This window comes from Lolium perenne, chromosome 7, assembly GCF_019359855.2.
Source record: "Lolium perenne isolate Kyuss_39 chromosome 7, Kyuss_2.0, whole genome shotgun sequence".
Taxonomy (NCBI): Eukaryota; Viridiplantae; Streptophyta; class Magnoliopsida; order Poales; family Poaceae; genus Lolium; species Lolium perenne.
Genome location: NC_067250.2, coordinates 67,882,278 through 67,954,366, shown reverse-complemented (window position 1 = coordinate 67,954,366; position 72,089 = coordinate 67,882,278). Strand labels below are relative to the sequence as shown.

At 43.3% G+C, this 72,089-nt stretch overlaps 3 protein-coding genes, 1 long non-coding RNA gene and 1 other non-coding gene across 7 annotated transcripts in view; 1 reads left to right on the top strand and 4 right to left on the bottom strand.

The window, feature by feature from the left end:
- Positions 1–36,351: 36,351 nt before the first annotated feature.
- On the top strand, positions 36,352–39,568 carry LOC127317186 (U-box domain-containing protein 35). Its single transcript, XM_051347709.2, has 4 exons — positions 36,352–36,768; positions 38,676–38,794; positions 38,947–39,062; positions 39,162–39,568. The coding sequence occupies exons 1-4, from the start codon at positions 36,474–36,476 to the stop codon at positions 39,445–39,447; spliced, it is 816 nt and encodes a 271-aa protein (XP_051203669.1). The 5' UTR covers positions 36,352–36,473; the 3' UTR covers positions 39,448–39,568.
- Positions 36,905–39,348, bottom strand: LOC127317188 (uncharacterized). Of its 2 annotated transcripts, none has more exons than XR_007860975.2 (3): positions 39,212–39,348; positions 38,965–39,069; positions 36,905–36,959 (listed from the first exon to the last, which is right to left on the bottom strand). It is a non-coding gene; the product is annotated as an uncharacterized lncRNA (long non-coding RNA). The 2 variants fall into 2 exon arrangements; XR_007860974.2 differs by having other exon boundaries at positions 38,965–39,116; positions 39,212–39,347.
- Positions 39,569–40,238: 670 nt separating the features above from the next.
- LOC127317185 (protein kinase G11A-like) lies at positions 40,239–42,909 on the bottom strand. Its single transcript, XM_051347708.1, is given in 5 exon segments — positions 40,239–41,289; positions 41,784–42,572; positions 42,574–42,638; positions 42,713–42,726; positions 42,873–42,909. Coding segments are annotated over 5 exon segments (1,767 nt in total). The 5' UTR covers positions 42,895–42,909; the 3' UTR covers positions 40,239–40,412.
- A 17,490-nt stretch (positions 42,910–60,399) lies between these two features.
- On the bottom strand, positions 60,400–65,432 carry LOC127317189 (uncharacterized). Its single transcript, XR_011749814.1, has 2 exons — positions 65,272–65,432; positions 60,400–64,584 (listed from the first exon to the last, which is right to left on the bottom strand). It is a non-coding gene; the product is annotated as an uncharacterized protein (transcript).
- A 2,393-nt stretch (positions 65,433–67,825) lies between these two features.
- The window catches only part of LOC127317190 (uncharacterized), a 5,057-nt gene continuing 793 nt past the window's right edge, over positions 67,826–72,089 (bottom strand). The window contains exons 2-4 of one of the 2 annotated variants that reach the window (XM_051347713.2): positions 72,063–72,089; positions 68,421–71,723; positions 67,826–68,268 (exon numbers count right to left, since the gene is read on the bottom strand). The exon at positions 72,063–72,089 is cut by the window's right edge and continues 143 nt beyond it. In XM_051347713.2, the coding sequence (XP_051203673.1) occupies positions 68,103–68,268; positions 68,421–71,662 (3,408 nt within the window). In that variant the 5' untranslated portion in view covers positions 71,663–71,723; positions 72,063–72,089 and the 3' untranslated portion in view covers positions 67,826–68,102. Of the gene's footprint in view, positions 71,724–72,062 lie in introns of both variants that reach the window. The other variant, XM_051347711.2, reaches the window with a different exon arrangement.

Here is a 72,089-nt window from a genome sequence, read left to right as displayed (position 1 = left end):
GCGCCGCCTCTTCGCCTATATAATCTCTCGTGACGTGAAAACCCAACAACAATTGACGAAACTCCAGAAAGACTCCAGGGACGCCGCCGCCATCACGAAACTCCATTTCGGGGGACAGAAGTCTCTGTTCCGGCACGCCGCCGGGATGGGGAATTGCCCCGGAGTCATCTCCATCGACATCACCGCCATCTTCATCACCGCTGCTATCTCCCATGGTGTGATCTTTATGTGATCATGAGCTTTGTATCACTATTAATCTATGTGCTACTCTAGTGATGTTATTAAAGTAGTCTATTCCTCCTCCATGATGTAATGTTGATAGTGTGTGCATTATGTAGTACTTGGCGTAAGTTATGATTGTAATCTCTTGTAGATTATGAAGTTAACTATTACTATTATAGTATTGATGCGATCTATTCCCCTTTCATAGCTATTGTTGACAGTGTGTATGCTATGTTAGTACTCGGTCTAAATTGCAAGGGTCTATTATGCACTCTAGAGGTTACTCTAATATGAACTCCGGATGTTGTGGAGCTTGTTTACTCCGGCTTGAGGTGTGCTTTTGTAGCCCTACACAATGAATGGTGTTTGTTATCCAACAAGAGAGTGTAGAAAGTAGCATTTATTTATTCAGTTATGTGATCAATGTTGAGAGTGTCCACTAGTGAAAGTAGGATCCCTAGGCCTTGTTTCTAAGTACTGAAACACCATTTCCAACAAGTTCTGTAACATGTTCGCTTGCTGCCATTTTTATTTCAGATTGCAATTGCTACTTATAATCATCCATATTACTTGTATTTCACTATCTCTTCGCCGAACTAGTGCACCTATACATCTGACAAGTGTATTAGGTGTGTTGGGGACACAAGAAACTTCTTGTATCGTAATTACAGGAGTGCTTGAGAGGAATATCTTTGACCTATACCTCCCTGAGTTCGATAAACCTTGGGTGATTCACTTAAGGGAAAGTTGTTGCTGCTCTACAAACCTATGCTCTTGGAGGCCCAACACTGTCTACGGGAATAGAAGCGTGCGTAGACATCATAAAGCATATGAAGTGAATGAAGTGATTCGAAGCAATAGTAAAGATAATGACTAAACAACTGAATCATATAGCGAAGACTTTTCATGAATAGTACTTTCAAGACAAGTATCAATAAGTCTTGCATAAGAGTTAACTCATCAAGCAATAGATTCTTAATAGAAGGTTTTGAAGCAACACAAAGGATGATTAAGTTTCAGCAAGTGCTTTCAACTTGTAACATGTATATCTCATGGATAGTTGTCAACATAAAGCAATATAACAAGTGCAATAGGTAAACATGTAAGAATCAATGCACACAGTTGACACAAGTGTTTGCTTCTAAGATAGAAAGAAGTAGGTAAACTGACTCAACATAAAGTAAAAGAAAGGCCCTTCGCAGAGGGAAGCATGGATTTCTCATGTGCTAGAGCTTTTTATTTTGAAAACATGGAAACAATTTTGTCAACGATATTAATAATTCATATGTGTTATGCATAAGACCTCTTATAAGTTGCAAGCCTCATGCATCGAATACCAATAGTGCTCGCACTTGTCCTAATTAGCTTGGATTTCCATGGATTATCATTGCATTACATATGTTTCAACCAAGTGTCACAAAGGGGTACCTCTATGTTGCCTGTACAAAGTTCCAAGGAGATAGATCGCATTTGATTTCTCAGTTTTGATAGATCTCAACTTAAGGACATCCATACCGGGACAACATAGAAGGCAGATAATGGACTCCTCTTTAATGCTTAAGCATTCAACAACAGATAATATTCTCATAAGAGATTGAGGTTTAATGTCCAAACTGAAACTTCCACCATGATACATGGCTTTGGTTGGTGGCCCAATGTTCTTCTCTAACAATATGCATACTCAAACCATTTAATCATGATAAATCACCCTTACTTCAGACAAGACGAACATGCATAGCAACTCACATGATATTCAACAAAGGTGTAAAAAGTTGATGGCGTCCCCAGAAAGATGGTTACCGCTCAACAAGCAACTTATAAGAAATAAGATACATAAGCTACATATTCAATACCACAAAAGTTTTTAAGATATTTTCCCATGAGCTATGTATTGCAAAGACAAGGAATGAAATTTTAAAGGTAGCACACAAGCAATTTACTTTGGAATGGCAGAGAAATACCACATAGTAGGTAGTTATGGTGGACACAAATGGCATGGGTTTTGGCTCAAGGTTTTTGGATGCACGAGAAGCATTTCCTCTCAGTACAAGGCTTTGGCTAGCAAGGTTGTTTGAAGCAAACACAAGTATGAATCGGTACAGCAAAACTTACATAAGAACATATTGCAAGCATTATAAGACTCTACACTGTCTCCTTGTTGCTCAAACACTTTTACCAGAAAATATCTAGACCTTAGAGAGATCAATCATGCAATCCAAATTTCAACAAGCTCTACAGTAGTTCTCCACTAATAGGTTTAAACTACATGATGCAAGAGCTTAAACATGATCTATGAGATCTCAAAACAATTGCCAAGTATCAAATTATTCAAGACCATATACCATTTACCACATGAAGCATTTTCTGTTTCCAACCAAATAGCAATCAACGAAGCGGTTTTCAACTCCGCCATGAACATTGAAAGTAAAGCTAAAAACACCAGTGTTCATATGAAAAAGTGGAGCGTGTCTTTCTCCAATACAAGCAATGCTAGGATCCGATTTTATTCAAACTAAAACAAAAACAAAAACAAACAGACGCTCCAAGTAAAGCACATAAGATGTGACGGAATAAAAATATAGTTTCACTAGAGGTGACCTGATAGTTTGTCGATGAAGAAGGGGATGCCTTGGGCATCCCCAAGCTTGGATGCTTGAGTCTTCTTGAAATATGCAGGGATGAACCACGGGGGCATCCCCAAGCTTAGACTTTTCACTCTTCTTGATCATAGTATATCATCCTCCTCTCTTGACCCTTGAAAACTTCCTCCACACCAAACTCAAAACAAACTCATTAGAGGGTCAGTGCATAATCAAAAATTCACATGTTCAGAGGGGACACAATCATTCTTAACACTTCTGGACATTACCCAAAGCTACTGAAAGTTAATGGAACAAAGAAATCCACTCAACACAGTAAAAGAGGCAATGCAAAATAAAAGGCAGAATCTGTCAAAACTGAACAGTCCGTAAATATGAATTTTTTAGAGCTACTTAACAGGCTCAGATGAAAAAGCTCAAAACTAATGAAAGTTGCGTACATATCTGAGGATCACGCATGAATTTTTGCAAATGTTTACGAGTTTCCTACAGAGAGATCTACTCAAATTTGTGACAGGTAAAAATCTGTTTCTGCGCAGGAATCTAAATGTAGTATCAACTTTAGTATTAGAGACTTTACTTGGCACAACAATATGATAAGGAGAGGTTGCTACAGTAGTAACAACTTCCATGACACAACAAAACAGTAATAAAAACATACATGGGTTATCTCCCAAGAAGTGCTTTCTTTATAGCCATTAAGATGGGCTCAGTAATTTTAATGATGCTCTCGCAAGAAATAAGAGTTGAAGCAAAAGAGAGCATCAAAAGCAAATAAGAAACACTTTTAACTCTAACCCACTTCCTATGAAAAGGAATCTTGCAAATAAAAAAGTCATGTAAGCATAATGCAATAAGCATAGGAAAACAAGACAAGCGCAACTTCAAGATTTTAAGCAAAAAGAGAGGTGTTTTAGTAACATGAAAATCCCTACAACCATATTGTCCTCTCTCATAAAGTTTTTCAGTAGCATCATGAACAAACTCAACAATATAACTATCACATGAAACATTCTTATCATGAGCTACATGCATAAAATTATTACTCTCCACATAAGCATAGTCATTACTATTAATTGTAGTGGGAGCAAATTCAATAAGATAGCTATCATTATTATTCTCATCACCATAATCATCATATATAGGAGGCAAAGTATCATCAAAGTAAATTTTCTCCTCCATGCTTGGGGGACTAAAAATACCATGCTCCTCAAAACCAGCTTCCCCAAGCTTAGAATTTTCCATAGCATTAGCAACAATGGTGTTCAAAGCATTCATACTAATAACATTGCCATTAGCATGCACATAAAGTTCCATAGGTTTTTTAGTTTTCTCTTCAAACACCTCATGTCCTAACTCAAGATAAATACTATAAAGATCTCTAATATTTTTGTTATTTTCCATTAAGCCTAACTAGTGAAGTCACACAACTTAGTGTTCTCAGGAGTATTCATTTTAGCAATAATAAAGCAAACCGAATTAAATAAAGTAAAACAAGTAACTAATTTTTTTGTGTTTTTGATATAAAGAAAGCAAACAAAACAGAAAAAAGTAAAGTAAAGCAAGTAACTAATTTTTTTGTGTTTTTTTAATATAAGGAAAGCAAACAAAACAGAAAATAAAATAAAGAAAAGCAAGACAATAAACAAAGTAAAGAGATTGGATGTGAGAGACTCCCCTTGCAGCGTGTCCTGATCTCCCCGGCAACGGCGCCAGAAAAATGCTTGATGGCGCGTGAAGCACACGTCCGTTGGGAACCCCAAGAGGAAGGTGTGATGTGTACAGCAGCAAGTTTCCCTCAGTAAGAAACCAAGGTTATCGAACCAGTAGGAGATGAAGGCCACGTGAAGGTTGTTGGTGAAGGAGTGTAGTGCGGCGCAACACCAGAGATTCCGGCGCCAACGTGGAACCTGCACAACACAATCACAATACTTTGCCCCAACATAACAGTGAGGTTGTCAATCTCACCGGCTTGCTGAAAACAAAGGATTAAACGTATGGTGTGGAGAATTATGTTTGTTTGCAATGAACAACAAAGAACAGAGATTGCAGTAGATTGTATTTCAGATGTAAAAGAATGGACCAGGGTCCACAGTTCACTAGTGGTGTCTCTCCAATAAGGATAAATAGCATGTTGGGTGAACAAATTACAGTTGGGCAATTGACAAATAGAGATGCACATACATATATTATGATGACTACTATGAGATTTAATTAGGGCATTGATAACCCACAAGTATAGGGGATCACAGCAGTCTTCGCGGGTAGTAAAACCCAATTTATTGATTCGACACAAGGGGAGACAAAGAATACTTGAAAGCCTTAACAACAGAGTTGTCAATTCAGTTGCACCTGGAAACAGACTTGCTCGCAAGAGTTTATCAGTAGTAACAGTTTTATAGCAGTAGCAGTAGTGAAATAACAGCAGTAGAGTAACAGAGATAGCAGTAGTGATTATAGTAAACAGCAGGATTAAAATACTGTAGGCACGGGGACGGATGAACGGGCGTTGCATGGATGAGAGAAACTCATGTAACAATCAAAGCAGGGGCATTTGCAGATAATAATAAAACGGTATCCAAGTACTAATCAGTCAATAGGCATGTGTTCCATATATAGTCGTACGTGCTCACAATGAGAAACTTGCACAACATCTTTTGTCCTACCAGCCGGTGGCAGCCGGGCCTCAAGGGAATCTACTGGATATTAAGGTACTCCTTTTAATAGAGTACCGGAGCAAAACATTAACACTCCGTGAACACATGTGATCCTCACATCACTACCATCCCCTCCGGTTGTCCCGATTTCTGTCACTTCGGGGCCATTGGTTCCGGACAGCGACATGTGTATACAACTTGCAGGTAAGACCATAAACAATGAATATCATGATGAAGTAATAACATGTTCAGATCTGAGATCATGGCACTCGGGCCCTAGTGACAAGCATTAAGCATAACAAGTTGCAACAATATCATAAAAGTAACATCTACGGATACTAGGCACCATGCCCTAACAATCTTATGACTATTACATGACCAATCTCATCCAATCCCTACCATCCCCTTCAGCCTACAGCGGGGGAATTACTCACACATGGATGGGGGAAACATGGCTGGTCGATGGAGAGGCGTCGGTGGTGATGGTGGCGAAGATCTCCTCCAATTCCCCGTCCCGGCGGAGTGCCAGAATGGAGACTTCTGGCTTCCGAGAAGGAGTTTCGCGATGTGGCGGTGTTCTGGAGGGTTTCTGGCGACTTCGACTTCTCCCCGTGCGTTTTTAGGTCGAGGCCGATAAGTAGTCCGAAGGAGGGCGTCAGAGGCCGGCCGAGGGGGCCACACACTAGGGCCGCGCGCCCCCCTCCTGGGGCGCGCCGCCCTAGGGTGTGGGGCCCTCGGGCCTCCACCTGACTTGCCCTTCTGGCTCCGTGAGTCTTCTGGAAGAATAGGACCTTTCGTATAAATTCCGAGGATTTTCCTGAAAGTTGGATTTCTGCACAAAAACGAGACACCAGAACAGTTCTGCTGAAAACAGCGTTAGTCCGCGTTAGTTGCATCCAAAATACACAAATTAGAGGCAAAACAATAGCAAAAGTGTTCGGGAAAGTAGATACATTTTGGACGTATCAACTCCCCCCAAGCTTAGCTTATTGCTTGTCCTCAAGCAATTCAGTTAACAACTGAGCGATAAAAGAACTTTCACGAACACATTTGTTCATATGATGTAAATATTCTCATGCTATCGCTAACACTTAGGCAGTTCATAATAAGATACATGCAAATAAGATCATCTAATAGCTATGTCAATCATGGAAAGGTACCAACAATTAATAATGAGCATCATGAATCATGTATATAAGCAGGATTGCAATGTTCATAAAAGAGTATGATAGAGTGGCATCTCGCTTGCCCATATTTGATCAGCAAAACATAAATGCTCAGGCACCTCTGAAGTTCATAGAAAGACTAGAAATAGTGATTGTCAAAGATAAAAGCATCAAAGTTATACCACAATCAATCATATTTTGAGACAAGGATATTATACTAAGAATGACAGTTGCGCTCTCAAGAAAGTGCTCAAAGAAAGGATGGAGACACAACATAAAAGTAAAAGATTGACCCTTCACAGAGGGAAGCAGGGATTAACATGCGCTAGAGCTTTTCATTTTTTTTAAACAGGAGTAAAATTGTTTTGAGAGGTGTTTGTTGTTGTCAACGAATGGTAATGGGTACACCAACTACCTCGCCAACCGGACTTCCAAGAGCGGCTCCCATGAAGGACGTTATCTCTACCAGCAAGGTAGATCATCCCTCTTCTCTTTTGTTTACACACGTATTTTAGTTTTATTATGGGTGACACTCCCCCCAACCTTTGCTTACACAAGCCATGGCTAACCGAATCCTCGGGTGCCTTCCATCAATCACATACCATGGAGGAGTGTCTATTTGCAAAATTAAGTTGCTTACTGATAGATCAGAGCAAAACATGTGAAGAGAATTATTAATGAAGTTTGATTAATCAGGGCTGGGAACCCCATTGCCAGCTCTTTTTGCAAAATTATTGGATAAGCGGATGTGCCACTAGTCCATAATGAAAGTCCGTCAAGAGTAAATGACAAGGTTGAAGGTTAAACACCACATACTTCCTCATGAGCTATGAAACATTAACACAAATTGAGAAGCATTTTGAAGGTTTTAAAGGTAGCGCATGAGAATTTACTTGGAATGGTTTGAAATGCCATGCATAGGTATTTATGGTGGACACTTTGGAACAACTTGGTTTTCAGGGGTTTGGAAGCACGAGCAGCGTTCCCGCTCAGTACAAGTGAAGGCTAGCAATAGACTAGGGAGCGACAAATCAAGAGAGCAGTAACTGTCATAATCATGCTTGCGGCAAAATAGATTAACTGAGGCATAAAAGTGATACAAGAACTCTGAGGCAATGTAAATCATTGAGGCTTAATTGAGTTTTGTTCAGTCATATGCATGCGTGAGCATGTGCCAAGTTAATTCAACCGAATTATTCAGAGGAGGATACCACAATATCATACCTATCTATGAATAAAACAATGCAAGCAAACATCCATGACATGTTACTCATATTAATAAATTGGAGCTAAACATGAGAGATCATGAACTACTAGACTTCCTTAAATGACATATACCTCACATGAACCAACTAAGCATGCTCACATGGATGAGTATATGTACAAAAATGAAAACAAATAGAGTTCATATCAGCCTCTCACCACAATCAGATTGTCGAATATCGTCATTATTGCCTTTCACTTGTGTAGCTTGGATAATATGAAATGAAAACCACGCTCCAGCCACCGAGGACCATAGAACTCATAAAGAACTTTACAAAACCAAAGAAGAACAGCAAATATTTTTGGTGTTTTCGAATTTGGACACAAGAACAAAAGGAAACAAGCAAACAAAGCAAAATCTTTTTGGGTTTTCTTATAGCAAACTAGCAATAGCAATTAAAGCAAAATGAAAGCAATAAACCAAAATAACAAATGGTAAAGAGAAACAACAGAAATATTTTTGGTCTTTTTGTGTTTTAGGAAAGAAACAAAACAAAAACAAGAGAATGAAGACTAGAAGAAACACATAAAATCAGGATGACAGAAATCTGCCAAAACCTGGCAGCAGTACAGAAATCAATTTTTACAAAAATCTTCCGTTGCTCAGATCGAAAAGTGTTCAACTAACGAACGTTAGAGAACAACCTGGGGAACATGCACAAAAATTGGAAGCTCAAAATAACGTTCTGGCTGTGCGCACGATTTTTTTTAGTAACAGTCCAGAATCTGTTTTCAGGCAGCACTTCCCCAAATAACATCTCCCTCTCATTAGAAAACCACTCAAAGAAACTAAACAAGTATGTACAAGTATCCAGCAACCATAATATGCAAAGAATGAGTGATGCCGGTATACCTCCCCCCAAGCTTAGGCTTTTGGCCTAAGTGGAGATCAACCCCAACGAGGATCTGGGTTCCATGCCGGTGGATCGTACATGGAGTAGTCATAATAAGGTCTCGATGCAGAAGAAAAGCGTGGAGGCTCCTCATGCCCAACTTGTTGATGCGAAGAACTTGCTGCATCGGATGAAGAGTCGAGGTGTTCCTCGTCCTCCTCCGTGTTGTCCCTTGCATGATGGTCATATCTCTCTATGTATGCATTAACTACACTTTCCGTGACTGACCAATCCTCCCTGGAATCAAGGTTAAACAGAGCAGGTGCAGGCAATCCTACTAATTTTTCAGTTTTCTTAGTTATTCTCCAAGATTTCTTGTAAAATATTATTCTGTAAAACAGGTTGCTCAAGTTAGACGAATCAGAAACAAATTCATGTTTAATCATGGATACTATGTCAAGTTTTTCTATGGGAAGTTGAATATCAAGATGGTGAGGTTCTGCACCATGCATAGCTAATAAACGAGAGGCGATGAGACCTCCACAAATTCCTCCCTTCTCACGGTTAGTAGCAAGTCTGTTGGCTATCAAAGCACCCAAGTTATAAGTCTTATCACCTTCTAATGCAGCAGCTAGAAAGGCTAAATCCTGGATAGATATTTTACTTCCATTCTTTCTTGCTAGAACGCACTTGCTGATGAAATAAGCAAAGTAGCGAATAGCTGGGAGTTGAATGCTACTGATTTTACCACCATCCTCTGAGATGCTTCTTCCATGACAAATCATCTTGAAGAGGTCCAAGAACTCTTGCGGCGATCCCCTTATCTTCTCGCATGATCCCCATTGCGGCACTCTAATTGCTGCACAAAAATCATTGAATGGCAAGTTGACAGTTTTATTATAAATTTTATACTGAACCATGGGGTTAGATCGCGACCAATTGAATTTAAAATCCTGCACTACAGACATAGTCAGTTTTGCATATTGGCATGGTTCACCATCAACGAAATCATCCAACCCTGCACGAGAGATTAGACTTTGAACATCTTGCAAGATCCCTGCACTTCTCATAAAATCCACGCACGGGTAGTAAGCGGGGTATACTCCTTCTTCGCGGTGAACTCTCATAACCTGTTGTACCTCCAATTCTTGTTGGTTGAGTTGGTGCCTACTCCCTTCCATTTTCTGAAATTTTTCAACAAACAATATAAAATTTGATTTGGTGACATATAATTGAGGGAAACTATCATACGAACTTGCTAGAGTACTAATCATGCATCAAAACTAGTTTCTACCACTCAGAACAAGCATGCAAGCTCACTAACATGTTACCTACAGCAGCAAAATATTCAAGATATACTCCACCAAATAAAATTCTACTTGGATAGTCAGAGGAGTCACATACCGAAGAGCAAATGTGCCAAATTTCAGACAGAAATCTGGGCTGAGCAAAGAGATCGAGAAATCTGGAGCTCTTGAGCAAAAACGCGAGTGAGAGGAACCTGGTGCGAGTTTTTTCGGGAGAGAGAAGAAAGTGGGAGGAAGAGATGCTGAAGTGGGGCAAAGGGGGACCCACACGCCAGGGTGGCGCGCCCCCCTTGCAGGCCGCGCTGGCCTGTGGGGTGCCTGATACGTCTCTGACGTATCGATAATTTCTTATGTTCCATGCCACATTATTGATGTTATCTACATGTTTTATGCACACTTTATGTCATATTCGTGCATTTTCTGGAACTAACCTATTAACAAGATGCCGAAGTGCCAGTTCCTGTTTTCTGCTGTTTTTGGTTTCAGAAATCCTAGTAACGAAATATTCTCGAATCGGACGAAATCAACGCCTGTGTTCCTATTTTTCCCGAACCATCCAGTAACACCCGAGAGCCGCCGTAGGGGGAGCCTGGGGCCCCACACCACACCCCGGCGCGGCCAGAGGGGGCCGCGCCGCCCTATGGTGTGGGCCCCCGTAAGCCCTCCCGCGCCGCCTCTTCGCCTATATAATGCCCCTGGATCGAAAACCCGATACGATTGACGAAAACCACGTAAACCTTCCGTAGCCGCCGCCATCGCGAGGCCAAGATCCGGGGGACAGAGTCTCTGTTCCGGCACGCTGCCGGAGCGGGGAAGTGCCCCCGGAAGGCTTCTCCATCGACACCGCTGCCATCTCCACCGCCATCTTCATCACCGCTGCTGCTCCCATGAGGAGGGAGTAGTTCTCCATCGAGGCTCGGGGCTGTACCGGTAGCTATGTGGTTAATCTCTCTCCATGTACTTCAATACAATGATCTCATGAGCTGCTTTACATGATTGAGATTCATATGAGTTTTGTATCACAATTCATCTATGTGCTACTCTAGTGATGTTATTAAAGTAGTTCTATTCCTCCTGCACGTGTGTAAAGGTGACTAGTGTGTGCACCGTGTGGTTCTTGTCGTAGGCTATGATCATGATCTCTTGTAGATTGTGGAGTTAATTATTACTATGATGGTATTGATGTGATCTATTCCTCCTACATATGCATGAAGGCGATAGTGTGCATGCTATGTTAGTACTTGGTTTAGTCTTTTGATCTATCTTACACTATAAGGTTACTAAATATGAACAAATTGTGGAGCTTGTTAACTCCGGCATTGAGGGTTCGTGTAATCCTACGCAATGCGTTCATCATCCAACAAAAGTGTAGAGTATGCATTTATCTATTCTGTTATGTGATCAATGTTGAGAGTGCCCACTAGTGAAAGTGTAATCCCTAGGCCTTGTTCTTAAATACTGCTATCGCTACTTGTTTACTACTGCTGCGTTACTACTGCTGCAATACTACCACCATCAACTACACGCCAGCAAGCTATTTTCTGGCACCGTTGCTACTGCTCATATATATTCATACCACCTGTATTTCACTATCTCTTCGCCGAACTAGTGCACCTATTAGGTGTGTTGGGGACACAAGAGACTTCTTGCTTTGTGGTTGCAGGGTTGCATGAGAGGGATATCTTTGACCTCTTCCTCCCTGAGTTCGATAAACCTTGGGTATCCACTTAAGGGAAAACTTGCTGCTGTTCTACAAACCTCTGCTCTTGGAGGCCCAACACTGTCTACAGGAAAGGAGGGGGAACGTAGACATCAAGCACTTTTCTGGCGCCGTTGCCGGGGAGGAAAGGTAAAAGGCACTCATACTTCGGTTCCAGGTAAAGTACTTTTCTGGCGCCATTGTGTTTGTGCTCGAAGCTATTTCCTTTAGATCCTGCAATTGCAACTTTTTGTTTCTTGTTTACACTAGTTAGGCATAATGGAAAACATCTGTGAGCTCTTTGTACTATTTCCTGAGTCAAGACATGAATGGTTTAATGCGAAAATTAAAAAACCCATGGAATCTTATTTGCATGCTAGTAGCAATGATATTAGTATGAACGCTTTGAACACCATTGTTGCTAATGATATGGAAAATTCTAAGCTTGGGGAAGCTGGCTTTGATGAGCATGATATTTTTAGTCCCCCAAGCATTGAGGAGAAAATTTTCTTTGATGATACTTTGCCTCCTATTTATGATGATTATAATGATAGTGGTCTTTTGGTGCCACCTACTATGGAGAGTAAATTTTGTTGTGATTATACTATGCCTCCAACACGTGATGAGAATAATAATGATAGCTACTTTGTTGAATTTGCTCCCACTATTACTAATAAAATTGATTATGCTTATGTGGAGAGTAATAATTTTATGCATGAGACTCATGATAAGAATGCTTTATGTGATGGTTATATTGTTGAGTTTGCTCATGATGCCTCTGAAAGTTATTATGAGAGAGGAAAATATGGTTGTAGAAATTTTCATGTTACTAAAATACCTCTCTATGTGCTGAAATTTTTGAAGCTACACTTGTTTTATCTTCCTATGCTTGTTACTTTGCTCTTCATGAACTTGTTTATTTACAAGATTCCTTTGCATGGGAAGCATGTTAGACTTAAATGTGTTTTGAATTTGCCTCTTGATGCTCTCTTTTGCCTCAAATACTATTTCCCGCGAATGGTTTATTAAAACTGCTGAGCCCATCTTAATGGCTATAAAGAAAGAACTTCTTGGGAGATAACCCATGTGTTATTTTGCTACAGTAATTTGTTTTATATTTGTGTCTTGGAAGTTGTTTACTACTGTAACAACCTCTCCTTATCTTAGTTTTGTGTTTTGTTGTGCCAAGTAAAGCCGTTGATAGAAAAGTAAGTACTAGATTTGGATTACTGCGCAGTTCCAGATTTCTTTGCTGTCACGAATCTGGGTCCACCTCCCTGTATGTAGCTCAGAAAATTAAGCCAATTTACGTGCATGATCCTCAGATATGTACGCAACTTTCATTCAATTTGAGCATTTTCATTTGAGCAAGTCTGGTGCCATTTTAAAATTCGTCAATACAAACTGTTCTGTTTTGACAGATTCTGCCTTTTATTTCGCATTGCCTCTTTTGCTATGTTGGATGAATTTCTTTGATCCACTAATGTCCAGTAGCATTATGCAATGTCCAGAAGTGTTAAGAATGATTGTGTCACCTCTGAATATGTTAATTTTTATTGTGCACTAACCCTCTAATGAGTTGTTTCGAGTTTGGTGTGGAGGAAGTTTTCAAGGGTCAAGAGAGGAGGATGATATACCATGATCAAGGAGAGTGAAAGCTCTAAGCTTGGGGATGCCCCGGTGGTTCACCCCTGCATATATCAAGAAGACTCAAGCGTCTAAGCTTGGGGATGCCCAAGGCATCCCCTTCTTCATCGACAAATTATCAGGTTCCTTCTCTTCAAACTATATTTTTATTCCATCACATCTTATGTGCTTTTTCTTGGAGCGTCGGTTTGTTTTTGTTTTTTGTTTTGTTTGAATAAAATGGATCCTAGCATTCACTTTATGGGAGAGAGACACGCTCCGCTGTAGCATATGGACAAGTATGTCCTTGGTTTCTACTCATAGTATTCATGGCGAAGTTTCTCCTTCGTTAAATTGTTATATGGTTGGAATTGGAAAATGATACATGTAGTAATTGCTATTAATGTTTTGGGTAATGTGATACTTGGCAATTGTTGTGCTCTTGTTTAAGCTCTTGCATCATATACCTTGCACCCATTAGTGAAGAAATACATAGAGCTTGTTAAAATTTGGTTTGCATGAGTGGTTTCTCTAGAGTCTAGATATTTTCTAGTAAGATGTTTGAACAACAAGGAAGACGATGTATAGTTTTATAATGCTTGTAATATGTGTTTTATGTGAGTTTTGCTGTACTAGTTCGTGCTTGTGTTTGCTTCAAACAACCTTGCTAGCCTAAACCTTGTATCGAGAGGGAATACTTCTCATGCATCCAAATCTTTGAGCCAAACAACACTATGCCATTTGTGTCCACCATACCTACCTACCACATGGTATTTTCCGCCATTCCAAAGTAAATTGCTTGAGTGCTACCTTTAAAATTCCATCATTTACCTTTGCAATATATAGCTCATGGGACAAATAGCTTAAAAAACTATTGTGGTATTGAATATGTAATTATGCACTTTATCTCTTATTAAGTTGCTTGTTGTGCGATAACCATGTTCACTGGGGACGCCATCAATTATTCATTGTTGAATTTCATGTGAGTTGCTATGCATGTCCGTCTTGTCTGAAGTAAGAGAGATCTACCACCTTATGGTTAAGCATGCATATTGTTAGAGAAGAACATTGGGCCGCTAACTAAAGCCATGATCCATGGTGGAAGTTTCAGTTTTGGACAACAATCCTCAAATCTCAAATGAGAAAATTATTAATTGTTGGTATATGCTTATGCATAAAAGAGGAGTCCATTATCTGTTGTCTATGTTGTCCCGGTATGGATGTCTAAGTTGAAGAATAATCAATAGCGAGAAATCCAATGCGAGCTTTCTCCTTAGACCTTTGTACAGGCGGCATAGAGGTACCCCTTTGTGACACTTGGTAAAAACAATGCATTGTGATGACCCGGTAGTCCAAGCTAATTAGGACAAGGTGCGGGCACTATTAATATACTATGCATGAGGCTTGCAACTTGTAAGATATAATTTACATGATACATATGCTTTATTACTACCGTTGACAAAATTGTTTCATGTTTTCAAAATAAAAGCTCTAGCACAAATATAGCAATCGATGCTTTCCTCTATGGAGGACCATTCTTTTACTTTTATTGTTGAGTCAGTTCACCTATTTCTCTCCACCTCAAGAAGCAAACACTTGTGTGAACTGTGCATTGATTCCTACATACTTGCTTATTGCACTTATTATATTACTCTATGTTGACAATATCCATGAGATATACATGTTACAAGTTGAAAGCAACCGCTGAAACTTAATCTTCTTTTGTGTTGCTTCAATATCTCTACTTTGAATTATTGCTTTATGAGTTAACTCTTATGCAAGACTTATTGATGCTTGTCTTGAAGTGCTATTCATGAAAAGTCTTTGCTATATGATTCACTTGTTTACTCATGTCATATACATTGTTTCGATCGCTGCATTCACTACATATGCTTTACAAATAGTATGATCAAGATTATGATGGCATGTCACTCCAGAAATTATCTGTGTTATCGTTTTACCTGCTCGGGACGAGCAGAACTAAGCTTGGGGATGCTGATACGTCTCCGACGTATCGATAATTTCTTATGTTCCATGCCACATTATTGATGTTATCTACATGTTTTATGCACACTTTATGTCATATTCGTGCATTTTCTGGAACTAACCTATTAACAAGATGCCGAAGTGCCGCTTCGTTTTCTGCTGTTTTTGGTTTCAGAAATCCTAGTAACGAAATATTCTCGGAATCGGACGAAATCAACGCCCAGGTTCCTATTTTTCCCGGAACCATCCGTAACACCCGAGAGCCGCCGTAGGGGAGCCACAGGGGCCCCACACCACACCCTGGCGCGGCCAGAGGGGGGGCCGCGCCGCCCTATGGTGTGGGCCCCCCAGAAGCCCTCCTGCGCCGCCTCTTCGCCTATATAATGCCCCTGGATCGAAAACCCTGATACGATTGACGAAAACCACAGAAACCTTCCAGAGCCGCCGCCATCGCGAGGCCAAGATCTGGGGGACAGGAGTCTCTGTTCCGGCACGCTGCCGGAGCGGGGAAGTGCCCCCGGAAGGCTTCTCCATCGACACCGCTGCCATCTCCACCGCCATCTTCATCACCGCTGCTGCTCCCATGAGGAGGGAGTAGTTCTCCATCGAGGCTCGGGGCTGTACCGGTAGCTATGTGGTTAATCTCTCTCCATGTACTTCAATACAATGATCTCATGAGCTGCTTTACATGATTGAGATTCATATGAGTTTTGTATCACAATTCATCTATGTGCTACTCTAGTGATGTTATTAAAGTAGTTCTATTCCTCCTGCACGTGTGTAAAGGTGACTAGTGTGTGCACCGTGTGGTTCTTGTCGTAGGCTATGATCATGATCTCTTGTAGATTGTGGAGTTAATTATTACTATGATGGTATTGATGTGATCTATTCCTCCTACATATGCATGAAGGCGATAGTGTGCATGCTATGTTAGTACTTGGTTTAGTCTTTTGATCTATCTTACACTATAAGGTTACTAAATATGAACAAATTGTGGAGCTTGTTAACTCCGGCATTGAGGGTTCGTGTAATCCTACGCAATGCGTTCATCATCCAACAAAAGTGTAGAGTATGCATTTATCTATTCTGTTATGTGATCAATGTTGAGAGTGCCCACTAGTGAAAGTGTAATCCCTAGGCCTTGTTCTTAAATACTGCTATCGCTACTTGTTTACTACTGCTGCGTTACTACTGCTGCAATACTACCACCATCAACTACACGCCAGCAAGCTATTTTCTGGCACCGTTGCTACTGCTCATATATATTCATACCACCTGTATTTCACTATCTCTTCGCCGAACTAGTGCACCTATTAGGTGTGTTGGGGACACAAGAGACTTCTTGCTTTGTGGTTGCAGGGTTGCATGAGAGGGATATCTTTGACCTCTTCCTCCCTGAGTTCGATAAACCTTGGGTATCCACTTAAGGGAAAACTTGCTGCTGTTCTACAAACCTCTGCTCTTGGAGGCCCAACACTGTCTACAGGAAAGGAGGGGGAACGTAGACATCAGTGCCACCCTGGGGTGCCCCACTGGTCATCCCCAGGTGCTCCCAGGTGCCTCGTCGAAAAATAGGACCAACGGTATAATTTTTTTGAATTTTTGAAAACTTTGAAAAATGCACATTTCTGGGTATTAAGTTTATTATTACTGGCGAGGAAAATTTTTGAAATCTCTAATTAACTAAGGAACTTTGTAAAATAAAAGTGCTACAGTAACTAGAGCAAATGGAGGAAGAAAGAGATGTTGTTTACCTCCTCTATGCATATAAAAAGTATTTGTTAACAAGGTTGATCAAGTCTTGCCACCAAATAAATTTTACATAGCATAAGAAGAAATAAATCTCAAATCAATCATGTTACCTTGAATTGTATTGATATGGATCCAATCACAAGAGTTTGATATTCTTCTTTAGGCTCATATATAGGACAATCAATGGTTCCCACTTTGATAGTTCTCACATTAGAAATAGTATTAACTCCACATGCTTTCTCAATCCTCTTGGGAAACTAAACAGTATGCTCCTTGTCATCAATATTGAAAGTAACTTTTCCTTTATTGCAATCAATAACAGCCCCTGCGGTGTTAAGAAAAGGTCTCCGAAGAATAATAGACATATTATCATCTTCAGGCATTTCCAACACAACAAAATCAGTTAATATCAAGCAGTTATTAGTAACTTGACCAGGAACATCCTCACATATTCCAACAGGAATAGCAGTAGATTTATCAGCCATTTGCAAAGATATATCAGTAGGTATCAACTTATCTAAGTAAAGTCTCTTATAAAGAGAAAAAGGTATAACACTAACACCGGCTCCCAAGTCACATAGAGCAGTTTTAACATAATTATTCTTAATAGAACAAGGAATAGTAGGTATACCTGGGTCGCCCAACTTCTTTGGAACTTTGCCATTGAAAGAGTAATTAGCAAGCATAGTGGAAATTTCCTCATTAGGAATTTTCCTTTTGTTAGACACAATATCTTTCATATACTTTGAATAAGGAGGCAATTTAATAGCATCACCAAAGGGATTTGCAAGAATAAAGGTTTCATCCAATCACAAAATTTATTATAGTGTTCTTCTTCCTTTGATTTTAGTTTCTTAGCAGGAAAAGGCATTTGCTTTTGAACCCAAGGTTCTCTTTCATTACCATGTTTCTCAGCAATAAAATCTTCTTTAGTGTACTTTTTATTTTTAGCATGCTTTTCAGGTTCTTCTTCAACATCTTCTTTATCAGAAGCATCATTCTTATCATTATCTTTATCATGTTCATTACCACTTTCAGTTTTAGCATCAGAAATAGAAATACTATTAGGATCATTAACAGGTTCAGAGGATTCTACAACATTCTTATGTTTCTTTTTCTTTTTCTTAGATGGAGCACTAGTTTTAGTTCGTTGAGAATCTTGTTCAACTCTTTTGGGATGCCCCTCAGGATATAGAGGATCCTGGGTAGAAACACCACCTCTAGTTGTTACTTCATAAGCATGTTTTTCTTTAGAATTATTTCCCAACAAGTCATTTTGCACTTTAGTGAGTTGATCAATTTGAGTTTGAACCATATGAAAATGTTTAACAAGCATCTTAACATCATTGGAGGTTCTCTCTACAATATCATGCAATTCACTAATAGCTCGAGAATTTTCCATTAAATGATTCTCTACTCTCATATTAAAATTTTCTTGCTTAACAATATAATTATCAAACTCATCTAAGCATTGTGCAGGAGGTTTCGAATACGGAATATCTTCCCTAGTAAAGCGTTGAAGGGAGTTTACCTCAATCATGGATGAAGGGGGAATTATCTCACATAAATCTTCTATAGGAGGTAAATTCTTCACATCTTCAGGTTTAATACCCTTCTCCTTAAGAGACTTCTTGGCTTCCCTCATATCTTCATCATTTAATTTAATCATACCCCTCTTCTTCAGTATCGGTGTCGGGGTTGGTTCAGGTGTAGACCAATCATCATGATTCCGGCCTATTTTAGCCAATAATTCTTCAGCGTTGTCTGGAGTTCTTTTCCTGAAAACACAACCAGCACAACTATCCAGGTATGCCCTAGACTCAATGGTTAGTCCACTATAAAATATATCAAGTAAATCATGCTTTTCCAAATCATGATAGGGCCGAGCTCTAATAAGAGAGCAAAATCTCGCCCAAGCCTCAGGAAATTTCTCTCCATCTTCCTGGTCAAAATTATAAATTCTCTGCAAAGCAATATGTTGAGCACTAGCAGGAAAGTATTTACGGAAGAAAACATCAAGCAATTCTTTTGGACTTTTAATAGAATCAGGTGGCAAACTATTATACCAAGTTTTAGCGTCATCCTTTAATGAAAATCGAAAGATTTTAGCAACAAAGTAAGTACGCTTCTTAACATCATCAGAAAACAAGCTACTTAGAGTAGATAACTCAATCATGTGTTCAACAGCACTTTCTTTTTCAGTACCACAAAAGGGTGTTTTCTCAACAATAGCTATATGAGATAGATCAAGAGAAAAAATCATAATCTTTATCCTTAATGTTTATAGGAGATGTGGCAAATTTAGGATCAGGAGACAGTTTATATCTAACAGCATGTTCTGCAAGCAACTTTTTAATTTTTCTTGCATCAGTAGTAGCATTGCATTTTTCAATAAAATCATCATCAAGTTCCACATAATCTTCATCAGGATCATCACTAGAATAATCAAGTTCAGGTGAATTAACAGGTGTAGTAGCATTAGGAGTTTCAGTATTTTCAATTTGTCTAGATCTAGCAATCGTAGCATCTAGAAAAGATCCCAATGAACCACTATCATCAAGCACAGCAGAAGCATCATCAATATTATAAGAATTTTTAGATTCAGCAGAAGTACCAGCATGTGAAGCATGTGGCGGTGAAACAAGTTTATCAATCACAGATGGTGAATCAAGAGCAGCAGAGGTACTCAGAGTTGTACCTTTTCTTGTAGTGGATGGTAATATGGCGACTTTAGGATCGCGAGGTTTACCCATGATGGAGAATTTACAGCGAACAATATCAATCCAAGTGAACTTCCAAATAAAGTTGTGCTCCCCGGCAACGGCACCAGAAAATAGTCTTGATAACCCACAAGTATAGGGGATCGCAGCAGTCTTCGCGGGTAGTAAAACCCAATTTATTGATTCGACACAAGGGGAGACAAAGAATACTTGAAAGCCTTAACAACGGAGTTGTCAATTCAGTTGCACCTGGAAACAGACTTGCTTGCAAGAGTTTATCAGTAGTAACAGTTTTATAGCAGTAGCAGTAGTGAAATAACAGCAGCAGAGTAACAGAGACAGCAGTAGTGATTATAGTAAACAACAGGATTAAAATACTGTAGGCACGGGGACGGATGAACGGGCGTTGCATGGATGAGAGAAACTCATGTAACAATCAAAGTAGGGGCATTTGCAGATAATAATAAAACGGTATCCAAGTACTAATCAGTCAATAGGCATGTGTTCCATATATAGTCGTACGTGCTCGCAATGAGAAACTTGCACAACATCTTTTGTCCTACCAGCCGGTGGCAGCCGGGCCTCAAGGGAATCTACTGGATATTAAGGTACTCCTTTTAATAGAGTACCGAAGCAAAGCATTAACACTCCGTGAACACATGTGATCCTCACATCACTACCATCCCCTCCGGTTGTCCCGATTTCTGTCACTTCGGGGCCATTGGTTCCGGACAGCGACATGTGTATACAACTTGCAGGTAAGACCATAAACAATGAATATCATGATGAAGTAATAACATGTTCAGATCTGAGATCATGGCACTCGGGCCCTAGTGACAAGCATTAAGCATAACAAGTTGCAACAATATCATAAAAGTAACATCTACGGATACTAGGCACCATGCCCTAACAATCTTATGACTATTACATGACCAATCTCATCCAATCCCTACCATCCCCTTCAGCCTACAGCGGGGGAATTACTCACACATGGATGGGGGAAACATGGCTGGTCGATGGAGAGGCGTCGGTGGTGATGGTGGCGATGATCTCCTCCAATTCCCCGTCCCGGCGGAGTGCCAGAACGGAGACTTCTGGCTTCCGAGACGGAGTTTCGCGATGTGGCGGCGTTCTGGAGGGTTTCTGGCGACTTCGACTTCTCCCCGTGCATTTTTAGGTCGAGGCCGATAAGTAGTCTGAAGGAGGGCGTCAGAGGCCGGCCGAAGGGGCCACACGCTAGGGCCGCGCGCCCCCCTCCTGGGGCGCGCCGCCCTAGGGTGTGGGGCCCTCGGGCCTCCACCTGACTTGCCCTTCTGGCTCCGTGAGTCTTCTGGAAAAATAGGACCTTTCATATAAATTCCGAGGATTTTCCTGAAAGTTGGATTTCTGCACAAAAACGAGACACCAGAACAGTTCTGCTGAAAACAGCGTTAGTCCGCGTTAGTTGCATCCAAAATACACAAATTAGAGGCAAAACAATAGCAAAAGTGTTCGGGAAAGTAGATACGTTTTGGACGTATCAGGCATTACGACAAAGAACATAGACCGCTATCCAGCATGCATCTATGCCTAAAAAGTCCACCTTCGGGTTAGCATCCGCACCCCTTCCAGTATTAAGTTGCAAACGACATACACTTGCATTAAGTACTGCGCGTAATGTAATCAACACAAATATCCTTAGACAAAGCATCGATGTTTTATCCCTAGTGGCAACAGCACATCCACAACCTTAGAACTTTCTGTCACTGTCCCAGATTCAATGGAGGCATGAACCCACTATCGAGCATAAATACTCCCTCTTGGAGTCACAAGTATCAACTTGGCCAGAGCCTCTACTAGCAACGGAGAGCATGCAAGAACATAGGCAACACATATATGATAGATTGATAATCAACTTGACATAGTATTCAATATTCATCGGATCCCAACAAACGCAACATGTAGCATTACAAATAGACGATCTTGATCATGATAGGCAGCTCACAAGATCTAAACATGATAGCACAAGAGGATAAGACAACCATCTAGCTACTGCTATGGACCCATAGTCCAAGGATGAACTACTCACGCATCAGTCCGGAGGCGGGCATGGTGATGTAGAGCCCTCCGGTGATGATTCCCCTCTCCGGCAGGGTGCCGGAGGCGATCTCCTGAATCCCCCGAGATGGGATTGGCGGCGGCGGCATCTCTGGAACTTTTCTCGTATCATGGCTCTCGGTGATAGGGTTTTCGCGATGGAGAGAATATATAGGCGAAGGGGCAGAGTCGGGAGGCGCCCGAGGGGCCCACCCCATAGGGCGGCGTGCCCAAGGGTGGGGCCGCGCCCCCCTAGGGTGTGGCCACGCCCCCCTAGGGTGTGGCCACCTCGTCGCCCCTCTTCGTCTCCTCTTCGGACTTCTGGAAGGCTCCGTGCAAAATAAGACCGTGGGCTTTTGTTTCATCCAATTCCGAGAATATTTCCTGTGTAGGATTTCTGAAACCAAAAAAAGCAGAAAACAGGAACTAGCGCTTCGGCATCTTGTTAATAGGTTAGTGCCGGAAAATGCATCAAAATGATATAAAGTGTATATAAAACATGTGAGTATTGTCATATAACTAGCATGGAACATAAGAAATTATAGATACGTTTGAGACGTATCAGTTATCTCCCAAGAAGTGCTTTCCTTTAACGCCTTTCAGCTAGGCGCAGAAAGTGCAAATCAAGTATTATCAAAAGAGGAAGCATTAACATTATTACCAGGGGCTTTGCGTCTACCCTTCTTACTCTTATTCTTACTCTTTGGTTTAGGGAATATATGACCGCATCTGGGTGTAGAGGTAAAATTTAGAGTGTCTTTTCCCACATCTATGGTTGCTCCCAAGAGTTTCAGCAGGGATCTTCCAAGTGTGATTTGTCCTGTCCCTACACATTCAATAACGAGATAATCAGTGGATACCGTTCTTCCAAGAAGGGTTGTGAACACACCTTCAGCTATTCCCATAGGAATTATAACAGTGTTATCAGTAAGAGTTATTCCTTCTCCACCTTCAGTAAGTCCCCAGAGTGTCAAAGATTCATAAATACTCTTAGGCATAAGGCAAAATTCAGACATAATATCACAACGGGCATAAAAAGTTTCACCACCAATAGCAACTTTAATAGTAGGGTCCCACATGGAAGGTTCAGAGTTTACTAGAACATAATCAAAATGCTCACGAATCTGACTATACCCTTCTTTTAAGCAAGATATATTTGTCTCGAGAGTGTTTAATCTATTATAAATACTAACAAGAGATGAATCAAAATTATTAGCTGAGCTAGATGATGCAACCAATTTTTTTATAGCATTAAAAGCTTGATCCCCATCGCAATGAAGGAAATCTCCTCCCACTACAGCATCCAAGGCATATCTATAGCGAAGAATAAGCCCAAAATAAAAGTTACTAAGAAGCAGGCTTAGAGTCATTTTAGGTTCAGTTTTACCATAAGAATCAAAAATTCTAGACCAAGCTTCCTTAAAACTCTCCTCATCCCCTTGTTTAAAAGTAAAGATCAATTCCTCAGGTGACAGAGTAACAAGTACAGGACTAGACATGATAACAAAATAAATTAAATGCAAGTAACTAATTTTTTGTGTGTTTATGATATAAAGAAAGCAAACAAGACAGAAAAATAAAATAAAGCAAGACAATAAACAAAGTAAAGAGATTGGATGTGAGAGACTCCCCTTGCAGCGTGTCTTGATCTCCCCGGCAATGGCGCCAGAAAACAGTCTTGATGGCGCGTGATGCACACGTCCGTTGGGAACCCCAAGAGGAAGGTGTGATGCGCACAGCAGTAAGTTTTTCCTCAGAAAGAAACCAAGGTTATTGAACCAGTAGGAGATGAAGGCCACATGAAGGTTGTTGGTGGAGGAGTGTAGTGCGGCGCAACACCAGGGATTCCGGCGCCAACGTGGAACCTGCACAACACAATCAAAATACTTTGCCCCAACTCAGTGAGGTTGTCAATCTCACTGGCTTGCTGTAAACAAAGGATTAAACGTATGGTGTGGAGAATGATGTTTGTTTGCGAAGAACAATAGAAAATAGAGATTGCAGTAGATTGTATTTCAGATGTAAAAGAATGGACCGGGATCCACAGTTCACTAGTGGTGTCTCTCCAATAAGATAAATAGCATGTTGGGTGAACAAATTACAGTTGGGCAATTGACAAATAGAGAGGGCATAACAATGCACATACATATCATGATGGCTACTATGAGATTTACTTAGGGTATTACGACAAAGAACATAGACCGCTATCCAGCATGCATATATGCCTAAAAATTCCACCTTCGGGTTAGCATCCGCACCCCTTCCAGTATTAAGTTGCAAACAACAGACAATTGCATTAAGTACTGTGCGTAATGTAATCAACACAAATATCCTTAGACAAAGCATCGATGTTTTATCCCTAGTGGCAACAGCACATCCACAATCTTAGAACTTTCTCACATCCGTCCTGCATTCAATGGAGGCATGAACCCACTATCGAGCATAAATACTCCGTCTTGGAGTCACAAGTATCAACTTGTCCAGAGCCTCTACTAGCAACGGAGAGCATGCAAGAACATAAACAACACATATATGATAGATCAATTAATCAACTTTATATAGTATTCCATATTCATCGGATCCCAATAAACACAATATGTAGCATTACAAATAGATGATCTTGATCATGATAGACAGCTCACAAGATCTAAACATGATAGCACAAGAGGAGAAGACAACCATCTAGATACTGCTATGGACCCATAGTCCAAGGATGAACTACTCACGCATCAATCCGGAGGCGGGCATGATGATGTAGAGCCCTCCGGTGATGATTCCCCTCTCCGGCAGGGTGCCGGAGGCGATCTCCTAAATCCCCCGAGATGGGATTGGCGGCGGCGGCGTCTCTGAAACTTTTCTCGTATCGTGGCTCTCGGTGATAGGGTTTTTGCGATGGAGAGAATATATAGGCGAAGGGGCAGAGTCGGGGGACGCTCAAGGGGCCCACCCCATAGGGCAGCGCGCCCAGGGGTGGGGCCGCCCCCCTAGGGTGTGGCCGCCTCGTCGCCCCTCTTCGTCTCCTCTTCGGACTTCTAGAAGGCTCCGTTCAAAATAAGACCGTGGGCTTTTGTTTCGTCCAATTCCGAGAATATTTCCTGTGTAGGATTCTAAAACCAAAAACAGCAGAAAATAGGAACTGGCGCTTCGGCATCTTGTTAATAGATTAGTGCCGGAAAATGCATCAAAATGATATAAAGTGTATATAAAACATGTGAGTATTGTCATATAACTAGCATGGAACATAAGAAATTATAGATACGTTTGAGACATATCAAGGTGCTGCCCGATTGTGGCACCGTCAAGATCTTCTACGCGCTTTTGCATGCAAGCGGCAAGTGATCGACTACATCAACCATGAGATCTATCTCGTTAACGCTTAGCGATCTTCAAGGCTATGATGATCTTCACCTCATTGCTACCATCTACTAGATTAGATTTTGGCTTGTTATTCGTTCTTGCGGTAGGAATTTTTTTCTATGCTAAGAATCCCTACAGCAAATTGGTATTTCCTGACTGAGAAGGTGGGTCATAGGGTTGATACATGGCAAGGTTTATTCTTAGGCTCCGGGGGGCGGGGGCTGGAATTGACCAACTCTTGCCTTTCGAGTCTACCTATGTTCACAATGGGCCTATATCTAATACATGACTCGACGCATGGGGCTATGAATAAATCTAGGTCACACTTCTTTTGGGAAGGGGTAGGCACCAAGAGGAAATATCATATGGTTGATTGGGCCACAGTTTGTAAGCCAAAAGTGTTTGGGGGTTTGGGAATCCTCAACACTAAGTTCATGAACCTAAGTGGGTGTGGAAAATCTACCAAGATGCACAAGGTCCCGACGCGGGGATCACAATTTTGGAATTCCATTCATAAACTTAAGTGGCATTTCAAATTGGGGGCTAAACACTAGGCACATGACGGCAGAAGAACCTATTTCTAGCTAGACTGGTGGACGGGGACAAGCCCGCTAAGGGTTAGCTTCCTGCGCCTCTTCGAGTGTTGTGACAAACCCTTCGCGAAAGTTGCAGGGGGTAGAAATGTCGAAGGATGGCAGGTGAGGTTCAAGAGAACCGTTGGTTTCGCTGAAACGGTTGACTAGACCAACCTTTGTAGGGTCTTTGATCTACACCCTTTTGGCCAGGGGGAATCACCAAGTTTCCTGGGGACTGGAGGCCTCGGGGGAGTTCTCTACGAGGTCCATCTATTACTAGCTGTCCCTAGGGGCCACGGTCACACATTTCTCGGACGCGTGGAAAACCAGGGTACCGCCGAAGATCAAGATTTTCCTTTGGCAGATGCTTAGGGGGTCGTCTCCCTGCAGGGACCAGCTGGTAAAGAGACATGTCCCCTCGGATGGGAACTATGCCCTCTGCGGGGAGAGGGAAGATTGCAACCACATTTTCTTTGAATGCTATCTGGCTAAGTTCATGTGGGCGGGGAGTGAGGGAACTCCTAAACTGCGACTAGAACCCGGCAGGGGCTGAACAAGTCATGGGGATCGTTCAGGGCTTGTTGGGCCCCTCCGTAGGCTAGTGTGGTTTACCTTCGCGGCCCAGTGTTGGGCGCTTTGGAACATTAGAAATAAACTAGCTATCGAGGGGAAGATGATCAACAACCATGCTCATGATTGTTTCAAATGTCGATGTATATGCAGAGGTGGAGAGTACCGACAGATAGTGCGCTGCTGGACGTGGCTAGAGATGAGATTAGGAGGCTCTATGCGCGGACAAGGGATGGATGACGAAGGCGTCATGGCGGAGGCTTTCGTTTCCTTCTTCTTTGCTTGCTATGTTCCCCTATGTCGAGAACTCCTGCTTGAACTTGTGTGGCTTAGTAGTCTAGCGTCTCGAACTTGAACGTTGGTGAGTTTGGAACCCGTTGTAATACTGACCTATGTTGGTGTGTTGGCTTTAGATATAAAGTTGGATCTATGGCCTTATGTTTAAAAGAAGAAGGTTCCACTCCAAGCATTGCACTTCATCATGATGCTGCACCCGTTGGTTCTGTTTATTTTTATTTTATTTTTTTGCAAAAGAAAAATTTAATTAATCGAGGAAAGGGGTTCCATCCTGGATACAAGCCTTCCTAATGACATCTGGTCCATGGAGGATCCAGACCATGCTGCAATGTGATAAACAACCTAATCTAGCTAAGGTGTGACTCGCACCATTAAGCTCTCGCCGAGTATGTCTAACCTGATAAATTCTACCTTGCCTACAGAGGCTTTAGTTACATCAATAAGTGCTGCTACCTGGGTTTTGTTTATACTGTTATCGTTGATCATAGAAATTGCTTCCAAGTGTCATATTCCGAAATTTTCTAAATTTTGGAATGTAAAATAAAAATAAATTTAATGCTTGATTGTTTGAACTTGAACGAAAATTCACAAGAAATTAAAACTTTTTGAAGTTAATTAAAAGTAATTTCCAAAATGAGGTTTTCAAAGACTTTTGTTTTAAAGTATTTCAAATCAAACATGTTTTGGCTTTCAAGGTTTTCAAATCCTTAATGAAATTCTTTTTAAGAAAACAAAACCCTAGAAAGTTCTATTTGCAAAATAATGCCCAAGTAGCCATATAGGCCAAGTGCATATAATTATTATTTTATTTTCACAAATATATTTTAAACAGGTTCCTTGTTGTCCTAAAAGCACTATTTTGATTTTTACAAATTTTTAGGAAATATATCCTAAACATGTTTGGCATGTGTATGTTGAAACTATTTTCATATAGCCATAATGGCATAGTGGTAATAAAATAATATAAAAATAAAAACTTGTAAAATTTAAGTTCTTATGTTAATCTATACTGATCAAAATAATTTTATAAATTTATAGAAATTTATCTCACTTAAATTGGAGCTATGAAACTTCTTTTATAGAAAAACAAATAAAAAAACATTATGGGCCGGCCGACCGGACCGACCGGCCTAGCAGCAGCCCAGCCGGACCGACTGCACCCCCATCGACGGAACCCAACCAACGAGCACAAGTCAAGCCGGCAATCTTGCCCATGGGTCCGGGCGCCCATGGGCACCCGACCCGAATGGGTAGGGTATGGGTCGACTATTTCGCCCATTGGTCATGCCCATGGGTAACCCGATTAGTTATGGGTAGGGCATGGGTATAAGGTTGTGCCCATGGGTAACCCGATGGGTCGCCCGATTAGTATTGATATATAACAATTAGTCTTTTATTGGATGTAAATTCATTTGATACCACACACAAAAGCAAACACTTGGTTGCTAGGTAGCAAGACACTAGACTTAAACGTCTGTTAAGTTTGTTTTGTGCCAAAGCTAGTTCTTAGTTCCTACCGTCCCATGTAAAATACGACATGGCTTCCATGCCTTTCACTGTCACGGTGCCTCACTAGCTCCTGAAGTGATGCATGGATCAGTAGTCTTTCAAGTACCACTCCACCAAGAGAAAAAGGAATGCAAGGTTAGTTGCCTATATAAGGAACCGCAAAACCAAGTACCCGAGACTTGAGTGTGATCTGTTTTCGGTTGCCTAAACGGAGCGTCTTCTGCGCGCATGTATTGTAATGGAAAATGTTTTGTAAATGACCTGATGGCTTTGCAAAGCTAAGATGGTGCCATTTGATGGGTTGTGTACATACCCGATGGGTGCCCGATTGGGTCGGGTGACCCGATGGGTGTGGGCATGGGTATGCGCTTAGACCCATGGGCAGGGTCGTGGGCAAGGACCTCGCCCGTTTGTTAAATGGGCATGGGTCTGGAAGAGGTCGACCCGGTCAAACCCGACCCGATTGCCAGCCTTAAGCACAAGTTCTGTCGACCACATGCGATTTTCGTTTTTGGAAACCAACCTCCACTTAAATCCTAATATTTTCACCAATACAACCTCGAATTCGGATCCGTTTGTTTCTACGGGTTCCTAACTTCGAAACCCATCTTTTTCACCGACCTATGGTCTATATAAAACCTTCAGTTCGTTTTCTCTTTGCTCATCTCGAAGTCCTAAAGCAATGAATCTCAACTCGTTGTTCTTACCATCAAAACTATCTCAAATCGCTTTGGCTTCTAGACGAAAGTTGTAGATCTCGTCGAGATCTTTCAATCCTGACCAATCTCACATCTTTTCGTCCATCGTACACGAAGAACCTTCCTCTACAACTTTCATGTTAAAAGTTTTTCGATTTGAAGTACCGATTTGTCTCTCAACCACAGATCTATTTCGAAGTTATCCGGAGAGCAGAAATCAACTAGAAACCGGAGATTCATTTTCTGCCATCCGATCAAGATCCGAGGATCCGTGCCAGATCACTTAAACGAAGAGGTATGGTCAAATTAGAACATGCTACGTGTCCGTATAGTCAGCAGTACAGTCAGCGTCCCAGTCAAACTTGGTCAAACTCGTTTTGAATTTAAAATTTAAATGTCAGATTATGTGTGCAACTTAGAAATTCAATATAAAAACATCTAGATGTCCAAAATTTATAAATTTTATATCCCTGGAAAGCCTGTAACATGTAGAATCCAAATGTACAGAAATATTTCATATGTACTGTGGTAATTTTTGAATCATAATTTAAATGATGTAATTGACCCTTTTTCACTATAAAAATCATATCAAATAATGTATTGGTCCAAAATTTACAAATTTGTAGTCTCTGAAATCCTTAGAGCATGTAGAACATCATGGAACCAGAAAACATCAAGGTTATTATGTGCACAAACTTGGTGCATTCAAATTCTTTCAAATCACTATTTTTATCATAACTTGAGTTCTAAAAATGATTTTGGAGTGAACCAAATTATATAAGCCGTGTTTTACAGTACTTCATCAAATAACATCACTATCCAAAATATTCGAATCACTTTGCAAATGTTCAAATTTTAAAATGAGAATTTGAGTATATATTTATTATAGATTTCTATAATCCTTTCTCAACATGTTTATTTTGTGAAGGTGAAACTTAAGATCACATTCGCACACCAATACCACTAGACACTTTACCTTGAACCAATATAGTGTCTATCCAAATTCATTTTCATTCACTCCTTTGACTTAATTTAAAATTATTCAACTTACAAATGAATAATTTGAGTAATTCCATATATCATTAGTTCGTACCCAAGCCTATGTGTAACTCATACTATATTAATAAGTGTTGTCACACTTTACTAAATAATATTTTGAGTTGCGCCATTTGAGACTCATGTGATTTTATCACATGGATCATTTCAATTACCCATTCTTGAGTAGCAAAATACATTTGACCATAGGTTCTTGTCAATCATTTTCTTCTGAGCACTTAACTTAGATAATCATTTTCTTTCCAAGTATTTGACACATTCATTCAATATCTCAAATTCATATCTTGCAAGCCATGCCTCATGCCATATCTCCTCTATCCTTTGAGCACTAAGATAAATAAAGAATAAAATAAAATGAACAACAAATGTTTCTAAATTGTTGCCTTGTTTGATTGTGTTGTTGTTGAATGGTGTGTTTATGTTGTGTTATATTTTGTCTTATAGTTTGTACGGAGAGGCACGTATTTTGTTTGAGAGAAGTGAACGCACTTCGATTACCGAAAAGGCAAATGACATTCAAATCCTATCTATTTTATTTATGCATTAGTGTTTTAAACTAGTATGCATGGTAGGATTTTGATTTCAAAAGTAAAAGTATTATGATGTGCTTATCAATCCTAGTAGTGTGTAGCCACTCCTGAACCTATTGCTAGTATGCTTTATTTCTTCTTTGCAACATCAAAATGAAAATGTTGTTTCGATTATTCTGGATTTTGAGTATTGGGAATTAAAATTAACAACCTTAATGAAACACCTGGGTGGATTGGTTGAATGGTGGTGGCTACTCAGGACCACGTCTCTAGGGTGTTAACCAGTGGACAGGTGGGGGTTTTCACCTGAGAGTGCGCAGTTGAATAGTGGTTTCTCTAGACTACACCCCTGGTTTTCATCAGGGGGTCGTGTGGGGGTTTACTTCCTGGGATGGGCTTTAAGCCTATGAGTTTCACTTGTGGTAGGCCACCCAGAATTAAAGATATTTCCAAGCCGTCCATGTTTTAGATAGCTTCCAGTGCAACCTTTTGGTATTATGGGCTCTGTCGGGATTAAGTAAGTTGCGAGGTTCAACTTGTTTGCTAGACATGCTGATGTGGTTGCAGCCAAGTGGGAACGGGTCTAGCTAGTATGGTTAAAATCTCCTTCTAAAAGATCTTGTCTCATTCTTCTCTTGGGAAGGGCGGGTCGTAAGGTGAAAGTGCACAACCTCTCGAGAGTTAAACTTAAGATCTTAGCCGTGTCTCCAGTTATAGACAATTTGAGCTCTTGGACAAGGAATGTACGGAAGAATCTCATCACCTTTTTCTGAATGTATTTAAAATTTGTGTGTCAACCTTGTAAAACCCATGGGAGATGTAACCATGTGATTATTCTAAAACTCATGGAGGATTTAACCATGGTGTGATTTATAATGTCATTCAAGGATTTCAAAATATTTTGTTTTAAATAAAATATATGATAAAATTAGCTTTATGAAAATTAGCCCAAGACTCCACTAGCCAAATATCATGTAGTTAGTCTTTTCACAATTGCCACCAAATGAGTGTCATTTGCAAGTACATCATTGTACTGACCTCCATTCGTGGGGCTGCATATTCAAATGTGCAGGGTTTTCTGAGGAGAAGTACTTGGTAGGATCTTGAGTCTACATTCCAACATGACTGCCTGTGGCACATGAAGATGATGAAGGCTCATTGATGATTTCTTTCCGCTGTGTTTGTTCTGAACTTCATTTGAGCTAGTCCATGTGACTATGCAATTTGTAAGGTTTTACTTTACCCTTTGGATCAACGATGTGGTATTGTAAGGGTATATTGCCCCTATGTGTGGTTTTGGTAATTAAGTGACAACCCCTATGGACTAATGTTTTCATTGAGTTTATATGAAGGAATATTCCATAGGTGTATTACTAGTATTCCATGTGTTGGATTCAAGTATGGATGCCATGAAGATAAAGATATACCTTGTGTATTGGCATCAAGATCATCGATTTGAAGATATATATGTGATATGATTAAGAAGAAGAAATGAAGATGGAGTTCTTATGTGGAAATCAATATTAGCCATGCTATAGCTTATGTGATAAGCAATGAATGATCAAGATCTTGAGTGCTTAATTCCAAGTGAAGAATTCAAGATATGGCTCTAAGTCGGTGTCATGATATTCTCATGAGTTGAGCTATGGTTGACTAAGATTTAGAGCATTCAACCAAATGAAGAATTCTTTATACACCTCAAGATAGTATGATAGAGCATGAGAAGATACAAAGTTGACCAATACAAGGAGTGAATAATAGAGTCAAGTTTGGTCAACACATGAAGCATGAAGAATATGCCACGCGAAGTCATGTGGTATGGTAGGTCTTGTCAATTATGCTTTATGAACTAACCCATCATATATTTGTCTATGTGGGTTAGGTATCTTTCCATGAGCATGCATAAAAGGGAGATCTCATATAGCCCATGAGAGGATGACATCAAGTGGTGATCGTCATCAAGGTTGAGTTGAGCAAGTTCAAGTTGAGCATCTCAAGAGGATCATATGCTTGAAGCTTGCCGTCCATTTGGTGATAATGGACATGTGAAGATATGCATCAATGGAGCTTTCCCATCATGGTGTATGGGGGAGCATTTGTGAGTCTTCACGAAGCAACAATGATCAAGTAATGCATTCCGGCTTGAGTGGAGCTTGAAGAGTTATCATCAAGATCAAGCGGGATGCGCAAGGCAAATGTATGGCCTTGCTAGGTTTTCCTTTTACCGGTCTCAAGGTGGATGTTGGGAGACCAGATTATAGGATAGATAACCGCACTATCAAGAGGGGCTTTCGGTTTGGTAACTTGATCGCATCGTCTTAGGGAGCTCAATCCCTTTCCTACTTTGCATATCCCTATTGATTCTTAGTGTTTCTATGTGAGAGGTTCTTGAGCTTGTTGCTAGCTTTACAACAAGCCCAAGTTCATCGAAAACGGAATCCGCATGCATCTGCTATTGCGTTTTCGAGTTTGAACGTCTTCACTGTTTCTTGACGGTGGGAGACTCCCTCTCTAAAAACATCTAAAAATATCATGTGAGGAGTCTCCATATTTCCAGTTTTTTACGGCGGTTCTATTCGTCGTTATCTTTCCAACAAAATTGGTTTCATGTCAATCAGGGTCCGGACACAAAAGTTATCATAGTTTTTGTATAACATGTTTTCCTGCTGGCCCGGTTTCTCGCCCGGCGTGACCGGCCGTCCTACCGAATGGCCCGGTTCAAACCGACCCCTGGACTGGTGCCAACCGGGCACTATCCAGTAAGTCTTCCAGCTTCGCCCGGTGCTGGTCCGGCCTGTCGTCCGGTTTGGACCGGCCGGTGGCCCGGTCTGACCGGCCCCTGGACCGGACGGCCCGGCCCCTGGCCCGGTTGACTGGCCTCCTCGACTGTGATGAGCTGAAAATCTTTCAACGGTTATATTTCTCCCTAGACTATAAATAGGCCTTCTTCCACCTTGGGTTGGATAAGTTCTTCCACTCCCTCTCCTCCATTGTTGCCTTTGAAGAACTTTCCCTATCTCTTGATTCCCCCCATGATTCTTGCTCATTCTTGAGGGATCTAAGAGAGGAGATCTAGATCTACAATCCCCACCAATCCATGTCTCCTCTAAGTGAGGGGAACTCTTTAGATCTAGATCTTGGAGTCATTTGTTGATTTCCTCCTTTGTTCTTCCTCTCTAATCTCATCCTAGCATTTGTTGCTTTGGTGGGATTTGAGTGTGAAGGATTTGAACACCTCTAGTGTTCTTGCTTTGCATCACTGCATAGTGTTGAGCTCTCCACCACGATTAGTTCGAGTGAGAGACCGTGAGCTTGTTACTCATGGAGGGAGACCTCCTAGTTGGCTTGGCAGTTGGTGCTCCAGTGATCTCTTCAAGGAAGATTGTGAAGAGGCCCGGGCTTCTCCTTCGTGGAGCTTGTGAAGTGATTTTGGAGCTTGTCATCTCCGGAGTGGAGGAAAAGCTAACCATAAGGAAAGGGCCATTATCCTTCGTGGGTTTGGCTCGGAGAATAGGGTGAGCCTTCGTGGCGTTGGGGAATCCTTCGTGGGACCTCCACTCCTCCAAACGTGATGTACCTTCTTGCAAAGGAAGGGAACACGGGAATACATCCTCGTCTCCGCGTGCCTCGGTTATTTCTATACCCAAGCTTTCTTTCCTTGTGATAGCCATCGTGCTTGAAGTACATATATCCTGCTATCACTTGTGCTACATATATCTTGTGCCTATCTTGCTTAGCTCTAGTTGTTGTTGTTGTTGCACTTAGGTGAGCCTAGCATATTTAGGATTTGTGCTTGTAAAATAAACGTTAGTTTAATTCCGCATTCTTACAAGCCAAATCTGTAAGAGTTTTAAAACGCCAATTCACCCCCCTCTAGGCGACATCTCGTCCTTTCAGGTATTTTGATACTATCGCAATGATTACTATATTTTGTAATGTGTGTGCTATCAGTGATCCCAAAAATAGCACGATACACAGGTATCCTTTATTAAAAGGTAGGGTGTTACACCAGGCAATCACTCTCCACAATGATCGGCTTCATTGCAGGCTAAGATTTTAGCTTCCAGTGGGCTATCACATGTTTGCAGATACCTGCACGCCGCGAAGGCTTCCATCCTCATCTCTCAAAATCATGCTAGTGCCTCCCTTGTGTTCTTCTCCCGTCCACGCTCCATCAACATTTAGTTTCTTCCATCCTTGTGGGGGTTTAGCCCAGCTAGTGGCATCACTACCTCCCAGTACTTGCTTCTTCGATGGCCGTTTTTCCCTTTTGACAGACCCGCCGTAGGGTTATGCTTGATCATGATCAACGAGTCAACATAGCTACACCTTCTGGAAGCATCAATTGGTGGTGCTTCTTTTTGGTGGATTGACCTCATTTCTTACATGCCAAATTCTCCAGAATGTCATCAACATCATCATCCTCTCTTGCTCTGATGCTTGGTCAAGTGCCTGGAATAGCATTGCACTTCATCATGATGCTGCACCTGTTGGCTCTGTTGACGGCCTATGCAGCTGGAAGTTGCAGAAAGTTCAAGACTTCAATTTTTGCCCTTGTGGTAGTATGCTGTGTGGTGGTCTACCTGTCCTTATGATTGCTAGTATTATTTTGTCCGAGCCATATAGCAAGATAGGAAAGGGAGATGGCTTCCTCGCTGAGGATGTCCTAGCCCTGTCACTGAAACGCACACACTGACACCGAACATGATGTTTGACTTTCTTCTTTGCCATTATAATGTCTACTGTACTTTCATCGCAAAAAGAAAGTGATGTGTATTGTGCAACGGAGGAAGGAGGTAAAAAGGGAGGGAAACAAAATAAAAATTGGGAGCAACCACGTATTTTATTTATAGAAAATCAAGTTACATGAGTAAACAAAGGAAAAAAGAGTTGTCCTAAAGGATAGAAATATACAAAACCATCCCTGGCCTCTTGCATCTCTATGAGAGGCGCAACGTGTTGCTTTGACATACTAGTTCTGATGATCTGAATTTCCATGTGAGTTCAGTGATAGCAAAGCATGAATTTAATCGAGAAATAGTTTGTAATAACATAAGAATAAAAATGGGAAATCAAGGTAAATTCTAGTAGGGTAAATGGTGTTTACATAGTACTCCCTCCATCCCAAAATGTAAGGCGTCTAAGGATTAGTTAAAAGTCAACGTTTTTTAAGTTTGACCAAGTTTATACACAAAAATATAAACATTTGCAGTACTAAATCAACATGAATAGATTCACCATAAAATATATTCTCTTAATATGTCCGTTCGATATTGTAGATGTAAATATATTTTTCTAAATATTTGATCAAAGGTAGTAAAGTTTGACTTTTGACCAGTCCTTAGACGCCTTACATTTTGGGACGGAGGGAGTACTATGTTTTCCCTCGCCGGCGGACGGGCGATTCAAAGCTCCTGCTCGGGCCTAGCTAGCTTTGACCCAGCCGGCCGATCCATCGCGATCGCCACCGGAAAAGGGATCCGACCGCGATCCCCAGCATATTCCCCTCCTGGTCCACGCTACCCTGCAATAATCCGCATTACAATACTGTCCCTGCACATAACTACCCGTTAATTAATCTGCGTCATCCGACATGCAGCTATTAGCTCAGCTCTAATCGACCACCATTTCCATGGATTACACAAAACCGGCATGGCTAGTTCAAAACATTTTGTATCTTTCTTCTTCTTCTTATTTTTCTTCTTCATACCGTACACGGGTGTACTGCATATGTTGGCACCGCTAGCTAGCTACTAGCTGCAACGACTTGTCAAAAAAGGTATCGGAATATGCCTCAAAATTAGCATTCTCATATATGCAATTCTACCCGGAGGACAATGTCAAACTAGGAAACATATATGCATGATCCCCTCCAACTGGCCACATTGACAACAGACACACACGACATACAAAGTACACACACCTCCTCCAGGGCCAAGAGAGCGCGGCCAGCCAAGCCAAGAAGATCATCGACATGGCCGAGGAGGTCCGAGACGACGATCAACTTCGTGGCAAGGACGACCGACACACGAGCAGCGACGGCAACGAGGACAGCGCGTGGGAGATAGAGGAGGTGGCCGGGCCGTCGTCTCCTCCTCCCCCTGCGGCGGAGCCGCCGGCCTCCGACGCCGACGACGTGTACGTGGCGGTGGGCAAGGGCGGGTCCAGCATGGCGGCGCTCTCGTGGGCGCTGCGGCAACTCTCCAAGCCACGGAGCTTCGTCTACCTCGTGCACGTCTTCCCCGCCGTCGCCACCATCCCCACCCCATGTAAGCAAAAGCACACACCCCTCCCCGCCTACTTCTCCGTCTTCATTTGCAGCACATCAGTTCTGGTCTTCTGGATGCTTGAGCCCACGGTCATCAAACTAGTCCAGTTTCACCTTAGCATTGTCTAACGGTGGCACATCAAACTAGTCCAGTTTCACCTTAGCATTGTCTAACGGTGGCAATTTCTTGAGCTGATCAGAACCAGTGATTATTTAGAACGATGAAATGATAAAACCCAGGCGAGGAGTTCAATTTAGATGGTTATCATGATTAAGACATGTATGTAAGGTCTGGAACAGTTGGTAGGAAGATATAGATGGTATGTTAGAGTTATACTCGTATACGAGTCTGAACGTATTGTAACCGTATTCTGTACAATATATATATATATCAAAGAATACGGTTACAATACGTTCAGACTCGTATACGAGTATAACTCTAACAAAGCATATTGAAGTTGATTTTCATTGTCTGCGAGCGTGTGTCTCGGAAGCAAATTCGGTTCATTTCATCAAAGGATCAAGTTGCTGACATTTTTACTAAGCCTCTCCCTTTACCATTGTATGAGCATTGTAAGCGCAATCTCAATCTTTCCCTAGTTGAGATTGAGGGAGGGTGTTAGAGTTATACTCGTATACGAGTCTGAACATATTGTAACCATATTCTGTACAATATATATATATCAAAGACCCCTACCCGATGAGGTACATCGGGGTAGGCATACAATCTTTTTCTCGTTGTCGTTCATGGTATCAGAGCCAGGAGGTCTCAAGTTCAAACCCTGGCTTACGCACTATTTAATCTAAAAATAGTTGCAGCCTCCCGTTTATCCCACGTCTAGTGTATTCCCGTTTGACCAGCCTAGACGTGAGGGGGAGTGTTAAAATATATAGCCTAGCCCTTTCCAATAGTTCGGACTTTTGGAAAACTTGGCTAGTGCATCAATTCAATATGGTACTGTTGCATTTTGCAAGCAAAGTCTGACAATGGATCAGTCCCAAGCCTCAGCAGGTTTTACACCAGAGTTCAGCAAGGGTCGTTGCAAACAAGGCCATGTGCTTGGACTATTCTCAAGAGATTTGGGGTTGTCTGGTTGAAACTTTCAAAGATGGCGCTTTCACTCTTTCACATGGACCTAGGAGTTTTTTGGAGCTTCCGAACAATAACTGAAACAAAATTGGCCGGTTGAGAAGCTACAACAAGAAAGTTCAAAAGTGTTGATGCTGGCCTATGTTTTCTAGGATTGATAGACTCGCTAATTAGGTGGCTCGTAATACTTTTCAAAGAATTACATGGTTAATGCTATGAGTAATGATAAGGTTCTCACTGAAAAGGAGAGCTCCCACCTTACATGTCCAATGTTAGTTAGAAGAAAGAATAAATGCTTGTGCTGGAATCCAAAGCGGAGCATATATCCTGATCAGCTATCAGATTAAACTTTTGAGCTCAAGGCACGCAAGGGTAATCCGGTAATGGATGTGTGGGGTATAGAGGATGCCAATCTTTACAGCTTAAGTTCCAGAGACACCACGGAATGTATGAGAGCATACTACTCTCCGATGTTGACCTGCCACTGAGTGTGAACAATTTGAGATTCCACCTTCCTTTCTTTGAACTAGGGCTTTAAGCACTTAAATATATGCGTATACTTTTTACAAGTATATCACACTTTTTTTTTCATTCATCACATTGCTAGCTATAGTTGACACATGGTTGTGTGCACCAATGGACCAGGGGGTTCCCTCTTTCGAAAAATTAAGGTATAGTACACATGAAAAAGTTCAGTTATGGTGCCTAACTATCGGGAATTATCTGAATGTATCCATCTGAACAAAGCATTTAGTGAAAGGGGTATCTATGTTGGGCGGAATCTGACACATGTGGCATTAATTAATTTTGTGAAATAGTAGGAATGATGCCAAAGAGTAGAGCAACCCCAGAGCAGGTAGAAAGTTACATGAACCAAGAGAGATCAAAGAGGCGAGAGATGCTGCAAAAATATCTAGACCACTGCCGCAACTTTAAGGTAAATAACTTTCAGGTGGAGTGCTGTATCAGTTCTTGGGTATTATTTTTTACTTCCTACTGCACTTTGAGCTAGCACCAAGAAAAACTTGAGCTAGCTGTGTCCACATTCCGAATTGCACAGTGAATCTGCATTCTTGAAAATATGTTCAGGTCAATGTTGATGTGTACCTCATCGAGAGTGATCAAGTCGCTGATGCGGTCGTTGAACTTATTCCTGTTCTTACCATAAAGCAGCTAGTGTTGGGAGTATCGAAATCCAATTTGCGGTGAGGGCTACATACCATGAATCATATAAATTAGCAGGATTTCATATCATTTGCCTGCAATTTACCAAATATGTACATAATTTCGTGGAATGGACACAGGAAGCTGAAGAAAGGAAACACAATAGCAGGACAGGTACAGAAGAACGCACCTCTCTACTGTGAAGTCAGGACTGTCTGCGAAGGCAAAGAAGTTACAGTGTCGGCGACTGATCCAACACCACCATTTTCACCTTCCCCTGTAAATAACGGCAGAAGATCTCACACTCCGACACCGCCATCATCTACACCAAACCACGAAAGCATAGCAGTAATTGATGAAAAAAATGATAGCAAAATCAGAGAAAGAAAGAAACTTCCTAATTTTCTCAGGTGCTTGTCATTTTGATTATCATCTGAATTTGCTGCTTAAGTCACTACCAGAGCTGGAACACTGTATTATGCACCATTTTTAGATAGCAAAACGTTTGTAACAGTTTTTGCCATGTTAATATTTTTTATCTTCGTGATTTATGGTGTAAAAATGAGATAATTTTATCATACTTTGGAGTTTTTCATCATATCTGTGCCTAGTTTTTTGTCATAATGAAGAATTGTATTTGCTTCTGCTATCTATAAAGCTACATGAAAGATGTAAATGGAAACACAAAGAGTAAATACATCAGTCATTTTAAGGCTTCATGATTTTCTTTTGTACCTGATTGCAAAGAACATAACTAGATGCCGGATTGCAGAGAACATGGCCACTTAGAAGTTGCAGCGAGTCATTTACTAGATAAATATTACGACAGTCAACAAGTAATATTTGAGAACCTGAAAATGTTGCTTAATCGTGTGCTCATCAACTTACAGAGTTGTTAAATGAAGTCATCAGTACCGTGTACAAGCTGATATGCTTCATGATTGCATTTCTGTTGTACTGGACCATGTATATGGCTTCAATCAAACAGTACTAACCAAGATTTGTCCAGAATGTGATACAGATCTTGCACATGGCGATGTAGCCATCAGAAATATGGCCAACAACAGTACAATTTGCAAGCCGATAGAGACTCCATAAATTTATATTGCTCCATGAGACGGAACCGTTGCTAGCAGTATTTTTTATGACAGCTATAAGCTGAAAAAAGATTACTTAAATTCTGCACATCACAGGAAGTGGCTCACAAGTAGATTAGATACATCAAAACTCGTGGATGAATTTTAATTTCAAGCATCCAGTTCATTCGCTAGAAAACGGAAAACAGGCGACAGACACAAAAATCTACATACCAATCATCTGCCAAAGACATACTTGTGAAAAGCCTACTACTTCTAATAATGGAAACAAATGAAAGAAAAGGCATTCTTGCGCTAAAAGAAATCAAACTCTAAGTAGTTATCAGAGCCTTTCTGGGCAGCACCAGTAGGTGAAGCAGCAGCCTCAGATGTCGACACGGGCTGCTTTGAAGGCCTCTCAATCACAACTGGTCTAGGAACCTCTGGAGGGCTCGCACAGCGTATCAACGCCCAATTGACACCCTCAAAAAATGGATGCTGTTTTATCTCTGTGGCGCCACGCTTACAACCCAGCCGCTGTTGGGGCTCCTTAACAAGTAGGCCCCTTATTAAATCTCTGGCTGAGAAGCTCACAACTGGGTATTCAGGGAAACGCAACGGCTGACCAATGACATTGAACAATGTTGCTCGGTTTCCTGAACCTTTGAAAGGCGTTTTCCCAAATAGAAGCTCATATAAGAAAATACCAAAAGTCCACCAGTCAACAGCACTACCATGGCCCTCACCTTTGATAATTTCAGGAGCCAAGTATTCATGTGTGCCAACAAATGACATTGAGCGTGCATCACTCGGTTCTGCCATGAGCTCGGGCCATGGTCTGACCTGGTTGACAACTTCAGGTTTTGGTTTTCGATCTTTCTTCGACTTGGAGAAGAATCGAGGGCCGAAGCATGTTGTGGGAGCTGCACACGATGGCTGTATCATGCAGGAAGGCTCTGCACAAGCTGGTTGAGCACAGTAGGCCTGGCTGCTCTTCCGAAGTGCTTCTGTTTCAGGATTCGAGGACCTGATTAGAGTTGGGCTCACTGCACAACGAAGGGAGAGGTCGAAGTCGGATAGCATGATGTGTCCGTCATCACGGACAAGGATGTTCTCAGGCTTGAGATCACGATATATGATGCCGAGCATGTGCAAGTACTCCATCGCAAGGAGAATTTCTGCTACGTAAAATCTGCAATTAGAAGAAAATGTAATATCAGATTAGTGTGCTATAGTTTCCCTTTGGTAGAAATAAATTAGGCTGCAAAACTAGTTAAATTCAAGATGTACTGTTTTCTATTGATATAAAAATTACTAGGATACTTAACTCAATATAAGATTTATTTGGTTCAGTTAATTTGATGCATGTTTAGTTATTTTACATGGATGCAATTTATGGCCAATGAAATAAATTTCAAAGCGGCAGATTAAAAGTTCTGACTGTTGCTTTTTTGTTGACAATTGCACAAGATTGTTCCATATGCAGTATGTCCCCAATTAGCTAATTTTCTGACTATATTCCACACATTATCCTGCAGACCATAACCTTTCCTCAGTGTAATTCCTTTCCATAATGTATAGGAACACACAAAATCGAAATAACCTATTGTTTACAATAGCAACAAAATGCTGAATCCTAAAAGACTACAAGACAGTAATATGGGGTAAAATGTAGATAGGACATACTTAACAGCTTGTTCTGGAAAATACTTGCCACGCTGTTTCTGTCGAAGAGTATGCAAATCTCCCCCAGGGGCATACTCCATAACCAGGCAAGAGAATTTATCAGTTTCAAAGTGCGTGTACAACGTCGGAAGGAAAGGATGATCCAGGGACTGCAAGATTTCCTTCTCAGTCTGGGCTCGAAGCAGCTTCTTACGGCCTGTAAGCGACGCCTTGTCCATAACCTTCATCGCAAAATAGCTCTTGGTCCCAGTCAGTTCCGAAAGGTACACACTGCCGATGTCCCCACAGCCCAGCTTCTTCAGTAACTTAAAATGGCTCAGGCCAAGGATCCCATCTCTGCTCCTGATCATCTGGATTGCCTCCCACCGTGAATCATTTGCCTTGTGAGGCTTGCTGGTGCTGCTGAAACTGCTGCACGAGCTTTCCTCGCTGACGTCACTTCCCGTACTCGGCCTGCATCTGCTGCTAACACCTCTTTCTCCGGTCTCGCATCTTCCCACTAGCCTGGCACTAGATCCACTTGCATTTGCTGCACCATGCTGATCCTTGTGTAACGTTGAGTCTGATTTATTCACATCTATGTTTTCCACGATCTCCTCGTCATCTGCGGGAACCTTGCTGGATGCAGCATCAACTGACTCATGTACCTTGCGAGGCGGTTTCTGGTCATTGGACTCCATTTCTTTGTTTGGGTTGCTCAAGATAGCTGATTCTGGCAGCTTTGTCGGCAAGGTTGTACTGGCTTTGCTCGAACTGGTGGTATCGAGAGAGCAATCACTTCGAGAAGACCAGATTGGGGATTGTTGAGAGGGTTTGGGGCATCATCTTGGAAGTCATTGATCCGACAACTGAAACCTGAAGACCAGATTGTTAATCGAAGGTTTGAGCCAGGATGGACCACTGAAGAAGCAGAAGTTGTAGTGCCGCACCTTACATTCCAAATCTGCAATAAGAAACAAAAGAAAAAGTGTCTTATAAACTAGTAAAATCTGAGGATACATCAGTGCAGCCAAGAATCGCATGGCAATATGATTCAGTAACTCGGATGGGCAGAAGTTCATCAATCCCGAACAAAAATCAAGGAAGAACCTCCACACTCATCCAGATCCATGAACCTCCCACCAACCACAGTGGGTGTTTCTCGCCAATTTCCACAACTGGACTTGACAAAGTGGTCGGAAAGTTTACATGGTTTTCACAAATTAAGGCACTGAACCTGTCAAAACCGCCCACTAACTGTAATCATGCGACACTAGGGACATAGCAGGCGCCGCTTTGCAGTAGACAGCAATTTGTTAGGGCAAAAGAGGGCTTGTCCTATCAAAGGCAGGCGCCAACTTTCTTTCTTTCCCCACCCAAAAAAAGAGAGAAAAGTGGGCTCCCAATCCACCTCCAAAACGAGGCCTTTATCCTCGCAGTCGCATTGCAATCGATGGAACATTTACTGCCACCTGATTCCTATCACTGTCGCATCAAGACGCGAACTTTGTTGCAGAAAAAAAAAACCGAGGAAAAAGCAGGAAATCATGAGAGCGGCGGGCGACACCGAGAGGGTGCGCTTTCGTGGTTCGATCTGCAGGATGCAGAGGCATACCCTGCAGGCGCGCACGGAGCCATGCATCCAGGCCGGGCGGCGCGGATCTACGTAACTAGCCCGTACTCCGGCACCGGCGAGAGGAACAAGAAGAAGCAGAAACGAGAACAGGGGCGGGGAATGCTGCCCTGGGAGACGAAGGGAGAAGAGGAAGCGAGTAGGAGAGGGAGTCTCACCGGAATGGGGTCACCGGAGGGCGATGAATCTTGGCACCGCGAGGAACCGGACAAGGAAGAAGAAGGAGGATGAGCGCCCGGAGGAGGCGGATCGGGTCACGGGGAAGACTGACCTTCTCCTCTTTGTGGGCACTCTCACTCTCACTCTCCTTGTCGTGCCGCGACTGACTCGGGAGTCGCGAGTGTACTATGTGCAGTGGTAGTGGTAAAGAAGATGGGATGGAGGCGAAGGCGTCGTGCCGGGCGCTGAAAGGGCAGCTTTCGCTCTCGTCCTCCCGGAGATGGCCGTGGATTTCGTTCGACCACGTGATGATTCTGTCGAAAACTGGCTGATGGGGAGACGACGTGACGGAGTTATCCCGAATTGGAACTGACATGGATAGCCTAGCTGCCCGCCCTCGGCCTCTCTTTCTGCCGGTACGGTAGCAGAGTTGCCGATGGTAGCGCCGGCAAATTCCAGACGTACGGTACGGCGCAGCAGGATCTTGCACAACTGCAACCGTAAAAAAAGGAAATATCTTTTAAACAATAACTAGCTATTCAGAATCAGTAATCCAATTTCATAGTCTTTCATCAAATATAGTTAATTATTACACCCTTCACCAATCCCTACATATTTGTATCCTAGTAATATCTATTATTGCATATTAATTATTTTCTAGCAATTCTTTTATAAATGAGATGGTGTAAGTTTATGAGAGTGGATTTTGTACACCCACGTGTGTTTAATGCAACAACTACAAGATTTTCTTGAAAAGCATGATTCATTAATCAACAATTTTAAAGCACAAAAAGTTGGTAAAAATATAAATTTTGTAGTAATTTTTAAAATTTTAGATATGCTCGCACGTGCTCGCAAAATTCCTTGTCATGTAAGTTCCAACCCGTACGAAAGGCGTAGCAATCTAGATACTACGTATCTCGAAGACAGGCTCGGTGAAATAGACATACCTGACCCAAAGCATGGTGGGCGACAACGTTGCGGTTCGAGACTTCATCGATCGGCTAGATCAATATGCTCTGCTTGCTTTTGGTACTCCAGAAAAGCAAATCTTGACTCAACCTATATTTGCCCATGCTCATTTACTAGTTACCGAAATTTAAAATACTTTCCCTGCCCTAAAATTTAAGGCGTCCTGATTTTCGCAGGGCAACAATTTTACAACTACAACTATGATTTTTAATTATAATATATGCACAAATTAGTATGAAGGTATACAAAATGAAGGAATTATTAAAAAGATACAACGATGCCATTTATACATTTGCTGAGAACATTTTGCATTTATTTATTTTAATAGGATCTTTTTTAAAAGTTGTGGTTTGTGGGATCTAAGTATAGTCACTTGTACTTTCTCCGATCCATAATAAGTACTGAGTTCTAATAAATTTAAAGTAAAATCATAACATTTATTACATGTTCAGATGAAGTAAAAAATATTATCAGGTATTGCAAGCTTGCAGGCAAAGAAGCTTTGGGTACAGTCTATGTCTGGGTGAGCTTGGCTGGACATGGTCAGTGTACTACAATAATTTACCGTCCGATCTTCGAATCTTTTGAATCCTATTTTGTCCGTATGGATGGGGTACAGACTTCACAGCGTAGAATTGGCTCTCTCATCCAGCACCCATGGTTTCTTTATGGACTGGATTCTCCTCCTGTCGCGCAGAGGCCAATGCAGGCGTTCAAATGTATGTAGTAAAATAAAATAATTGTAGTTTATGTTCGCTATCTGACAGTAAGCTATGTTAAACCTTTTTAAAACATGATACTAAATCCTATATTATAACTAAGCGATATCAATTAACATTGATCCCTTTAACAACCATATTATTTTTGTTTGAAGTGTGTTATCCTGTAGATTATGATCATACATTTAAGTTGAGGCTAGACTTTGATAGACATCATATCTCTATCGTGAATCATTGTGTTTTTACAAAATACTAAAATGGGGAGGAAATGATAGTTGTACTTAACATTCATCACTGTTCAAAAAATCGGCCGAGATACCGATTTATCGGCCAATTTATCGTGAATCGGGTGGTAACCGATAAGATTTCGGCATATCGGCCAGTTTATCGCACCACCGATATTTCGGCCGATTTTCTGCATGATAGCCGATATTTCGCCCGATTTTCACTCTCATGGCCGATATTTCGGCTGATTGTCAGTAAAATTTCAATGACACTTGTTATGGCAGTCGATATTTCCGTCCTGTGATTTTGTAGAATTGTGCATTAGCTTAAACTTTCCATTATTATTGATTCAAATGCAAGAAATCAAGGTAATACTGATGTGCAATGCTTAAATATTATTTTTTGCAGAGCATATTATAGAAAATTTAGTGTCGAAAATTAGGATTTACAAAAAAAAACCGGTAAATGGCTGACTAATAAAATCGATTAATCGGCTGATAAGCGATTAATCTTCATTTTCAAGCCGACCGATAAGTTAAGAGTAACGATTTCTTGAACATTGACATTCATATATCTTAACACTCATATATCCTGTCAATAGTGTAAATATTAGTCCTTATCAAACCAATGGTACTATTTTTAGAATTTTAAGTTTTACCACGTCTAGGAGCCTTAGACTTCATTCTTTCGCAGTCAAGAGGTAAGTTCAACACTTGTTCATGCTTTGAAGTTTTTTTTGTCAAAAATTACTGGCAAAGTATTATTTGTATCATTCTTGCATTTAAAAAGCAAAATCGTTACTTTTGCAATTATGAATATGATTTTGTGGTGGGCGATGGAATTATGGTTTGTGTTGATAGTGTGTGTTCCACTACAATTAGGTTTATATTCAGATTGGATTAACAACAAATATCATCTAGTGATTCTTGCGCCATATATTACACGCTAAGCATGAGATCTATAATGGTTGTATACAAATATCATCTTCTTCCTTTTGCATATCAACAGATGATTATGCAAGTCGGGTTGTCTAGCCTCCGCATGGTATTATAGTAGTTAGGAGGCTATTAAACTCCTCGTCGGCGTTCACGAAATGATCTCCTAGTACCTAAGAGGGATTGTATTGATTAGTTGAGGGCACCATTATTAGTAAGCTATTGAGGGTAAGAGCTAGTATGGAAAGCTACCGAGGGTAAGAGCCGTTAACTTGTAAGCTATCGTGGGCCATCTTTGCAAAAGGGTGGGTATGCGGGGTAGAATAGACGGGTGGTGATTGGTTTGGATCTTTATATCGGGCCCATATGAAGGAAGTGTGGACAAGCTCATGACTCACATAGGCGACAAGGTTGAGGATCTATTGTGGGAAAAATAACACACATCTACATAACATATTTTTGATTGTGACTTATCACTCTTTGTTCCAACAAAAAACTGTGAATGCAGCAGTAAAAGAGCTTTTGAAGTTATAGTCAATCTGTGAAGACCGAAAAACATAGTTTTTAAGAATAAAGTCAACCATTTGAAAAAATGTTTGCAAAAAACTGCATGAGCCTAGAATTCTTTGGTTCTTGGTTGTAGTTAGTGCATGAAACACACATTTCTATATAAGTTTAACTTGTTGAGTATGCCCGTCCTCAACCGTTCATTCCAAACGCCTTGCTTAGATGGTGTGACACTGAATGAGAATCTCTCGTGGAACTACAAGATGGAGGAGATGACTACTAAAGGAGGTAGAACTCAATCAGTTGAGTCAAATGAGTGAACCGTTGCATCAATCATGAAGGAAACAAAGACGAAGCATAGACGGCGACAAATCCGAAGACAATAGAGTATTTATCTATAAAGCCTTGTTGTAGCAGCTTTAGCAAACCCATTATCAATAGAGGTTGCTCTAGTTTAGCATACACATTGTTCGTTTAAAATTTCTATTTGTAATTTTACCTCATTATAACTAAGAGGTTGTGAAGATATTTCTGTAAGAGTCAGTGCTTCAATTCTATAGTCATGCGCATTGGACCCATGATGTTTTTGATGTACCATTATGAGGGATGTAATACTAGTGGAATGATGTTACATTGGTGTTATATGAACGACTTGCGTACTACAACATACAACGATATGCTGGATTATCGCAGTTGTGAACACCATACTATTCTAAACTTTTTTTTTGAACGAGATTGACCTCGAAGAGCCTAGAAGCATATATTAGTCAAGCGGTCGGTACAAGATTACATTGAGCCCCCCTAAAGAAAAAGGAAATTACAACATGCGGCTTGGAAATTTCAAGTAGGACCCTAAAACTCACATAGAAAACATGATCCAATCCCTGATCCTATCCACCGCATCTGAGAGACCTCAAAGTCCGGGTGTTGCCACCACCATCGGGAAAACATGCCACTTGGGATGGTGTTGATGATGAATCCCGAACCAAGATCGATGAAGATCGTCACATGGAGGAAGAAAAGCCGAGGAAGATCACCACTTCACTGCGTGGAGTGGCTCCATTGAGAGAGAGTAGCACCGGTGCAATGCTTCTAGCACCGACGAACCCCACCTGTAGCAACTTTGATATGAATGCAAGAACACACACACACCAAGCCCCTACACAACTCCAGCTCGAGGAGCAACACAACCATCTTCTTCCACCTGCCTATCAGCATGACCGCAAGGTGGTATCCAAGAACTCTACAGATCTCGACAATTTGAAGCTCCGCACTCGAGCTTTGTTGAAGGGGATCCTGATGAGACGTTGTTCCTTGCATTCGGCTCAAACCTCCAAAAGCTCAGCATGCAACTGCACATCCTACGCCCTCCTCCAGGAGCAGCTTGCAGGCTCTGACATGTGAAGCCTCGCCGACATCACGCCATACCAACACAAAGGCTAAAAACTACTACTACACTTACACTAATTTACAAGGGAAGGCCGGCCTCCCCTCCGCCAGCAACTCCGGTCGGCGAGGCCGCCGGATTTGGGAGTGAAAGGAGCCGCCGAACAGCAGGAGACTCTCAATAGGAAAAGGAAGAGAGAGATAAGAATAGGGGAGAATGGCGCAAATATATTACTATTCTAAAACTAAATCTAAGATATCGGGGGCATTTGGTATGTCGCAGACAGTTTGGCCCACATCTAAGGAGATAAAAATGGGTCATTTGGTTGATGGGCTCCCTCCATATTGTGTCCAACAAGACTCTTAGAGCACCCTTGGGCCAAGCATGGGAGGAACACCTCAATCGGTCGTTTGCAGCAAGCCACCCTCATTTCGTGATCTGCCGATGCAAAAAGGTATCTTTTCCTGCATTAGTGTGGGTGAGCAAGGAGATGGTGGGAGCATGGGCAGGCTGCGACGATAGGGAAAATGCAGGGAGAAGGATTCTGTCACCTCCCGACGAGTACCATCCCCTATTTCTACCCTCAACTCTCACTGCACAATCCGAAACTTTCATCCCCCGCCCCCACCTTTTCGAGCTCCACCTCCGATCCCAGATCAGGTAAGTGGTGCACAGATCTCTATTCGGCAACGGTAGCAAAGATGCTTCGTCTTCTTCATCGAGTTATCCTTCACCTCCACTGATGGTTGTAAGTAACCGCGGCTCCAACTAGGTTGCCTAGGGTTAGATCTTGCCAGATCTGGCTAGTACATGAATAGTGCTAGTTAGTTGGTGATCTAGGGTTGGTAGTGTAAAAATGTAATGCTTGTTCCTGATTAGTGGTTGTTCCTATTGTGTACTAGATTATTAGTTTCACCTTGTATGCACCATATTAGTGGCTATTATATTGTGTATTCTAGGATGTGTAAGTTCTTGCAATGATTTCGGCGGTAACCTCGCATTAATTTGAAAACTAGTCGGCATCTTTCTCTTCTGCTATCCACCACAAACCTTATCCACATCTTCATCCACTCTTCTTCCTCTCGTTCTTCATGACACAACAGCAAAGAACTCTAGATAAGGCGTCACCGCTGCAGTCGACGACCTCCTCAATGACGATGCCCCTTTCCTAAGCATGTCCCTCATCCTTCCCACGGGTGCTGCTCCCGCAAGAACACCGCCGCTGCCTCAAATTCCTCCACCGCCGACTCCCTGCATGATCTCATCACTTCATTACCTCCTCTCTGCCCCGACGTCAGCTCCCTCACGTCACGGGAGACGATGCCGCCTCGAGCCCCTGCTGCCGCAACTGCTCTCTCCACCAGCATCAATGATCACGACGCCTTGGATAACGAGTTGTTGTTGTTCCTATGCTCGCCCATGACACCCAGCGGGACTCGATTGCTTTTTTGTTTTAGGGTGTTTTAAAATCGTGTCAGCAACTAGGCGTTGGACTCGTCCCAATTTTTTTTTTGCCAAAAACAACAGTGTCGGTGTACCTATCATGTACGCTAGTAGTAGGTTGATATACCACTAGCATACCTATCATCTACGCTGGCGGTATGCCGTTACCACCAGTGTGTTACCACTGGCGCAAGTTGGTGCACCAACGGTAAGCCATTTTGGTCCTCCGGCGGTAGGCACTTTCCTACTAGCGATGCGTAAGTTTTGCGTGGTGATTATAGGAATCATCTTGTGATGACTTTACCCAGGCCATGGTTTGTATTGGGGACTAGCAGATCCCATCGCAAGTGACTGATTCACAACCCATTTATGAGTCCAAGTTGTCGGTGTAGGATGTGTCAGTCGAGAAGTGCCTTGTGGCTTCCCTCGTTCCCAAGATCGCAGTAGAGGTGGACGCAAGGATGGCCAACACTAAGAATACAAATCCAAGAATCACATTGACGAGGAGACGACGATGCGGATTGCATAGAAGGGGAAAATGAAATGGATCCCCATCATGTCCAACTTTGTTTTGTAGAAGATGTGCGAGCTGATTAAGACCAGCATTCAAGCTGACATGAGCTTCAAGGGAATCCATCTGACTATCATGGCCAAGGTACTCCTGGAGCAGTGCGGTGTACATCCACCTGAGGAAGTGGAGGGTGAGGTGGCTCACCGTTAGCAGGCTCCGCTGTCTTAGTGGTGCAAACTGGTGAGAGGAGAGCAAATGCATCCTCCTAGAGGCTAAGCACTACAAAATGCACGTCTGATTTAGCACATTGTCCTCCAACATTGTAGTACTTCATCATTCATTGCTAACTAGCACAACTACCAAACTGTCTTCCAATCATAAGATCACCCCAAGGGCGCGAGTTCCTGAACCCGCACATCGCCACCTACGATGATATGCAGACCATCTTCTCATTTGGCCACACCAATGAAAAGTACGCCGTGGGATCAAGTGAGCCCCTGGGTACACCTCCAGTTGTACCTTCACTTGAGGATGTTGACTCCGAGGAGTTTGACACGGTGGTCCTCTATGGAACCACTAAGAAGCCTACTAATGCCCCAAAAAACGTGTTTTTAGGTGATAGAAAGAGGGGTGCCTTCACGGGCGATGAGATCGTGGCCTTCACCCACCTAACCTCGGCTGTGAAGGACATCATGCATGCCATACAGGACAACAAGACCACTGATATGCACCCTGACTTGTAGCGTACATTCATGGACATCGTTGGCTTCATGCAGGGAGACTTTCATGGCGGCGCTCAGCCACCTCATGGAACACAAGGCCCAGGGTAGAATCCTCTGGCTCAGAACCTATGAAAGGACAAGATGTCGCCTAGAGGGGGGTGAATAGGCGTTTAAAAACTCTTACAGATTTGGCTTGTAAGAATGCGGAATTAAACTATGTTTATTCTAGATGCACAAACCCTAAATATGCTAGATTCAACTAAGTGCAACAACAACAACAACTAGAGCTAAGGAAGATAGGCACAATATATATATGAACAACAAGTGATAGCAAGATATAATAGACACTTCAAGCTCGATGGCTATCACAAGGAAAGTAAGCTCGTGTATAGAAATAACCGAGGCACGCAGAGACGAAGATGTATTCCCGTGTTCCCTTCCTTTGCAAGAAGGTATGTCACGTTTGGAGAGGTGGAGGTCCCACGAAGGATTCCCCAACGCCACAAAGGCTCACCTTCTTCTCTGAGCCAAACCCACGAAGGATAATGACCCTTTCCTTATGGTTAGCTTTTCCTCCACTCCGGAGATGGAAAGCTCCAAAACCACTTCACAAGCTCCACGAAGGAGAAGCCCGGGCCTCTTCACAATCTTCCTTGAAGAGATCACCGGAGCACCAACCGCTAAGCCAACTAGGAGGTCTCCCTCCAAGAATAACAAGCTCACGGTCTCTCACTCGAACTAACCGTGGTGCAAAGCTCAACACTATGCAATGATGCAAAGTAAGAACACTAGAGGTGTTCAAATCCTTCACACTCAAATCCCACCAAAGAAAAAAAATGCTAGGATGAGATTAGAGAGGAAGAATAAGGAGGAAATCAACAAATGACTCCAAGATCTAGATCCCAAGAGTTCCCCTCACAAAGAGGAGGAATGGATTGGTGGAGTTGTAGATCTATATCTCCTCTCTTCGATCCCTCAAGAATGAGCAAGAATCATGGGGGGAATCAAGAGATATGGCAAGTTCTTCAAAGTCAACAATGGAGGAGAGAGAGTGGAAGAACTTGTTTTGCCCAAGGTGGAAGAAGGCCTATTTATAGCCCAAGCCAAAATCTAACCGTTTGGGAAGGTTCAGCTCAGCACAGTCGAGGAGGCCAGTCAGCCGGGCCAGGGGCCGGGCCGTTCGGTCCAGGGGCCGGTCAGACCGGGCCACAGACCGGACTGTCCGGTCCAAACCGGTTCTGGTGCCGGGCCATGACCGGGGCGGATCGGGGACTTACAGTACATGTCCTCCGGTTGTCACCGGAGCAGGAGCCGATCTGCGACGAGGAGGCCGGTCCACAGCCCAGTGTGACCGGGCGTAAGGCCGGACCGGCCGATCCAAACCGGACCATACACCGGGCGTGGAGCCGGAATACGCAGGACCCCTGAAGACCTTTTCTTTTCCTTTAAAATAGAAAATGCTCCCGAACTCCGATTGACATGAAACCAATTTTGTTGGAAAGATAACGACAAAAACTGGAAATATGGAGACTCCTCACAGGATATTTTTAGATGATTCTAGAGAGGGAGTCTCCCACCGTCAAGAAACAGTGAAGACGTCCAAACTCGAAAACGCAATAGAAGATGCATGCGGATTCCGTTTTCGATGAACTTGGGCTTGTTGTAAATCTAGCAACAAGCTCAAGAACCTCACACATAGAAACACCAAGAAGAATAGGGATATGCAAAGTATGCAAAGGGTTGAGCTTGCTAAGACGATGTGATCAAGTTACCCAACCGAAAGCCCCTCTTGATAGTGCGGCTATCTATCCTATAATCCGGTATCCCAACAACCACCTTGAGACCAGTAAAAGGAAAACCTAGCAAGACCATACATTTTCCTTGCCCATCCCGCTTGATCTTGATGATAACTCTTCAAGTTCCACTCAAGTCGGAATGCCTTACTTGATCATCGTTACTCCGTCAAGACTCACAAATGCTCCTCCACACACCATGATGGGAAAGCTCCATTGATGCACATCTTCACATGTCCATAATCACCAAATGGACGGAAAGCTTCAAGCATATGATCCTCTTGAGATGCTCAACTTGAACTTGCCCAACTCAACCTTGATGACGATCACCACTTGACGTCATCCACATGACTTCTCGTGGCACATTCTTCATGCTTCATGTGTTGACCAAACTTGAATCTATTCTTCGTTCTTTGTATTGGTCAACCTTGTATCTTCTCTTGCTCTATCATACTATCTTGAGGTGTATAAATAACTCTTCATTTGTTTGCATGCTCTAAATCTTAGTCAACCATAGCTCAACTCATGAGACTATCATGACCTCGACTTAGAGCTATAACTTGAATTCTTCACTTGGAATCAAGCACTCAAGATCTTGATCATTCATTGCTTATCACATAAGCTAGAATATGACTAATATTGAGTTTCACATAAGAACTCCATCTTCATTTCTTATTCTTGATCATATGACATATATGTCTTCAAATTGATGATCTTGATGCCAATACTCAAGGTATATCTTTATCTTCATGGCATCCATACTTGAATCCAACACATGGACTACAAGTAGTACATATGGAATATTCCTTCATATAAATTAAATGAAAACATTAGTCCATAGGGATTGTCATTAATTACCAAAACCACACATAGGGGCAATGTACCCTTACAACCTACATGGCCAAGTACTACTATAACCTTTAGTGGCAGCCTTGGCGGCCCATGGTAGAATTCATGTTGGGCATGCATTCATGGAGGTGATGGTGATGGCGATGATGACTTCATGTTGATGATGGCATAGATTTTAATTGTAACTAAGGCTAAAAAACTTCTGATGGCTTGTATATTTTGATGAGGTGATATATACTAACCCCTTAGGTGATGTTGACCTTGTGATGTTAGGATGACACTCACTTATTTTTTGTTGTGGTAGGTTCACACCGTAGTTTTAGTCGTAGGATGAACTTGTGATCCACTTTTGGTAATGATGATGCATGCTCCTCTTAGTTACTGATCTGCTGTGTACTTGTGATGCTTTCTTATAACTTCATTGATGTTTATGACCATGTTCCTTATTTCTTCTTCTTCTTCTTCTGCCATGTTAGTGGTATCTAGTGTTCAGAGGAAGGCATCCAAGAGCAAGTCAATTGTTTGTATGATACTTTTGAGGAGGCACAAGAGGATTTTCAGAGATTCTTGGTTTATTCTTGGTTAATCGGGATATGGCTATTTATGCTATGGATCATCAGCCAATGCCCTATCAACCAATGCATCATCAGCCAATGCTCTATCGACCAATGCATCATCATCCAATGTCTCATCAGCCAGCGGATCATTTGTCAATGCCTCATCGGACAATGCGTCATCAACCACTGCCTCTAGAAGGAGCACTTTAGGTACGACAGATTAGGGTAAATGATTTCATCATCGTTGTCCTGATCGTGGTGATCGTCAGGTTCTAGTTCTTCTGGTTCCTCTATGATCAAATGTAACATGCAATGACATGGTAGTCTCACCATATTTGAACAATGGTAAGAGTATGGTAGTATCATGTGTGCAACCAAACAACAATATTTCTCATCAGCATAGCCAAAATGAGACCACCAAACGAACAAAGCCAAAGGCTTTGTTGCCCACCCAGTACATGAAAATGCTTCACGAATTACCAAACAAAGGCCACTTCGGCACATGGCTCATTTCGGACGGGCTAACATCCACACGCCCTGCCCCCACTGAGCGCAAGAATCCACCTAGGATACCAAACGCGCCCATCATGACCATCTCAACACATCATTGGTAAGAGTAGCACACTGATGTGTGGTCCAACCATCCAAGTGCCATCCAGGGGGGCCACCTGCACGGATCGCCACAGAACAATTATAACATGGAAATGGAAGAATATGTTGGACCCAAATGAACTAGAGCTGGTCTGACGTGCGAGTTAGGGCCATCTCCAATGGTGAACTGCACTTTAGATAGACAAACTCTCTGTTTGGAACTTTGGATCTGCTCGCAGTGGCCCGCAAACAGGGAAGAGGCCTAGGCTCGTATGCGGTTTCCAACGGCGCCACACATTTGGTCCGCGTCATCACTATTTTAGGAAATTTTCATGTCCACATTTCAAACTTTAAATAATTTAAGTAGAAGCTAAAAAAAGGAAATGATCGAAATTACTACAGCAAGATAGTTAAAAACCGTCCTTGCCGGCATACCCAAAGTCCAAAAGGATGAGACAAAAATGTAAGTGTGATCGAGTGAATCATCGCATCTTGATCTAAGATCATCATATTCTTCTCCAACCATGCCCACTAGATAGGATCCATGGACTTGGTCGTGGGGGTTCCCATGCTCTTGGCCTCCTCGGTGAGTAAGGCGAGCTTCAACTCCTTTTTGCTTGTTATCTACCACCTTTGCTATTTGTACGAGCATTGATTTCTTCAATCTCAAGCTTCTTTCTTTACGACCTCCTCTTTTTCCCGGGGCTTCCTCTCGTCCCTCGACAACCAGGACGCACCCGATGCATGGCTTGACGAGCGCGGGGGATTGTACGCGGACAAGTCGTAGCTCATAGCTTGAGCGATGGCCAACACTTGGCCGCTGACCAGAAGCGCCACTTGGGCGGCCATGGACTCGATGTTAGAGCGGGCCTTAACTTTGGCAGTGTATGCCAAGGCTTCAGCCCTTTCTTGGGCATCCGCAACATCGTCAAGCTTGGTCTTCACGTTGCCTCTGTGGCCAGCTCGCTTCCTTGGCTTCCGCGCCCTCTCCTCTGGCTTGAGCTCCTTCTTCGGCTTGACCAAACCGGGTACCGTGCCCTTTTTTTGGTGACCTCGGCCACGAGCTGGGGACGGTCCGATACCGACGGGATCTATGGCCACTGCGGCGGGAGTTGTAGCCTCGGGGGACGGGAGTGGCATCTGGTATGGTTCGGAGCAAGGCAATGGGTACCGTGGTCTCCATATGTTAAACTAGGGCATGGGTGTGGGTGGAGGCTGGAAGAGAGTGAGTTGGGGGGAGTGTGTCTGACCGGAGGGCCCGGGGCGGACATATATTCGCGCGATGCCAACGCGCCAGCTATCCGCTAGACCGCAAAACCAGCCTAAAAATGGGGTGAGAATGGGCCGTGGTCCATTTGCGGTCGTTGTTGGGCCTCATATTTTGGCCCCACGGACAACAACAAAGACGATCTGTTTGCTGGTCGTCTTTGGAGAAGGCCTAAACAGGTTCCACGTCACGGTCATGGGGGGCTGTGGTGATGGCAGCCTACAACAGCTAGAGTCTTATGGTGAGCTTCACATCATTAATGGTGCCTATCACATTCTCAGCTTAACTACATCTTGGCATGGACCATCTTGAGCTCGCTTACTCCACCATCTCTCGAATAGCTAAAAAGATGCAATCAATTTAGAAGCTTTTTTCTTTTACCATGATCAATCTTGAAGCTTCGAGCGCCTGCCTATCTGAACTGATTGCAATGTGGTAAATACTCCCTCGGTTCTATATTAATTAGCGCAAACTTATTACAAAGTTGGAATTTTAGTCAAAGTTGTACTAACATGGAACAGAAGGACTAGTCATGCAGATAATGTTTTGGTGTGCATAAATTAGCACAAGATATGGCTCTGCATAAATTAGCCAAGTAGCATGTGTCTGGCGGGCTCCTTTGTCTGTAACTATATAGCCTAGTACTACAAATTATTCTGAGAAGAGTGAACCGGCCATGTGACCACATACAGTTCTTCTGTAGGAGTTCGGCCCTAACGAAGATCAGTGTGGCTATGTGGGGACCTTGGAATCCTGTAAGATCTCTAGGAGAGTGCAACGCAACAGTTGCAGAGTCGGGCATCCAATGTATCCATCCATCTTCTCATTTGCAAAAGAACACGTGATGGGTCTAACGAAGTAGCTTTATTGTATCTAATTACTTGGCGAGCATGCAAACACATAGGGCTTGTGGTGTTGCTATCGAAATCATCAACAGGGGTGGCCTTTTTTCTGCATATACAGTGAATGTAGATGCTGCTGGAGCATGCCCGTGAACCCAAAGTGAGCTAAAGTTGCTGAAGAAAATGGTATTGGATTTGGATTGCAGAAATACTGAAGAAACCAACAACCAGAGATGTACTGAAGCAAAGACATTGGGCATTAGTAATGCCTGCCTACGGCATCTCTCTGCCATCATTGATCCAATCATAATTGTCTTCTGCTCTCAAGTTGTGATGTGGGGGCACGGAAAATGCATGGTTGAACCCGGCGGCATTTGATCCGGGCAAATGGCCAGTTTCTATTGGTCCAAGCATTTAAGGTTGGGACCACAACAACAGTTCCCATTTATCAATCGATGGGAAATACGCTTAGGAATACAACCGCGTGGGGCCAGGAATTAAATCGTCTGCTACTTTCGTTCTCCACTGCTGGACGCCATTTTCTCGATCTGGGCCAGCTACACACGGCGGCGGTCTGAGCTACTGCCTAGGACAAGCGGCGGCAGATCAAGACCACCGAAGACTGTAGCGGCGGCGGGGGGACTCAGTCCACCGATGGAGAGGCTCGCTGGAATCCTACCTGCGGGGAAGCTTTGATTGGTCGACGCAGGCAGGGGAGCTGGTGCGAGCTGAGTCCCCGCCGCCTCCCAAGCTGGACGAGTAGGAGGCCGTGGTGCTCTGCCGCGGCCGCGCCGACCAGCTCGCGCACGCCGCACGCCACCACGGCGCTCCTCGTCGCCGCCGACAAGGGCGTCGACGACCCTCCATCTCCCGCCCGCCGCCTCCCGGGCCGGGACGAGCAGAGGCCATGGCGCTCTGCCGCGGCCGCCGACCTGCCCGCGCACGACGCGCGCCACCGCGACGCTCCCCGTTAACGCCGACAAGGGCGTCGACGACCCTCCGTCTTCAACGCCGCCACCTCCCGGCCGGACGAGCAGGAGGCCGTGGCCGCGCCGACCGCTCACGCACGCCACATGCCACCGCGGCGGGCGAGCTCGGCAAGGTCGGGGCAAAGCTCGGCGGGTCGGCTCGGGCGGGGAGAGTTCGGCGCGGGCGGTGGCGGCGGAGCTCGATGAGCAGCCGGCTCGCCGCCATGGCCTCCCACGTCGCCACCTCGCTCACCGGCGCCGCTCGACGAGCAGCCATCTCGGCGGACCAAGCCCCCACATCGCCGCCGCGCTCACCGTGGTGGCTACGAGCTCGACGAGCAGCCAACTCAGCCGCCATGGCCTCCACGTCGCCGCCGCTCGACGAGCAGCCATCTCGGCGGTCCAAGCCCCCACGTCACCTCCGCGCTCACCGCGGTGGCGGCGGAACTCGACGAGTGATGGTGGTGTTGCCGTGGCCGACGTGGACGATGGAGCTCGACGGGGAGGATGTCGAGGGCTCGCGTCGTCGTCGAGCTCCACGAGGGCGCGCATTGCGCGAGAGCCGAGGCGAGCGGCGACGCGGTTGAGCACGTCGAGCTTCTCGGCCGAGCGCGAGGGCGAGCAAGCGCGCGTACGGCGGCGTCGGAGCGTGGCATAGGCGCGTTGTCGTCGGGCTCCACGAGGGCGCGCACGGTGGCGTCGGGTCCGCGCTCGTGCCCCGAGATCCGAGCCGGGGTCGCGCCGTACGCTACGCCGACGGGGAGCAGGAGACGCGCCCGCGCCACCGCAGGGCGTCGTGCTGGTCCTCTGCCGCGCCACCGCCGCGAGTCGCGCTGCTCCACTCCACTACTCCTCTGCTGCTGCGCGGCCATCTGCAGCGGTCCTCCCACGCGCCGTACTATTTACTTTATTAACTGTCTTTGGCCCACATATGTATTCTGCATCAATTTGTTGCTGCTATACGTTAAAACTCACCTCCAGCAGCGGACCCGCCACAAGCTGCTGGACCAATGAAAGGCCAAGTTGCCCCAGGATCACATACCGCCGAGTTCCATTCGTCCGCTCTCGTGGGGGCACTCACAACCTATGCTAAGATGGTCCTGTTTTGTGGCCTAGAGCCATCTCTGTCTCTTTAGATCATTGACAGTTGACATCATTGATTCAAACTTCCCCAAAATTTCCAAGTTCCAACGATATGATTTATGAAACCACTGTTAATTGTTCATGTTACATATTTAAAAAAAAATCGTGTTCTGGAGCTCTCTAGCTAGGTCAATAGTTTGCCATTATAATGACTATCTTTGTGCAATAGTGTGACACCCAATACTGAAAAAAAAATATAGGTTTTGACTTTTGACGAACAACTAAAATAATCTCCTAAAAGGCACCACTACAATCAATGGTACCACGCCAGTACTACGGATTTCTAGTTGAAAAGAAATCGATCTTGGGAGCCCTACACAGGAAAAAAGCATATGGTACAGTGCAACAGCACATGTCACATGGAAGAGTCCCTTACGGCGTTCAGTTCTTGATGGCGCCATCAGAGCTCTTCGGTATCTCAGGAAATGCAGTAACACCAAGCTTCAGCATCCAATCTCAATTGCCTCTCAACATGTGCAATCCACATGGAGGTACTAGCATCCTTCAAAAAATGACTTGTCGTAGCTTTTTTAACAACGCCAAAGTTTTATGACTTTGCAATGCATTTTCCATCACATATGTATTACAAAAAGTTCGGTTTGGTCCCAGAGTCCGTGTAGTGTACATAGCTTTTCCACATGCATATATAGTATATAGAGATAAAATATGTAATTACTCATGTCAGATGCAATCAATCGTGTAAGTTAGCAAGCTTCCAGTTTTGCTCCGGTGATGGCCAAAACTGTTAATGTCACATACGTAACCATATTGGAGATGAACCCCTCTAGTCCATTCCTGTCTTACAAATGTAATGCAACTTATAAAAGCTATAATTCGAATCCAATATTGGTTGAAGAGACATTGAAGGCAGAGATTATTCAAATAAAATATAGTCATTTGCCATTTTGAAGGGGCATACCCTATTTGCTTACTAAATAACAGGGATGAATGATAACTGGAATAACAATGAATAAAGATCTTATCATAACTCACAGAACCTAGTGATGCTGTTCTTCTCAAGATACATATAGGCGACCGGTTTCCAATGTGAACCAATAAATATATCAAGAAGAATGATAGAAGTAGGTAGACATTTGCGCAAACCTGATCTTGCAGCAATATCTAGTTCATTTGCTGGGGAAAGAAATTTGTAGGCAGCCTTTCCGTTGGTTGTTTATGCAAAGCTGATTCGAACCGAGATACTCTACCACTGCGCCAAGCCCACCCTTCTTACTTGGACTTCACCGAAGCACAAGAAAGTTAGGAGTTCCAATCTTTCTTCATCAAACCAACCCGCTACAGACAAGACATGATTCTACTCGTGTCCAACCTCCACATCCACACCATACTTTCATATCATAGGAGATGCCTGAAGACTTCTCCTCTAACTAAACATTGATGCATATTAATTCAAGAACAAAGACCATAATCATTTGTCTAGCTAATAGAAGGCATAAGCCAAACATACAACTTAGACACTTACACACTCACAGTTCCCATTCCAAGTACAATAGACATTACAATGGCAAAGAAGAACGATGTTCAAACATCCCGCACAGGTGGCATTGTGTCCGTTGCAGTGTCATGGCTAGGACATCCCCAGCAAGGAAGCCACCTTCCTTTCTTTTTCTTCAGCCATTTTGCTATACCACTTGACAAAATAATAACAACCAGAAGGTACACCACCACGCAACATACTACCACCAAGACAAATATTGAAGTCCTGAACTTTCTGCAACTTCCAGCTGCATAAGCTGTCATCAGAGCCAACAGGTCTAGTATCATGATGACGTGCAGTGCTTGGAGCGGAACCTTCTTCTTTCTCACAGATTTACTCAGCAGAAGTAGGACAACGGCAATAGATGACATGAAAGAGATCGAATTGAAGACAAAGAATACCAGGTAGCGCCTGTAGTTTATGTCTTTAAGCACCGGGTTACCAGCCTTGTAACCGCTCGAGGTGTCATCTGGCCAGAAGCCACCAGGTGGGTTTAGACCAGCTTGGTACGCAATGGATGCAGCAAGAATCGCAAGCAGCATCAAGTACTTCTGTCTCTTCCTTTCCTTCTTATCGTTGATCTGGGGGCTGAACCAGGAGCATTATTCTTCTTGTTTGACTCTTCTGAACTATCCAGCGGTACACCGGAATCAGTCTTTAGATGAAAAATCTTCCGCAACCATGTCCTTAACCAGGTCAGTGGCCCTTCTAATGCACCTTGTGTTGATGAGAGCACAAGAACTTGGACTGCAAGACATATCAGAACTGCAGCAGCAATGACAATGAGATAAATTACCGACTTTACTTTCCTGCAGCTTCCTGCAGAATAAGCAACTAGGAGGCCGAGCAATCCCGCTATCAAGCACACACGTAGTGCATATGACTTGATCCCATGCTCACATGATTCTCTGTTAACAAGAAGTATGATGACAGCCACAGATGACACAAATGAGACACTGTTCGAGTAGTAGAAAACATCATACCGCCTTGGGTGGCTGTCTTGTAGAACTGGATTTCCTGGCCGGCCACCCTTACTGTGCTCATCAGGCCAAATGCCTCCTGGAGGGTTCAGGCCAGCTTGGTACGTGACAGTTGCTGCCAGAATAGCAAGAATCAAGAGCAAATTACGCCTTCGCTCCAAGTCCTTCTCCATGGCATCTCTGGACTTCTTATCTGTCTGAGGTGATTTTGGCAGTACACAGTCTTTCCATCCAGGGATTATCCTTTTGGAAACACATTCTTTCCATCCAGGGATTATATGCCTCGATACTAAAACATGGAGAGAAACATATGCAACAACAGGAAATATCACAACTGATATGTAAATAGATTTTGTTTTCTCCCTGCAGCTCCCAACAACAAAAGCCCCCATCAGCGCAAGCATGTCAGTTATCATTGCTGTCTGTACTGCGCGGCGTTTTATAACCCTGTTGCTCATCTTTCTACTCAGGAGCATAAGGATAATGACAAGGGAGGCTGCAAATGCAGTGGCATTGAAATAAAAGAAAGCAAGGTATCTCTTATGGTAATTATCCTCAAGAATGGGGTCACCAGCCGAGTGATCACTCACATTTGATGTCCAGAAACCACCTGGTGGATTTAGACCAGCTTGATATGTCAAAGACACTGCAAGAATTGCAAGGAGCAATAGATAAGTCCGTGACTTCTTCAGAAGAACATCCTCTGGATTTCTATAGCTACAATCACTACTTTTCTCTTCATGTTGTGCAGCTTGACCATTCTCAGTGCCGCCAATCTCTAGTTTAATTTCACCACCATTCTCTACACCAATATGGTGACTGGACATTGGCTGAGCATGATTTTCTGCAGCATCCCCATGGCTTCTGGGTAATATAAGTTGCTCCTCAGAGGATTTCTCCATCCTGAGGTCACCAGATGCTGCATTCTGGTCCACCGAGCCCTGCAATGGCAGAATACCATGGATGGGCTTTCCACTATCACTTGGTGAAGATGGTCCCATGGGTATTGCAATCTGTTGACTGCCAGCAAATTGTACTTCGATGTTGTGTGTGTGAATTTCCTCGGTAGTTAGGGCATCTGTCGATGATGAGCATACAGTTTCAACAGCTTGCTCACTCCAATCATGAGACTGGTTTAGCACACTGGGGTTATTTTCCTCCATGCTATTCAAATCACTGGCTGATGCAGATCTCACATCTCCAGTTGATACAAGATTACTGTCAGCAGAGCAGGACTGCAAATTGGACACGCCACCATTTACTTCTGTATCTCGACTTGAATGCTCTGTATATTGCTGCTGACTTCTCTTTGAACCAAGTTCTCTATCTTGCTGGGTTCGCTGAGAATCAAGCTCTGTGTCTTGCTGGTGAGTTCGCTGAGAATCAAGCTCTGTCTCTTGCTGGGTAGTATGCTGACAATCAAGCTCCGTGTCTTGATGCTGAGTTCGCGGAGAATCTAGCTCAGTGTCCTCTGGTTGAGTTCGTTGAGAATCGAGCTCTGTACCTTGCTGGTGAGTTTTCTGAGAATCATTTTGCTTCAAATTAGATAGGTGACTGTCCCGTCCCCATGACAGCATACTCAGAAACTTATTAACTGCTGGCTTCAGCTCCTTATCTATCCAAAATGTTGCAGTTTCGGATTGAAGAAACATAACAAGGACCAGAACACAGATTAGAACCACAATAACAATGAGTACCACCGACAATGATGTTGCAACATTCCTGCTGCTCCCTGAAGCATAAGCGCCAATGAGACCAAACAGATCAGCTATCACGCACACAAATAGCGCTTTGGTCCTTATCCCATGCATGCTTAACTCCGTGCTCAGAAGCAGTATGACAGTGACCAAAGATGCCACAAAAGAAGTGGCATTGCAACACGTAAATATATTAAAGCGGAGGAGGTTGTGTCTGCGGAGAACAAAAGTACCTGGGCGGTAGCCATGAACATTTACACCCCAAAAGCCACCAGGTGGATTCATCCCAGCTTGATATGTGATAGTGGCAGCAAAAGTCGCAAGCATCAGTATGAACTTGCGAGCCTCTTCGATTTCTTCTTCCTCATCTCCGCTGTTCCTTTGCTCGCCAACGCCAGAGACAGGGCAAATTGATAGCATCTGCTTTATATGATTTAGCATGCCATGCAGCTTCTCTAGAATGAGATGTAGGATTTTCTGTACCTTTTCTTTAATCCACATTGGAACTACCCTTATGAATACTAGAATATGAATCCCGATATAGACAAACACGGCACAAACTAGCACCAGTATGTAAACAGAGGACCGTAGTGCTCTGCAGCTCCCTGCAGCATATGCCCCCATAAGACTGAAAAGGTCCAGTATCATGGTTACCTGCATGGAGCGAAGCCACAAACGCTTACTTGCCACTCCCCTACTCAGAAGCAAGATGATCAATACCAGAGAAGTAGCAAAGGCTGTGGCATTGCAGTAGAAGAAAGCTTCATATCGCCGGAAGAATTTAACAGGAAGGAGGGGATCACCGGGGATGGCGCTGTGGTGAAGAGTGCTGTCCATCTGAAACCCTCCTGGCGGGTTCAGTCCAGCATTGTAAGTGACACTGACAGCTAAGACAGCCAGAAGCAGCAAATACTTGCGCAACCTCCACAAGAACTCGAAATCAGCCTCAGTTCTGGATTCAGGGCTACCGGCGGCTGCTGACCTGCTGGGCGTGCCACTCCGAGAACCTTCCCCGCCAATGTCAATGGCTGCCTCAACATCTTGCATGTTTCCTTCGTCGGCTGCTTTATCTGCCATCTGACCATTGCCTGGTTCAGATGTAGCCATGCCGTTCAGCATCGGTTCGGTGGCTGGCTCGGGCTGCTCTCTGCCGGCCGCCGTACCAAGCTGTGGCTGAATGCTTGCACCGTGCTCAGTCATAGTATCAGGACTGATTGACGTGCACAAGCTCAGACAACTGGACAGCCTGCTTCGAGGTTGGTGTAATGTCACTAATGTGAGAATGGTACACGCAGGAGAAGACTGGTGAAGTCAATGCCCAAACAAGAAGCACATAAAACATCAAAAGGAAACAGGGGAAAATACAGAGAGATGCGTGGGGGCCCGCAGAGTGGTCAGCTCTGAGTTGCACTCTATGCTTCCATCTGCAGAAACAGGTAAGAATTTCTTGGATGAGATCATATATCTGAAGGATTAAAGATAATTCAAGGATGGTTTTGAACAAGAAAAAGGCAAAGAAGGCTGCTAGGAAGTCCATTAACCAAAGGAAAACAACATAAAGTGAGCACGTTTAAAAGGCTACCCTGCCTGCTTGGTCCCCACAATGATAACCTCAATATCATTTATTTATTTTAAAAACACCATATGATTTATTAGATGTGTATGCATGCTTCTTAATAAAGAAAGTGTGAGCTAGTGTTGTACTTAGTCTGCCACAGTCAACTATGGGAGTTCACACTGGGTTGGTGTAAAGAGGTTTTTTCAAAAATCAGATCCGTAAGCCCAATTGTTATATCGTAACTGGACAAATTTCTTGTGCAGTTTCTCATGTTGGAAATAATGCATGTACAACAATACCAGCCATATACCCCTCGCAAAAAAAAAACCCAGCTATATACATGATTGAACTTTATCATTATTCCACCATAATTCAAAATATACTCTATCTTCTCTGGATACCTAGTTCCAACAGCTATGCTCACATATGTAAAGTAACTAACTAGTAAAATTAACTGCTAGTGGATAAGTGGCTGACTATTTGCAATGCTAAGTAAGTTACACGCATCCAGCCTCAACAACCAAAGACAGGAAAAGATTATAAAAGATCATACCTGGCAAGGGAGGAAGCCGTTGCAATGCTCACATATAGCCCTATAGACGAGGTTGCAACTTTGAGCTCGCATCCAGAGCCATAATCAAAATGAAAGATATTTCCCTCTCATTTCTCTGGATACCTAGATCCGATTGCTGTCACCAAAAAACACGCACATTGATAAGTAAGTTGTGGGTCGAGACTCTTAACAGATTCTGATTCTGAAGTGGATGGGGAAGTGGTAGACCATTGGTAACGGTAAGCTACACACATCCAGGCACAACAAGTGACACCCAGGGCGATGGATAAATGAGCTTGTATCCAGATGCCCACACGGGGGAAGCACACTCGTAAGCTTTCTTCTGGAGTCAACAATGGTGTGAAACGAGTATGAACGCTGAACAAAAGGGGAGACACGACCGGTGAAGTCAACAAAACAATTGGCGGGAACAGAGCAAGACCCCACAGCAGTAACACCCCAACGTAGTACTAGTACTATCAGGCTATCATCTAGTGGTAGCTACCTTATCAAGTTGGTTGTTGGACCCTGATAAATGTGCAAGCAATCGCAATCCAGATTATTGAAATGGTGTCAAACGAGGTACAACAGCATAAGCAAGTTAGGTACTAGCAGTACCATGGGTTGGAATACCTGGCTGCAGGCACTGTGAGGCAGTGAAACGGAATCTGTAGAGTGCGACGGTTGAGACTGGAGACTGGTAGGTAGACCACGCCGGCGGCCGTCAATCATCGCAAGAAAGGCGAAACGCATCACCGCCACTGGGTCCCGACGTCAAGTCACCCCCGCCTCCCACGTCTGTCGTCTCGACAACACTGCGCCGCCGTGAAGCGCCGGTGCCCCGCAGTTGCGCGCACCGTGGACACTGCCAAGGGGTTCAGCAGGAACCCTGGGAGGCACTGGCCTCGCTCGGTAGCACGGCCACCGCCGTGCCCGTGGAGGCATTGGTCCGAACACCTGACGGGCACGGCTGCGCTGGGAGGGGAGCAGAGCCCGGCAGGCCGCAGGCACGGTGGGCAGTTCGCCCGTTCCGCCCCACCATCATCATTCGTCGCGACAACGGCCAGAACAGCGTGCACGGCGACGGCGGAGCGCCGTCGGCCGTGGATACGGCCGCTCCATCGACGTCTTTCTATCACGCTTTTCCGGACAGCGCGGCCAGTGTGCAGTGTGCAGTGTGCAGTTGTACTGGTGGAAGGAAACCTCGGACGTCAATTAATGGCCACACGTTCGTACTGTAGCTCCGCTCGATTTAAACGGATATGATAGACGGAACTCTAATTCGGCTCACCGTGTGCATATTATCTCATTGTGTGAAATCGCATTATAGAATGTCAAAAAACACTGAAATAAAATTTTACCTCACCGTGTGCATATTTTTTTTATATAAAAGTCGTCGAAATCAACTTTGTTTATACGATGCACTGTTTCGGCTAGGTGCCTAGCCCGCCGTGGCCTGGTTTAGCGGTGATGAATTAGCTAAGTTAGTATTTTATATTTTTTTGTTAGCCTAGATTCGCTTTTAAGCAGTAATATAGGTTTCTGATATCATCTTTAGTGGTTGTTTGGATAGATGGAATTAGCGATGAGTTTTACCAAACTAATACATGGTACCGGTCCAATTTATAGACTCTAGCAAACCGACACAAAGTCATTATCAACTCAAGTAACAACTATTTCTATTTCGTTCACAGCTCATTCAAAGCTAAGACATGCAGATCTTCATGCAAAATTTGACAGTCTTCTCGAGCCCCACGTGGCGCCGCTAGCCCAAGCCGTGGGCTCCATGACCTCAGGTCGGAAAACTTCCTCGCCGGCGGCCACGGTGGCATCCAGATCGGCGACTTCAGTGGGTCTCCTGGGCCCACAAGTGAATTTCCAAAGAGAGTTCGTCGTTATCGTAAAGTTCAACTGGAAATTCAATTCGCCTCATAGGTGCATATGAACCCATTGTTTGAAGAGGAAAATATATTTTAAAATATCAAAAAGTTTAGAAAAAAATTCCATCTATGTTCGCACACAAGTTTTTGGCAAAAAATAACCCTTTTTGCGTCCTATGTAACATGCCACGTAAAATGTTCTTTTTCACTAAAATCCTGTGGACTAACACAGAATGTCCGATGCAGACGCGGATTTTTCTTTCTGTTTTTTTTACATTTTAAAATTTTCTTTTTTACATTTATATATAATAGGTTCATATGCACCTATGAGTCAAAACACCACCTTCAATTTCGACGCAACCTAAATAAATAGACAAGGACAGTATTCACAATGTTAGTGTATTGCAAAGCCTGATCGTGCCAGCATCTACTCTAGCTTACACAGAAATAAAGACAAACTTTTCTTAGATGAGATCATCTCAGAAATGACCCTGCAGTTCATACCTGAAGTTAAAGGAATAAAAACGCAACAGCATTGAACAAGACAGAAAGATGGATGGAGGAACACGGACTTTTGTTTCAGGATAAAGCTCAAAATTGTCAGGACAGTTTCTCGGCATACACCGGTTTTACAAAAAACAAAAAAAGAGTGACAGTGGTATGCACCAAACCAATGATGAAGAAAAACCTGATTCCCAGCTTGTTACTCTATTAACATGACAAGTACATTAACACTGAAATGATTTCCAAGAGCATACAACAGGCAGGATCACCAGTACTCCAGTAGCGTTCAACACAGTCTGGAAGTGCAGATAATGCTGACGCCAAATGGCTGCAGACAATACAGAAAAACAGATGTCTAATTAACTAAATAGAGTTCTTCTAAAAGGGGAGCTTCAAACTTGTAGTCCAGGTTCGGGTACCGCAGTCGTGTTTGTTCTTGAAGCATGATCAAGATGTCCCCAGGAGCAAAGCCCAATCCGCTGTCGCTGCTTCAGATATTTTGCGATTCCCCTTAACAAAACAACCAGAAGCACAAGGTATACCAGAGCACCCACGACCAGCCCATAGACATACACTGAAGTCGTCAAATGGCGGCAGCTTCCCGCAGCAAAAGCTGTCATAAGAGCCAGCAGGTTCAGTATCGTGATCAAGTGGAGCACCTCAAGTGGCACGTCATTCTTCCTGACAGATTTACTCAGCAGAAGCATGATGACGACGATGGATGCCATGAACGCGAAAGAATTGAAGCAGAAGAATATCTTGTACCGTTGGTGGTTAATGTCATGAAGGATGGGATTGCCTGCCATATGGCGTTCATCGTCAGACCACAATCCACCAGGTGGGTTCATACCAGCCTGGTATGCGATCGATGCTGCTAAGATGGCAAGAAGCATCAGGTACTTGTGTCTCTTTCTCACTATTTTCTCGGAGTCTGAAGCTTCTGGACTCCCGGAAGAAGTCATATTTTGTTCAACATCTCTTCGAGATAGAAAGCTTTGCAGAAATGATATAAACTGGGCCAGTGGTTCTCCTAGTGTCGAAGAGAGTAGGACCTGAATAAAAAGGGAGACCAGAACCGCTATAGCAATGACGAACAGATAAATGGCCTGTTTAATATTTCTGCAACTTCCTGCAACATAGGCAATGAGGAGGCCAAGCAAGCCCACCACCAAACAAACACGCAGCGCATACGACTTGATTCCATGCTCACAGGATTCCTTATTAACAAGTAATATTGTGACAACCACTGACGAGACGAATGAAACTGAATTTGAGTAGTAGAACACATCATAGTGTTTCCGATGGGTATCCTGAAGGATCGGGTTGCCTGGTCTGCCAGTAACATCCTTGTCATCAGACCATACACCTCCTGGAGGGTTCATGCCAGCTTGGTATGTGACAGTCACAGCTAAAATAGCAAGGGTCAATAGCAGACTGCGCCTTCGATCCAACTCCTTCTCCCTGGTATCATCCCCTGTGTTATCGTGACCTGGTTGACTCGGCACTGGCCACAAATGGCTTCTCCAGTCTCTAGGTATTACGCGTATTGCTATTAGGACATGAAGAATAACATAAGCAAGGACAATGCATACGGACACTAATATGAAATATTGCTTTTTTGCCTCCCTGCAGCTCCCCGTAGCAAAAGCTCCAGTCAGGGAAAGTAGGACCACTATCATCATCCCTGGCAACACACGCCGTTTCATTACCATCTTGCTCATCATCTTGTTCAGCAGCATCATGATTATGATAATCGATACCATAAAGGCGCCGGCATTGAGATAGAAGAATGTGATAAAGCGGCGATGGTAATTGTCCTCGAGTATGCGATCGGCAGCTGAATGGTGATCTTCACTTCTTGACCAGAAACCGCCTGGTGGATTCAGACCTGACTGGTACGCTAGAGATACTGCAAGAATGGCCAGAAGCAATAGAGATGTGCGGGTCTTCTTCAGATGCTTCTCAGTTTGGTCATCAGCATTTTGAGTGGGTTCTTCTTGAATGCTGTTAGTATGGCCATTCTCAAAATGTGCAAGATGGGGATTACTATCACCCATCTCAGTCTGATGGTTATTGTTTTCAACTGGAATGCCTAGTTCAGCAGAGCCCACATTACCACTGTCTTCCATAGGAGCAGAAAGCCCTTCCTCCACTTTGTCATGGTGACTAGTCTCTCCATTACTACTGTGACTGAGAGACATAGTTTGTTCAACTGAAAGAACAGACATATTGTGATCATCAGTTGAAGATTGCTGCCTCATATTTGCAACATGCTGGTTGTCCACTGGCTGGTCTTGTGGTTCAGGTGATGGATACTCTTGCTCTCTGCTAGATCTAGTCACCTCCACATTTGCAACTTGCTGGCAGTTTGTAGACCCATACTCCAGGTTAGGCAGAACATCCTCGGTATTCTCTGAATGTTGACAGTTCCCTGATGGATGTTGTGAGCTGGACACATCCTCCTCCTTCATATTTGCACAAAGTGGGTCATCTCCAGACTGACACTCCAGGTTGAACACAACATCCTCGACACTTGCTGATTGCTGGGTGTTCCTTGATGAGTGCTGGGAGTTGGACTTAGCCTCCTCAATATCAGAAATTTGTTGATTGTCTGCAGGTGCATGCTCCTCACTATTCTCGCCCTCTGTGATATCTGGGACTTGCTGATTGTCTGCAGGATGGTCTTGTGATTCAGGGGTATTAGCTTCTGTTGCTGCATCTTCTCTGCTAGCAAGAGGACCCCCCTGCTCTGCATTGCTCCATCTGTTGTTCAACGAGAGTTCCCTGCCCAGTACATCCATGCACCAGAGGCAGTTTGATTTGACCTTTTTTAGCAAATTTGCTACAGGTCCGTACACAAAGGTTGCAGCTAAAATTGTAAAGGATGCCAAAACTATGACGATAATAAACACCACATAGAATGATGTAGCTACATCTCTGCAGCATCCGGCAGCATACGCAACGATCAGGCACACTAGGTCAGCTACCACACACACAATCACTGCCTTGGTCCTTATTCCATGTCCACTCAATTCCGGGCTCAGAAGCAATATGACTATGACCAAAGATGCCACGAAGGAGGTCGAATTGAAACTGATAAATATATTGTAACGACGAAGATAGTTACTTCGGAGAACAGAAGTAGCTGGGTGATGCTTGTAAGAAGGAACTGCCAAATGTATGCTAGAACCATGCTCATTTTCAGCCCAAACGCCACCCGGTGGATTCAATCCTGCTTGGTATGTGATAGTAGCAGCAAAAGTCACAAGCATCAAAATGAACTTGCGAGCCTCCTCGACGTCTCTCTGGCTGATCACTTGCCTGTCAGGGACACCCAATTTGGTTAGAATTCTATCTAGGGCTGTCAGCAGCTTCACTGTCAATGCTTCTGGAATAACTTTTGTGGGCACAAGGATATGAATCCCAATATATAAGAAAACTGCAAAGACTAGAATCCAGATGTAAATGGATGACTTGACTGCCCTGCAGCTTCCAGCAGCATAGGCCCCCAGCAGGCTGAATAGATCAATTATCATGGTCAATTGCATTGAGCGGAGCCATATCACCTTCTTTGTCACACTCTTACTGAGAAGCAAGATGATCAAGACAAGAGATGCAGCGAAAGCTGTTGCATTGCAGTAAAAGAATGCATTGTATCGTTTAGAGTAGCCGTCGCGCAGGATAGGGTCACCAGCATGATGGCCGTCCTTGTTTAGTGTCCAGAAACCCCCTGGTGGTGTTAATCCAGCATTGTATGTCACGCCAACAGCTAGGACTCCAAGCAGTACCAGATATTTACGCAGTCTCCACAAGAGCAAAAAATCGTCTTTGGTGCCGGATCCATGGCTACTCGGTCTAGACGATCCATTGATGGAAACTTGCCTGGTGCTGCCATTACCCATGCCAAACTCATCATTTCTGCCTTCACCTAAATTATTCCCTGGTCCCTGGCTATCTGCGGTGCTGCCCACATCAATGCTGACCTCGGACTGCCTGTCGTCTGCCATATGTTTGCTCCCTGACTGAAATTGCAAGTGTCAGGCCCTGAGTTGCTCTCTATGCTTCCCTCTGCAGCAACGGGTAAGAGTTTTCTTCGGTGAGAAAATATATCCAAAGGATTCAAAGATAATTCAAGGATGGTTCTGGACAAGAAAGAACACCTAACGCAGATACCTAGTTCTAACTGCAATTACCACAAACGGCAGATACATGAAAAAGAACCTAAGCTTTCCCCTCAGAAAAAAGGTACTTTTTGATCGAGGATAACAGATTCTGCAGGGTAACTATCTAGTAAACTACTAAAATTAACTGCAGGTGGATAAGTGGTAGACTGTTTGCAAGTGTAAGTTACACGCATTCAGGCCTAACAATCGGAGACGGGAAGAGGTAATGAGAGATCGATAATACCTGGCATTGGAAATTGGAAAGCAGTGC

Excerpts from the sequence above, each read along its gene's own strand:
- LOC127317186 (XM_051347709.2), top strand. The coding sequence starts at position 36,474 with ATGGCCGAGGAGGTCCGAGACGACGATCAACTTCGTGGCAAGGACGAC. Across the intron at positions 36,769-38,675 it reads CGCCACCATCCCCACCCCAT|TAGGAATGATGCCAAAGAGT; the intron begins GTAAGCAAAAGC and ends TTTGTGAAATAG. Across the intron at positions 38,795-38,946 it reads ACCACTGCCGCAACTTTAAG|GTCAATGTTGATGTGTACCT; the intron begins GTAAATAACTTT and ends AAATATGTTCAG.